At 37.0% G+C, this 72,089-nt stretch overlaps 1 protein-coding gene across 1 annotated transcript; it reads right to left on the reverse strand.

The window, feature by feature from the left end:
* Positions 1–3,870: 3,870 nt before the first annotated feature.
* LRIG3 (leucine rich repeats and immunoglobulin like domains 3) lies at positions 3,871–47,495 on the reverse strand. The gene is made up of 19 exons (XM_072340837.1): positions 47,015–47,495; positions 39,984–40,055; positions 39,678–39,752; positions 25,479–25,613; positions 24,669–24,812; positions 21,927–22,070; positions 21,470–21,613; positions 20,922–21,065; positions 19,595–19,675; positions 18,897–18,968; positions 18,447–18,518; positions 16,418–16,581; positions 13,111–13,431; positions 10,909–11,190; positions 9,751–10,203; positions 9,150–9,308; positions 7,969–8,112; positions 7,614–7,889; positions 3,871–4,606 (listed from the first exon to the last, which is right to left on the reverse strand). Exons 1-19 carry the CDS (start codon positions 47,182–47,184, stop codon positions 4,362–4,364), a joined length of 3,297 nt encoding a protein of 1,098 aa, XP_072196938.1. The 5' UTR covers positions 47,185–47,495; the 3' UTR covers positions 3,871–4,361.
* Between the last annotated feature and the right edge of the window lie 24,594 nt (positions 47,496–72,089).

Genomic DNA, 72,089 nt, shown 5'->3' on the forward strand with positions numbered 1-72,089 from the left:
GGCTATTTAGACCATGCCACATACAAGTCTTTCAAAGTAAAGGCATCACAGCCTACATAACCTCAAAGCCTGTTTTATATTTGGGGAATCTCATTACCTTGGTCAAGCAAGTAAAATGTGATCACATTTGACATTTTCGGGGCTTAAAGATATTCACCATCCATGTTAGAATAAAGTTTATACAGGTGTTGAGACTGGAAACTCCCACATTGCATTTCTTGGTGAATAGCTCGCAGTCAACAGTCAAGTGGAATGGATATAATACAAAAGTGCTTTGAAGTGACTGTATTGATGTCTAAGGAAAACTGACCATGCTGAAGTACTATCAGCAGTTCATAAACCAGAGTAATTTACGTTTCAGTTCTCTGTTGTGTGGGAAATAAAATCCTGGATGCAAGTCACAAAGCCTAAATTTGTTTTACAAGCAATGAACTTAAACTACTACCAACTTCACTTTCAGGTCCTGTTCTTCCATGACATTCCTTAGTCACACTGACAATCAGTCAGTGGACCCCACAGACCATGTGACTCTGGGAAACTATGTATTGCACAGCAATGCTTTATCCTGGACACATGAATGCACAGAATAACAAATGGATCTTGTTTCTTGTCAACCAGAAAAGGAGATTTTAGAGGCAGTAAGACATAACACTCCAGATGACATACCCTGGAGTACATAGCTGCTTTCTGGCATCTTATAGCTTGAGTGTGGAACTAAATACAAAGAAAGTATTGTAAACAGTAAGGAAATGTATGCATTCTATTATAAATACCTTAAACTATCTCCTTAATTATACATTTAGTCCATATTCAGAAAAAATCTTCCTAAAGCTGTGGCTAGCCTGTCTTCTCATGCTTCCTGTCCTTTCCCTAGCAATGCTGACTTCTTCCCTTGAACTACACTGTGCTCTGCAAACTGAATATATTTGTCCTAGCTTGCAACCACTGCAGCAGGGGAAGACATGAAAATGGAAACAGAATGTGTGAACTACCACAGTGGGTCCCTAAGGGACACAGGAGAGGTATCGAACTGCAGTGGAAAAGGCAGCCTGGGGAACAGGAGAGGCAACCCAATAAGATACGATATGGCTGTGCATTGTTTCAGTGGAACAAATGAATCCTATTCCCTAAGCACAAAAACCAGAATAAGTACTTTTAGTCATGCTTACATTATCTAAAACACTATAGCCTTTATTCAGTTGTAACACTTCTAAATATAACACAGGAAGATATATAGAAAGCTCCTGAGTAAAACCAAATGTAAAAGAAATGCACATATAAAAATAATAATAACAATAAAAAAAGGAAATGAAAAAGCTCAAGCATTGAGTTCTGAAATGAATTCTGGAAAAATTATCCAGGTAGAATTCTTCTTAAGGTTTTATATGTTCAAAATTGCAACATCTAACCTTCATTTCAGTTGCTTCACAGGCATCCCTTGCATTGCTTCAGACACACTCTTTAGCTTATTCATTTAAGGAAAGCTTGCTCTAAAAAGATTTTGGTACAGAGATCATTCAGTTTATCTGTTTAAAATGATTATTCAGTGTTTGTAGAAATCTCTACCTCATCAATTGTTTATAAGTTTATAGAGTAGAACATTTGTGTAATGCATTAAGAGCATACTGTCTCTAAAGAACATTTCACATGTTCTATATGAGCCCATGCTGAAATTCCAGTTGCTTGTCATCAGACTGCACAATGTCTGTTCTGTCATTCAGCAATACTTGTTTCTCCTTCTAAGACTCTCCTGAGCTTCAGTATAAGCTTTATTCAGTGTTGGCCACAATTTATTTTCTCATCACATCAACTCAGGATTCAGCGTTCAGCTGTGTAAATATCAAACTACCAGCTACCTAATCCCTGGAGCTTCAGAGGAAAGAGAACGAAGGTAACACTTGGAAGGTTTTAAAACAGATGTTTGGTTATATCAAGAATCTATAAGAGAACTATTCAGACATTGCAAGTATCTTGCAGCTTATGATTGCCACTGTATTTCAGCACAATAAACGTCCCACACATGAAAGCTCAAACTAGGAGAAAGAGATGCTCGTTATCGGCATTCATTTCCATCTCTGTATATTTAAGGCATCAAATAAAGTCACAGCCATTTCTATTTTTAGGCTGCTCAAAGAAATTTTATGGGAATGGTCTAAAATTCCATCGTTGACCCTGAAAGATTTATTTAGGTAGAGAGCTCAATGTGCTTCAAAGATTAGGATATTTACTGTCCAACAGCAAGTTGAAAAGGAAAGTATTTAAAGGAGAAGATGAAAGAGATGTAAATAAGTGACACTGTCCCAGTTATCAACATTAATTCTGAAATGAAAGATGTACTTACTGTTTTTATTTTATTATTTAATGTTTCAAAAAAGCAATCATACCCTCCCTTCCCCTTAAAAAAAGCTGGGATCAGAGCAGGATGAAAAAAAGAAGACAAATTATCTTGAATTATTAATTTAATCAAATTTCTTACCTCATTGATTTATAGCTTTGTGCTTAACTCGGGAAAAATTCATCTCTTTCAATAGGCACTTAGTTATAATCAAATACTCATATCAATGTCTGTCACCACACCAGCACATCTGGCAGCAATAGAGACAAATTAACAATAAGAGTCAGAAAATCTGGCAACATGATGAACTAAAACACACAAAATCCTTTTCTATGCTTAGACCACCAGTGACTAAAGATGGATTAACTTCCTGTCTCTAATACTGGCGCCAAAATTAAAGGAAAATTACGTTGCAATCTGGGTACCAGGTTTCAGGCTATAAACAAGAAAAAGCCCCTGCCTCAGTTGCACCAGGCGGTGAAATCTTTGCTCCAGCTTTAGCTATGTCTGTGATGGCCTCCTCTAACAGCTGCTTTTAATTTAGTTTAGAAGAAATGATTTGGCAAGCACGTATGTTTGCACCTTCAAAGGAGAAAGACTGAAAAAGCCAACGTCCTGGAATATTGACCATTTTGAGTCCCACTGCTTCAATACAGTGATGACAACAGGAGTCACAGCTTTTAAAAGAGTAGGTACCAGTACATAGAAAAATAAAATGGTGTTTTCATTTTGATTTCATTATAATCTTATAAGATCATATATTGTAAGCAACCATCTTTCTCTGACTCTTTACAGTCACAGGCATTGTGTTCCTTACTTCAAATCTAATTCAGGAAGAATTTACAATTGCTCAACTTGACTGAGCAACTAAGGCACAGATTTCACTTATAACCAGAAAAGGGCAGCTGAATAAGGAACAAAAGCATGAGTTAAACCAAAGAAAACATTATCTTGTACTTAGATTACCTTCTCATGTTGGGTGTGGCAGTGGTTGCAGAAACAAGAAAGAGGGAGAAAGGGTATGGGAAAGCAAAGATTCAGACATGCACTGCATACTTGGCAAACATTTAACAGTAAACCACTTAGAAAAGAGCAGTGGTGCCAGGCAGATTTTCAGTGCCTCTTGTTATTTATTTTTTTAAATTATTATTTTCTTTTACTAAGTAGCTCAATATGGATTTGTGGATCTACTACTACACATATATCTTCCATCACATGGAGGCACACCAGTTGCGGACTCAGGCAAACAGTGCTGCAGCCTTGTGTGCATGCAAATAGAATGTGTGCAAACACATCTTATAGTTGGAATGCAGAAGGTAGAAGATTTTCTTTTTTCTTTTGGCATAAAGGGCTTCAACCCACCTTACCAGACACCAAATATGTGCCTACCCTTGGAAGCAGAACACATTTAACACAGTTAAGTCCAGAGACACAAATATCAGGCAAATGAAGGTTCAAATACTTACCAGAAGGAACCTACATTTAACACTTCTTTTCTCTATTTAGAAACAGAATTCACACTTCTCATTCTTCATACATTAATGTGGGTCAGAGACCACAAGGCAGCATAGTTTATTCAAAGTAATGTGCAAATAAGATGCAAGATACCTGCAAACAGTATGGAGTTTCCATTTGTAAAAAAAGATACAAGTAACAGTACAAAATTAGAATGCTTACTACTCATTTCAATAAAATGAAGTCTGACATAGAAATACATATGCAGTATTATTTACACCGTTAATTTACAAAAGATATTATTTGCATAAAACAAAGCTATAAAATAATTAGAAATATAGTATTTTTATAAGGAATGTTTTCCCCGTATAAAAAAACTTAGAGCATTTTGGCAATTATGTTTTATTTTAATAAAAATGCATTTTTTTGTTCTGAATTCATAGCATCATGTGGTTTCTTTCTTCCCTTCTTCCTTTCCTTATTCCCCTTATTAAATAAAATTCCACACTGAGGTAGTATTATGTCAAAGTATCTCTTTGGTCCCAGAAATCAATGGCAGGTCCAAAAGGAGCTATGTATCCAAATTACAGGATTGAAAAGTAAAAGTTCTGAAGTTTTCAAAGGACTGTTTGTAATTGTAAATGTTATTTTCTCCTCTAGAAACTGTCCTTTCCCTTCCATCTTCATCTGCTTCTGGATCGAAGTCCAATGAGGAATGAGGATTATTATGGGAGGTTTTCGGCTGACAACTTGCTGGCTGCCTACGACTTGAAAGGGCGTCCAGCTGAGGCCTCCATACAGGCTTTCCAAACGTTCCTGGAAGATAGTAAATGAGTGAGTATGGAAATACTGATGCAAACAGTTTTGTATCACACTGAGGGCTTCATGTTAAAATGGAAGCCAAGTACTGATGCAAGCAAAAGTTCAGGAACATGAGATTTTACTCAGCTATTATTCTTCCCCTTCAAAGTAAACATGATCACAACTATAAGGTAATATTCTACCTGAGACATCAAAAATATTTCCAAGGTAAATAACCTGAAAGCCACACATGACATAACTTCATTACTTTTGCTTTCACAATTATATCCATGCCCATTTTAATTTTGGGAAGAGCACAGAGATCAAACTATAAACAAATCACAAGGCCTGTTCTAATGCAAAAATCACTGAAAACCAGGACACAGAGACTCTTCTGAACAAATGACACATGAAATGTGATGTGTAATTCAACAGAAGTGAAAAGAAACATATACAGTTACAAAACACCCATGCAACCTGAATGCTAAAACATTCTTTCTTCTGGTTAATATTTCCCATTAATTAATAACAAAGGTTCTGTTAAAATTTTCAGCCAAATTCTGCCTTCATTCACACCTGTTCATCTTTCCACTCATAGCTGGCTTGAACAGACACAAGACCAAAGAGAAATCAGCATTTAAGTTGAATCTTTATTAATCTTTATTATTTGGATTCACTACCAAGAAAATAATTACTGTAACCTTCACACTTCACTACTGTAAAAGAGCTAGCACAAACACCTCTGCAAGAAGGGCCTTCTCTGATGCCCTAATACAGCTGATGAAAAATATATAATTTGTGATATTTAGAAGAACTATTTCCTAAGCAGAACGTGCCATAGACTGATTTTGAAGCACTCAATTTTTATTACTAACTTTACACTACAATTGTTAACAAATTTTGCATTCAACTGCCAAACTTTGCTAACAGCAAAGGTTTCAAGTAGAACTGTGATTAGAGATGTTGGTATGAATTCATTTGGACAAGGTCCATATTTGCATCAATGATGTGTAGAGCAATTTTGCTTCTAACACAACATGAAAAGATGTGCCTCAGCAACAAAGCTACAAATTAAACCCTTTTTAAAAAAAAGAAAATTCAAGCTGTAAACTTTCTGCCTCGGTTATCAGCAGCGATGTTAAAGCCAACTGCCTCTCCACATTGTGGCTGCAGGAGAAAAAGGGGACCAAATTTGAAGACAGCAATACTAAAGATTAGAAATATATCAAGAGCCCTTCCACAGCCATCTCCAATATCTAACCACATGCTCCTCTGAGTGTAGAGTGCTAAAAACAAAGACTGTCCAAGACAGTGATTGATGCAACTTGAGTGTAGTAGTAGAGAAAACTGACCAGTAACTTGCTCTGCGTAGGCTACTAGGGCAGAAGGGGCAATACAAGCCACCGAGGTTGAATTAACTCCCGGGTACATCTTCACATAGCAGAACCACTTTCTGCAGGAGACATGTGGTAAAGCCCCATCTGCAGAGTCCTACCACAGTAATAGTGGCAGGCAGCCAGTAAGCTGTGAGCAATCCCAGGGCCTCTGCCAGATATGGCATCTGCAATGTTTTAAGTTCTAAACATCTGTTTTTTGAAGGGGGAAAACTTCAAAACTTTTACCCCTTTCCCTCCCTCCCCCAGAGAACAAAGAGCTCAGTGATGCACATTCCCACAGGTTCCTCTTGCATGAGTGGGCAGATCCTGGCCCTGGACAAGTCTGCTGACACATGAGCCAGGAAGGAGTTCACAGTATCAGAGCTGCACTTGGCATTCAGATACAACAGGGATGAAAGTAGTACATGTGTTTACATGCATTTTAAACAAACCAAACCAATCAGTGTAAAAAATTAGTGAGCTTCAAAGTTAAAGCAACCACCTTCTTCTTCTTCCACCTCCCCCTGCAACCTGGGTTAAAACTGTAAACTGAGCTTAACTTCAGGAACTACTTCATACATTCATACCACCAGAAGAGAGACAGGAGGAGTAAGACAGGGCATCTTTCCACAGTGCTTTACTTTGAAGAGCAAGTAGTTGTGGCGGACAGCATTACAATATACCCACATACATCAGCATCAGTCTCACCACCTGCTCTAAGCCCATCTGCACATCTTTTTGCTTGGCAGGCAAAACTTCTAATATGTCTAAAGTTTATGAAAATGTATTTAAGCAAGAGTTCTAGCATTTATGGATATCTGCCAGCCACACTAAGATAAAAATCATACTTCTGAAGAGATGTGTAAGTAAGCTATTAAGACCCCCTAGTAATCTGAAATCTGCCCATTATGCAGTTCTATTGTGATCACTTTCCTGCTCCTAGCTATCGAATATTTAAAATGTTCTATCAAATACTCCTGAGAAGTCAGGTTTCCTGACAAGCAGAAGGCAGCTCACAGTTACATTCAAGGGTGAACCAATTCTTTGGACTATCACCTTCAACATGATGACTACTTTGGCATAGACTAGCGTAGCTTCTGAACAAGCCCTAACCTACCCACTTTGTAACACAAGAGAGGGCCCATTACTGCCTAATTTCTGGTCCGATCCAGACAGCAACACAGTTCAGGAGTATCCAACTGTCCTCATACACTGCCAGAGAGAGGCAGTTCACATGTACAGTTCTAGGCACCTCTCTGCACACTGTATATCTTAAAAATAAACACTGTCATACAGTAAGTTACTCAAGGAGGTGGAAGAAAACAATAACACATGCAAAGCCTAAGAACAACTCTCCAACTGCCTTTCCTCAAATACTTCCTGTTTTTCCTCCTTTCAATAAATACTTACATCTCACATGCTGTATTACCTTGCTCAATTTTCTCACATCTGCTGAAAGAAACCCCCACAAACTGAACAAGAATATTTTTTTCACGGTGTTAGTTACATGAGCAACAAAGCACTACTACAGACTTACTGTAGGAGGAGGAATAAAATAGTTGAAAAGGATTTGCTTAGTGTTGCAAGTAGGAAGTGAGAGACAATAAGGATATCAACAGCTTGAATAAAAAAGACCAAGAACATACCCATGAAAGTGCTGTTACTGATAACAGATGAGGGTTCCAAACTTCTGTTTAAATCAAGCTTGTCTGAGTTCAGACTTCTGCTTTTTAGTCCAGTTCCTTCATTTTGAGTATAAATGGAGTTAATCAACTTGCTGCTTGTAGCCTGCATTCCAATAATGCCAACACACTGGTCAAAGGGATCTTCCAGTGGAGGTGAGTACTGACAGCATTCCTTTTTCTTTAAGTATCCAGACTCATAAGGATCCAGGTTTGCTGTTCTTTGGTCAGGGCTGCAACCTAAAGAAAATGAAATTCCTTTTATATGCATTTATCACAGCACAGAAATTATTTAAGACTATTTTCTTTTTCAACTTACTTGGGCTGCATGCTTCAAAGGTCTCAGAGCTGCATGTGTTTCCTTTTAAATACATAGTCCCTGAAGTGCCTAGGTAGTGGCATAGAAATGGATCTGCAACACCGTCTAAATCTGTTTCGCTGCCATTATCTAGGTGGCAAATGCCTTAAAAATATAATTGACATGTTAGCATACGGTCCTAAGATTCAGCTTATGCTTTCATAAGTTTTGTTCTTTTAAGAACCCCATCTTTTAAACTTTTCATTAGAAGGCCAACTGTGGAAAGAGTTTAATTTATCAATTAACAGACAAAATGTCATGTTTTACTTCATTATGTGGTCAACGGATAACAGAACAAACCCAAGCACAGGGATCAGAACCAAGGAAGCCAGGCTTATACTCTGTTATACATATATATATATATCTGCCACTTTCTAGAGCAGAGAGTGGTAATGAGAAAGACCTGGGTGGAAAAGCCAGAGAGACACTGACTGTTCAAATAGCTCTTCTGACTTTCAGGTCACTGGCTCATGAAAGCTACAAACATACTCCATGGCTCTTGCTCTGCAAAGAGGCAGACTTTCTGAAGACTTCACAACTGCAAGACATTCAAACCACTGCTCCATTCACTTCTGTCCCAGCTGTTGACTGTGTCTGCACCCCTAGCATTTTCCCATTAAGAGGCATTTTTTTCTTGCTAACACAGGTGATGTTTTGGACTCTTAGGCAACGTGTGTTAAAAATGCTGCAGTTTTCATCATGCAATTATTTTAAATTGTTTATTGCCTCTGACCCTAACAAGTTCTCTGACAGGAAATTTCATCAGTTGTGTTAAACTAAAGTTATGCTGGTATTAACATCCATCTCTATATTCCAACACAGCCATTCCTTCCAAACTACAACAGAGTAAAACACATTGTTGCAACTCCTTCTGGTCACTCTTATTTTGGAAATGTGATCATCAGTTTGAATGTACCCTTGAGACTAGAGAAAAATATTTAAGCAAAGCCATAGTGTCATTTGGATGAGCAGAACCATGTTTCTGTTATTAGCTTACTGATGCAATCACATACAATAAATCTTACACTCTCAAACTTCACTGAAGAAGTTTTACTAGTGTCATTTCCTTAAGTTAGAAAGACAACAGGCAAACTGTAGCTACTCAAGCAAGATGAAAAATCTGCTTAACATTTTGCACTTACCATTACTGTCCCTCTGCTGTAAGAAATACCCTCCCAGAGAAGATGCGAGGAACTGATGATGACTACCATTTTCAGATGAACCATATCCATCCTGCCTTTCAGCCAGTGTGCCCTGGGATGACAGGTAACTTGGAATGTCAGCAGGTAAATTTGTTTCATCTGTGGTGAAACAAAACATGCACAAAAGCCATCAGCATACTTCAGGATCAGTAGAAGAATTTTTATATTTCACACAGTATCACAGTATCGTGTGAGTTGGAAGGGACCTTAGAGATCATCGAGTCCAACTCCCAGGATTCGAGCCCCTCTGTGTAGCAGAGCAGCATTTCTGCCACTTGCGCCACAGGGGGGATTCGAACCCTGGGCCTCTGGTGTTGCAAGCAGCACCTTACACCACTGCGCCACCAGAGGCACACAAGGTACACACTTACATTTGTAAGAAGAATGCTGAAAGTAATAAGCAATTCACTCCTCAGACTGAGAAAAAGCACACAAATATTACTACAAGAAAGTCACTGGAAAGTAACCACAAATATATATATCTTTTTTTTTTTTTTTTTTTTTTTTTTTTTTCCCCAAAGCAAGCCCTCAGTTTACACACCTGTATTTGTGATGCTGCAATCTTCATTTCTTCTTCTAGTGTGGTAGATGATGACCACCCACACCAAGGAAGTGCCCACCACACAGCAAACCACAGCTATGATGACAATGCCAACTGTGGCCCATCCATCATCATCAAGTGCTGGAGTAATGTTTTGAGGAGAATCGCAAGTGGGAGTAGGAATTACATTAAGACGAATGTTGCCTCGTTCTGTTCCAAGTGTATTAGACATTTCACAAGTGTACTTCCCAGCATCTTCTACATCTGTATCCACAATAATTAATAACTGATTGCTTGCAGCAAAAAAATGTCTTTCTGTTACCACGAGAGGGCTGTCATCCTTAGTCCAGTTCAGTCGGGGTGGAGGGCTACCACCAGCGATGCACTGTAAGACTGCAGTTTCACCTTTTGTTACAGTTCGATCCAGCAAAGGCCGCAAAAATGATGGTGTTTCTGAAAAGAAAGCATAAGCTTTATATTCTATATAACCTTGCAAAAATGAGAACATGCTCCTTTCTTTCACAGCTCAAGAGGAAAAGCTAAATAAAATGCACCAGTAAGGCCTAATGAAGCTTACAGTCATTTCCAGAGAAAACACCTTCAAGGAATTTGAACTAAGAGTCTACAGTTTGCTTGTCAGTTGATCAGATTTAGACACTTGCTTTCCTTACAAGGTCAAAAAGCCCAAATCATATATGCTTGACAGTGTATAGAATTAGATTAAAATGGCTAACAAATTATTAGGAAATTAAAAGAGAGGATTTTTTTTTTTTCTTTGTATATATTATAAATTGTTTCAACCATGCACAAGAAATGGATCATAGAATGGTTTGTGTTGGAAAACTTTTATGATCTGGTTCCAACCCCCTTCTATATAGAGCAGGCTCCCAAACCAGACTCCTCCCACTAGAGCAGGCTGCTCAAAGCCCCAGGTGTAACTATCTTTTGTTATTTTGCATCCTAACAGTGATTGTGTGCTGGCATGCACATTTCTAATCCATAACTGTGTCAATGCATAATATTTCAGAATACTGTAATTATTATACACCACTTTGAAAACAATGCATTTTTTTTTTTTAATCAGTGATTTTAAAACTACTCAACAATAGTTCAGACCTTCAAGAAGATTTATGCACTTAAAGACTGCCAGTTTCTTACCTAGAACTGTTAATGTTGCATTAGCTGAAATGCTTCCAGCAGTATTTTGAGCTGTACAGCTATAAACGCCTGTGTCCTCAATTTTTACATCAACAATAAAGAATACATCATCTTCAGGCATGACATGCATACGCCTCTTGCGTGCTGCTGGAAAATCTGTTCCACCATCTTTCTGCCAAGCAATCTGTGGGACAGGATGCCCAACTGCAGCACATTCCAAACGTGCCATTGCACCAGCACGAATGGTTAAGTCCATGGGAATCTTCGTAAACGAAGGCAGCACTAAAGAAAAGTTAGCAATATTAAAACAATAATTAATGATACATGAACCATGTTTTTATGTAGGTTGCTCCAAAAGTAATGACTCCTGTTTATTTCCATGGAAACGACAGCAGATACAAAAAGCACAATAACACTATTGAAGAGTAAATTGTCAGATGCAACACACCGTTTTTCAATGTCTCCACCATTAGCTGTGCATTTTTGTCAGTGATGAACAAGATCCTGCATACCTTGCTCATAAAAAACTTCACTGGCAGAGGTGGCCCACTGTTTCATAGTTGCTACACCACCACCATAGCTAGAAAAATGTTGCCAATGCTATCCATCTTTATTGGTCCACACAGACAGAAGTCAGAAGGCACCAAATCTGGACTGGATTGATTGGATAGTTGGATGGATTGGATAGTTGGATGGATTGGATAGTTCAGCAGTGATTGGCAATATGCTCCATTGTCTTCAAACTGACATGAGGCCCAGCATTATCATATTGCATGAGAAAGGCTGTCTTCTTCTCTGTCTTGACTCAAGCCTTCACAACATAGAGGTCTGATTTGATGGTTTGTCCACAATTCCAGAAATCCAGAAGGATCACCCCTTTCCAATCACAAATAACTATGCCCATCACTTTACCTGTCAAGGGCTGCACCTGAACAACTTCTTGATGGGGACTGCACATATCATCAGTCCAGGAACATGGGAACTGCACATATCATCAGTCCAGGGACAGCCATTTTGAATCTGGTTTGTAGTGGTGACATCACATCTCCTTACCAGTAATGAAGCAGTCCAGCATACTGTCACCTTCATCCTCGCACTGGTCAAACAGGTACTCACAAACTTGCATATAGTATTCTTTCTATTTTGTGTGAGCATTTGCAGGACCCATCTGTTGCAAATTTTCTAATACTCCAAAACTGTCACCATCATTTCCTACTCGCTGAAGCTGATACTCAGCTCTGTATACAGTTTCCTTATCAAAATCCATTGTTTCGCATGGACAAGTTGATTGAGATGCGATTCATTTCATAGAGTGACAACTTTGCATGCCTAAGCAGAAGATGGCTTCTCTTTTACATCACTGTTGTCAGTGCTGAAATGTACCACCCGCCAACTCACTGTGCTTCGCTGTTCGGTCTCCAAAGAACATTCAGTGCAAATGAATGTCAGTGCATGCTTTTTTGAATCTGCATGGATTCAGTGCCACATATTTGCTCCACATGCACTTCCAGGACAGACACCATTTTGTCAGACTGCGCCTCGGCTGTGATCTGTTGCATGGCAACAAAATGTAATGGAATACTGGCAGGAAGATTCAGCCTCTATTGCCTTACTACCAACATTCACATCTGATGCTGTGGGCCAACATAATAAAATGGGAGTCATTACTTTCGGAACAGCCCTTATACTTTTTGGCACAACATGCTCATTATTTTAACTCTTCTTGGATCTAAAAATGTATAAAATCCCATAACTTGAATTTAGCACCAGCCAGCAAAAAGAAAGTCAGAGTTTTGTAGTTTGTGAGACTACCAAAATCAAAATCTCATTTCCGCTAACATCTACCTTCAGGATTTTGCCATTAACACTTTGAAATGGAGTATATGAAGTAAAAAAGACTAATGTTTTACCATTGTGTTACACAGAGTATGTCACATTTTCTTAAACTGAGCTTGTTTTTTTTGTTTTCTATTTTCCCCTATACTGTGGTTCAGCACAATGGGTTAAGAGGTAAAACTGAACGGTAATCTTGGAACCAGAAACATTTTAAACAAACAGCTTATTAAGGGAGATTTTCTTCTTCAAAAGCTTTTTTTTCATTCTCTTCTAAAAGATACAGACAATGAGAATGCAAATAAATGTACATATCTTGATTAAAATGATTCTACTTCATTATCTACAAGCAGTGGATAACATACTTACTGTTTACTGTAAGTTTGGCTTTAATAGAGTAGGATGAACCAAAGTGATTTGAAATTACACACTGGTATTTCCCTTCACTGCTGAATTCAACATTGCGCAGTCGAAGGATGGTGGTATACTCCATCACTTCACCGCCTTGCGCCCGGAGGTGTGCATAATTCTCCATTTCAGCATCATGAAGTAATTCATTGTCTTTCTTCCATGCAAAGGTCATTGGGGAATCACTGCTGCTGGCTGCCGAACATACAAAACTCAAATTGGAGCCTTTAATTGCTGACTGGGTTTCTGGCTGGACAGTGATCTGTGGTTTAGGAAAATCATCTGCACAGAGGGAAGAAGAAAAAAAAAAGAAAAAGAAGCAATGAGGAAGAGTAAAATATATGTGAGCCCTGAGGACTATTTTTAGGAAAGTTTGTACAACTTGTTTTACAGGTTTAAGAGAAGAGTCAAGTAAGTATTTATAAAATGGATACCCAAAGTTTTTGTTTTAAATTTTGTCAGCCTTAGGGCACTTAAAGATACCATATTTATGAATTTATTGTGCCAAGTCAACTCTTATTGAAGACAAAGAACACTTAAAAGCAAACTGTGTGTGTAGTTCTTCAAGAGAGAAGAGCCCCTTGACATCTGGAAGAATTATTCTGAATGTAAGTCACGAAGCATACTCTTCATCTTTACAACATCTCAGTCTGCTATGAGTTTTTCTTTATTGAAAGGATAGTTTTTCTGCTATCAGAAACAATGTTTAAGTCCTAGGTTTTTCCCAAACCTGCAACAACAACAACAAAAAAGTAAGAAAGTTGTTGTTCCGATGATTTGCTGCTCTCTGGCCTATTTTGCAAGTGCAGCAGTGTTTAAAATCCTATCAGAAGGCAGTGCACAAGAAATTCAAGTGGCTATCTCTGGAATTCTTCTTACTATTGCTAAATTACCTCAAGAATGCTATTTTGTGAGTCTGCAGAATTAGCTGCCTTCTGAACCAGTTATTCTGTCAATTGCATGTAGACCACACATACAAAAGGAGGAGTTAAAAAGTCTCTCAAAACCAAAAGGCCCCAGCACTCCTATGACTGACAAAGACTTAAGCACGAATTTCACATGCAATGAAAGAAAACCCCAACCCCAAACTACTCCTCATCACAGACCCTGCTTGCACTGCAGAGTTATACTTTACCTTGCCCATTTGTTCTTTTGTCTCATCGTTTTGGAAACAACATACAGTGGTCAAAGCATAAGTTCCTTTAAAGGATCTCAACCTGTCCTGTTACAGATGAATATACAGACAGTCTGAACCTGAGCTACAGGTCACCTGAAAGTCTGATGGTAAGCTCCAGGTACAGAGCAACATGGATCCCCACCCAGATCTTGTACCTTTGACCTGGATCTTAAGAATTAACCAGGTCACTTAGTTTTTCACCTTCATATCCATGTATTGAGTCCTCCAAGTCAGATTATGCCACTTGCAAAATAAATTGATACTATCAAGACTTTGCTTAAAGATAACTAACATTTTAAATACTTTAATTAGCCATGTGACAGGGCAGGAGGATATATGTTATTCTCTTTCAGATGTTGCCATCAAAAGAATAATGAAATGTTTAAAAACAGTAATTGGGCATGAGAAAATCAATCAAACAAGCAGATACTATAGAATATGAAAGATAAAACCAGTAACAAGTTTTCTTCAGGACAGAATAACATAGCAGTGTTTATTTTAGTATGTGTCATGTATGTGTATACACACAGACGCATCACAAACATAGACACACATACACATGTGACCTTTCACTTTTGAAGAAAGTATTTCTCATTTTATAGAAGCCACTTGACTATTCTACAATGAAAATCAAGCTATTCATCATGGAGGCGGTACTTAGCATTCAGCAAAGCTTTAGTAATTAATTCAGGTCACAAAGACATCTACTCTATTTTTATTCCACAGATATCTTTGGTACAGAAATGCTTCACAATTTATTTCAGCTTGAAATGTGTGGCTTTAGAAAGCATAAATTATATGAATTTTCTATTTTTAACTTCACAAATATGAAACTCTTGTCCAACATGCGCCGTCCTTGGAAAAAATAAAGGAGATTCCTTCAATGTTTTAAAATTAATTCATTAAAAATGTCACTCAGGAGCTTAAAGAAAGATCACTGTCCCCTGTGGTTTAGCACATAAGAGATATACATTTATAACCTCAAAGTGAATATATTGCCAGAATTAACTTCTCATAAATAATTATATAATATATACATATATGTATAATTCATCTATACTTCATTACCTATCAAATAATCAGTAATTTAGTGCACTATGTCAACTCTTCCTTCTCAGCACTAGCTAAATTATGCACCATTTACTCATTACTTAATATTAATATATAAAAACATTTGACTGCTAACAGGAAGAGAGAAAAAAGTTCATGTAACATTTTATGTTTAGTGCCTGCTTTGTCACTGAAAAAAAAAAAGGATGCTTTAGCAATAGAAAAATAATATATACATAACAAAAACATGAAATCCAGGTAGCTTTCTATTTCCTTAGACTTTCCAAAGTTTCCAATCAGTTCATTAGGAGTACTAAAACACACTTGCATTTTTGTCCTGAATTCCTAGTATATATATACTATTCTCCCTCATGCACATAACAGTCATAATGAATGCTACTCCATGCAGGTCAAGAAATCTTATCTAAAGGCAGTGCTATCACCTGAAATTCTCAAGCCCTAAGGTAAGAATATTTTATTAGTCTTCACTGTCTGGCATACTGAAATACAAAATATTAGTAACACTACTGAGGGAAATCAGAAGTTTTAAAACACAGTTCAAATATAGGCAATAACTTGGTGTTCCCATTTTTGAAGCAGACTTCAAGCACACACAAAGAAGTCAGAGTATAGCTATTTCATCTTCTACTTTTCTCAGCTTTGGAATAAATTCAGATTTGATGAAGTATGATAAATATAATTTGCAAACAACCAAAAAAAAAAAATATATATATATATATATTTATATACATTTACCACCACAAACTGCTGAGCTTTCTCTTGCACACTATATACTGTCCTATGTAAGCTGTACATGAAATAAAAGTCAGGAAAATGGGAAAATGTCACTACCCGTCTTGTAGAAAGCCACAAGTGTAGTTCGTCTACATCAGAGTTTGAGAACAGAAAAGGAAATGTTAACAAATATTAAATCCTTTCAGTTTTACTAATAAATTCAAAACATACCTAAGAAGTCACAACCAAAATCAATCCATTCAGAAAACTTTTTTCTACGTAATGAGGAATAGAAACTATACTCACCACAGACAAATGCATCCAGGCTGACAGCAAAGATACTTCTCCCTTTTAGAAGCTGAGGATGGGCACAACTGGCGTTTACAAAGTTCTGAAAGTTGTTCTCTGACACCCACTGCGGTAGCCACTTTAACTGGCAGTCACACAAGAGACTTGATGTGTTTAAGTGCCTAAATAAAAGCAATTACATTCAAAGCCTGTTTGCTTGGATTCTTATAAGGCAAGTCAATAAACATGAAGCTAATTTTTAATCTAAATACTTCCATTACGAGAGTAAGTCACCAACATTATTTAGCTCAAATGTGATGACATTATTGCCAATATTGTGAAATTTTACAAAGCATACATATTCTCCTTAACTCCATTTTCTTCAACATATAAGCTTTCAGGCAGCTGGACCTGTTTCTAGTGTTTTGGGTTCAAAACTATAGTCAGCAGTAGAAGACACAGAAAGAGCACTTAAAATAGCCGTCCAGAGGAGAGGTGCTCTGAAAGCTAACACCAAAACAATTCTCAGACAATTTCTTTCCTCATTCTCATTTTTGTCAGAATTTATCTTGTGGCACATATTTTAAAAGGAGAACACGGAGATGAAGAATAGTCGGTATTGCAATAACAAGTGCAAAAATGGTTATCAGCGTACCTAACTTCTGTGAACAAATCGCTACATTCACAGAAAAATGAAATAATAAAAGAATAAACCAGAGTGATACTCTGTGAAGCACATGCAATCAATAGCTGAAGTAGGAAGCGTTCAGTTCGGTTAGAATGAAATGACTAGATGGGAATTTATACTAAACAATTTTACTTCTGGGAAAGTACTTTCTATTATTTGCTTGTGTCTTGTCTCTCTCAGACATAAGAGACCTACTAGTAGACTCAGAAGAAATAGAGAAAAAAATGAAACCAACAACTTTTGAGTAGTTACTTCACTGAAGTGTTCAGGAGACTGCTATCTTGTGGCATCTCACATCTCCCAAAGCAGCATTAGCCTGTCATTTCATCACATTTGATCAGTCTTCAAATAATCTGAATCAGTTCCTACATGTCAGTCCCAGGCTCCCACTGCTTCTTTTGCGCCACCCTTAACAACTGTCCAGCAGCTGGCTGGCTGAGTTCAGCAAACTAATCAATACAACTAAATCCAAACTAAGGAAGAGAAAAATGCCTGGCTATGGATAGAAACATGGTTGCTGCTTTCCACAGCACCTGCAGCTGTGTCAGGATATGGTTAATATAAAACTGAACAGTAAATTGACCATCATAAAAGGTTCCTCACTACTTTTTCTATTGCACCCAATACCGCGTAACAAGAGCTTTATCTTCTTGTTATTCTTTTGTTTGTTGCCAAGTTATGCAGTAGAGCAACTCAGAGCAACAGCTCTGACTACAGAAGGATGGTACGAATACAGGGAAAAGAGAACGCATATTTAAGAGAAATCATTAACTGTGGTCAAAACGGAGTAATAGCCACATTTTTCCCTACAGAAAAATGTAGCTTTAAAATCTAATGCTTTTATCAAAAAAATAAGAGAAAACAAAAAAAAAAAAAAAAAAAAAAAAAAAAAATCAAGAAGTTTGCATTCTTCCCAATGACCGCTTCATGACTTCTTTAAGACCTGCCCCCATGCTGCACCAGGACTAAAGGACCCAATTACAAGCACTGACAACTTGGTCTTTATAAAAGAATTACTTTACTGAATTTCACTGGTCCAGTAAGCTTTAGCTCTGCAATAGTACTGCTGATGCTACAGCACATTACATCAAAGTCTCCTGTATCTAGTATCTATTAGAGATCAGCCAATTTAAAATCAGGACTCTAGATACCAAATGTAGCAGAAAATGAACACTCCTTACCCTATGCCATCTGACTTAAACACACTTGTCACATAAAAACTAAGTAAAAAAACATCGACACCATCAGAGATGTCAAAATTTGAGTTTATCACTGTGTCAGGCAACAACTTACAAAGCTCTTATCTGTTTATATAGTTAAGAATTCAATAGAGGTGACTATTTTCTGACAGAAACTTACAATTTGTTGAGTTTCTTCATTTGTGAAAAAGCATTTCCTTGAACTGACATAATTGCATTATTACTTAGATCCCTACAAAACAAACAAGAAGAAAAACATGAGAGTAAAGAGTAACTCATTGAACTTGTGTATTCAACATGAAGTCTCCAGGAACAGTTTGTTAATCAGTTACATACAAAGGTTTTACTAGCTTAAAAACCAAAGAGACAATATTGAAGAGTTTAATAGCACGCTTAATAAATGTGACACTTTCTGTAATAATATCTAAATTCATATTCAGCAGAACTCCATTAAAAAACCCTCTTAAGAATACTCCATTATTCAGAGTAAGTGTGTTTCACTCAATGTCATAAGCAAAGCTCATCAGTCCTATTTTTGTTTCTGTATCAAAATTTGTTGTTTTTTTTTTTTTTTCAAATGATGGCTTAAATAAGAGTATTTACTACTTACAGGTGTTCGAGTGCATCCAAGCCAGAAAATGCTTTCTTTGTAATGGATCTAATTCTGTTTCCTTGCAGTATCCTGAAAAAAAATAATGTACATAATGCAAAAAAGATGGAAGCTTTTCTTGAGCCAAACAATTGCATTTTTGGCATTTATTTCCAAACTGTGACTAATATTTACCATTCAGCCTTTCTCAATGCAGCAAAATGCCTCCTACTTAAAATAAACTGATTTTCTGCACTTGACTAAACATCTTGATTTTATAATGATTTTAAAACATGTTTAATGTATACAGTTCAGGAATATAGATTATTTAGATGTATACACATAAGCATATTTTTATTGCATAGATGTGCATTTTCAAATTGTCTTTCCATACCAGTTGAGCCATTTCCATTGGATGCTGCACTGCTTTATCAAAGACTATTCCAGCCACTATACATATGTAATATTTGATAATACACTTTTTTCTAAAAAGTTTCTAAAAATAGTACAACATTTGAAATGTGCGTGTGTATTTCAGATTAGCTGCACTCAAAAAATCAGGAATTGCTTTCACAGAAATTAACACTTCATAGCAAACAAAACGTTAAGGGAGAAAAACCACCTAACTATGGAAAACATAATATCATGTTGGACCTCAAAAGAGGCATAATGTAAGCTACTTATGTATTTTAAAAAGAATTAGACATGGTGGTACTCACAGCTTCTTAAGTTTATCCAGACCAGAGAAGGCACCATTCATATCTTCAATAGCCCATGATATTTCATTGTTTTTCAGATCCCTATTTAAAAGGAAAGGGGGCGGGTGGGGAAATCAAACCATGAGAGATATTAGGAAAAACAAGGTATGTACTTCTTAAAGAACATGTATTATTTAAAATAATTCCTGAAATCATTGTCTCACAGCACTTTTTTTCTCCTCCTTTTGAGTTACTTCATTATCATTCTTCTGGAAGACTTTGACAACTATAAATTAGCACATTTTCCACTGATAATTACAAAGATAACAAAACCAACATTGATAATAATTATAGAACAAAACCACATTCCCCTGCATGGGTTTTCAGATACAAGACAGAAGGAAGAGCATCAGAAGAAGGAAAGAGCCTCCTTCGAACTGAAATTCATTTATGTCTTTGTACACTGTGAACATTAATACACTGAGATTAATAAGTAAACTGCTTCTACACTCTACACTATTCACAGTTAGCTATGTTATCTGTGACACACAATGAGATTAGAGAGATTTGTGAAAAGAACAGTGTATCAACAGAGAATCAGTAAGGTAAGGCTAAAGGAGAACAAGTCTGGGAGAAAAGGTTTAATGATTCCTCCTGTGTAAATTTAGAAACCTGACAAAGTCTTTTGACTTCTTTTTATGATCTATATATGTACTTAAAAAATACAGAATGCATCTCTGTAAATTACATCTTTGCTGGATGCCGCTAAATGCTATCACTCTAAAGTCTAGAGGGAAAAGTAGAAGTAACTTTTTCATTCATATGGCTAACAGATGAACCAATGGTAAAAAAATAAAAAATAATTTTAAAAAAATCTAATGAAGCAAAGTATTTTTAGATTAATTTACTTCGTCTTCCTTTAAGAAATGCTATTTCAAAATATGAGATCAAATGCTTAAAATAATTGTTCAATCAGGACAAGCACCTACACATACACAGTGTTGTCTGCTTAATTCTACCGTGATGGAAAGTATGGACTCCATTAAAACAGAACTATCAGGTCCCTAAGGCTGTAAATAGGCTGCTCACTGCCTCTGAATGAAGAAATGCTACCAGGAAGTTTGTATAAAAATTACCAGTATCCACTGCACACAGTCTTTAAGAAATAAGCCCTCCCTCTCCAGACTATTATGGGAGAAAAAAAAAAAAAAAAAAATCTTACCGGGCAAAAGAAAAAACAGTACGCTAGGAAACTTACAAAAGGCAAAGCAAAACATAACAACAACCTAACAACATACAGACGGTTTCTTAATGTTTTTAACCTTAAAACTCAAGCTAGTCAACTTACAAAGTCTGAAGACTAGAAAGTCCCCGGAAGGCACAATCAGCAATGTAGTTCACTTTGTTGCTTCCAATATACAGTCCAACTAGCAGGCTTAAGCCAACAAAGCTTGAATCATCTAACCTTGTTAACTGATTGAACGTCAAATCTCTGCAAGGAAAAATGGATTTTAATGTTTTTGTTGCATTATTTGTTACTCAGTTCAACCCAGTTGAATTTTCAAGCGGGGGAAGTGGTTCCTTTACAATGATCACAAAACCTATCACATTATTTTTGACCATACAGCTTATCATTTCTAATTATTCACAAATTACTGCAGAACAAATTTCTTTCATTTGAAAATGATTGTGTTATAGCTCTAGAACAACTACAGTGAAATGAAGCAGTCATAGTTGGCTTCAACTTCTTCCAACAAAATTTAACTGTCTTACATATAGAAAAGTTGCTGTCACCTTGGAAACTCTGTTATGAAAAATTCACAGATCAGTGGTAAGAAGCTCGTGCTTTGGCATGTACCCTAATTTCAAATCTGGAATAGAATAAAAGCTACTCACAGCTCACTGAGTTTTTGGCAAAATTCCCAGGCGTCAGGACTGATCCTGCTGATGGCATTTTGGCTGAGATGGAGTTGCTGCAGCATCAGCAAGCCATAAAGCCAGCCTTTGGTTACCTCTGTTAAGTTGTTATGGTCCAGCTGCCTATACATACACAAACAGACAAAAAAACTAAGATTCAGAAACTCAATGATGCATGTGCTTTGCCACAGGTCCACATTTGACTTCATGATACTGGCCAGATAGCTGCAGTCTATGTTTAGATCTGTTTACACCATGTTTTACGCATGCATTCAGAATGCACTGCTTTACATGCGTAGTGATTAACACTAGTTATTTTTCAAACCACACCAGAATAGGTTAGTTCAAAAACACTTCTATAATTTAGCAAGCAATTCTATTATGTACAATCCTACTTAGTGTATTAATAGCACAATCTATGAAAGTTGGTACTCACAAAACTTCCATGTTGGTTAATCCCCAGAATGCACCATCCATGAGCCTCGTAATCCCGTTTCTCTGTAGTTTTAATGACTTCAAAGCTGGAAGTCCTTGGAAAGTAAGCCCATCTATTTTTTTAATTTTGTTGCGATTCAATTCCCTGCATCAATAAATTTTACAGTTTCAGCAGAAGTTTACTTGCATAACAACAACTTCTCCTACCTCTCTGGAAACAAACTTTATTTAAATACCTGCCTTGCAAATTAAATAACAGAAGCAAGATGTAAAAATATTCAAACCTTTTACTGTAATACATTATGTTCACCCATGCTATTACTGTTCTGCCTTTCTTATACTGGTACTTGATAAGTTTACTTGATGGTTAGATTTAAAGAATCCTTCTAGACCTAGAATGTCATGATCGATCCTGTTCTCAAAAGTGACACCAAGTTCTTGTGTCCAGAAGTAGAGTTGTTAATTTTCACTTTTAATTTGCATCCTGATTAACTACTGATCGCAAAGTTAGAATTTCTAGTTGTAATACTTAGCCAGAACAAATATCCTGAGTAATTTCTTCCTCTCTTAATCTGGAATCAGGAATTCCTTATGTACCCTTTCATTGTCTTCTCTAACTACTTAACACAGTTTCTTCCCTCTTTCTCAAGTTGTCTTAGGAACTACACACGCACATTCCTTTTGCAGGCCTGAGGTTCAGACTCAAATGTAATAGGAATTATAAGGTATATCTAGCGCTTGAAGGTAAGCTGCAGTGAGAGCAGCACTCCATATTTTCAGTTTTCTGCTCTTTACAACATTTGCTTGGCTTTGGTCCTTTTCAACTACAAAATCTGTACGAACTCCAGGCAGCTTTCTGAGTAACATAAAAAGGGAAATCTACCCTCATGCAAGTACAGAAAACAACGTTAACTGTTTTTATAACACTCGATTTTAAACTAGCTACTGTTTGCTAAATTAATAGTTGTATTTTCATTTGTTTATTTATTAAAAACAACTGATATATAAAGTGACAATACTGGACAGTACTACAAAAAGGTCCTCATGGCAATGAGTGATAATTTGTCCCTCTAAAAAGATCTTTGATTTATCAGCCTGCATCCCATGTAACCAAGAAGAATCCTCTCCTTCCAAAAGTCAATTTGCTCAGAGAAACAAAAACCTGAATAAGATAATTATTTCTCCATACTCATTACTATACAGCTATAGTATTATGCAATTATTATTCAGTCTCAGCCTTCTAAGTCTTCAGCTGCCCTCTCAGCTGCCCTGACGCAAACTCTATTCTGATAACAAATACATAATATAAACCCCACCTCTTCCTTCCATACGTTTAAAAATCCATAAGTTGTAAAGACCATTCAGTAAGAACAGTCTTTATTTCTTCCCCATTCTTCTCGGAATACATTATTCAAGTGATAACGTGAAGGCTGCTCCAAGTGCAGTGACTTCTATTTTATAATGTTGGCACACAACATTTGAGGCGGACATATGACATGGCAGTAGAGGCTTAACCTTCCCACTACTATTCAGTTCAATTTTGTTGCTGTGCAATAGATGGCAGCAGAGGGGCAGCCTCACAAAATGGCATCTGACATTAAAGTGCCTACGAAGCAAAAGTGTGTTACTGAATTCCTTCATGCAGAAAAAAACTGCACCCATTGCTATTCATGGACACTTACTGAATGTTTATGGAGATCAAACAGTGGATATGAGCACAGGGAGATGGTGGGTGGTGCATCTCCACAGTGATAATGGCACCGGTGGGTCACCCCTGCTCATGAAGATTTTTATGAGTACAGCATGCAGGTTGCTCATAGCTGGAGAAAATACCCAGCTGAGGATGGTGACTGTTGAAAAATTGCATTTTGTAGCTGAGAATTTTCTCTGTCAAATAGTGTTATTGTGCTCACACTCTTCTGTTGAGGTTTAACTCAAACATTTCCTCTATTTGTGCACAGGAAAGACAAAGCCACAGTTCCCATTTCTATCAAGCATCCTAACATTTCACTGTTTTCCTTTCAAAAATAATCTAACAGTTCATCTTGCCTGTTTACTGTGGAAAATGATTACTTGGGATTTAACAAAGTGAAGTCCTAGCCCACCCTCTTGTCAACTTATCATACTCTTCAAGTTTTCCAAAAGATTCCCCTCTTTTGGGAATATACTTCCCCATATTCATTCATATCCTGTAGCTATATGTATTACTTATTAAGTAAAATAGTTATAGACCATACAATATCAGTGAAACTCATGAAATTCTACTTACTCAAGCATAATGTTTATTGTCATACCTTTCAAAAGCAAATTAATTTCCTTTATGTCACCATAACGTTTGAATATGCTGATCTTAGAGGTCTTTACCAACCTAAGTGATTCAGTGATTCTAAATGATTCATGATTCTGTACTTCTATAAACATACAAAGAGACTGATGTAGTGAGTGATAAGTCCACTTCATTTCTTAATTTTTCCAATGCTTATTTTACATAAATACTGCTATTTGCTATTAACCATTTTTTCCCCCTATTAATAAGCAGACAAATTTAAACACAAAGACTATTCATATCTCACCAATATATAAGACTGGTTTTGTTCAGTGTAAAGCTGCAGTTGGTAAGGGTTGCAGTAATGTTTTCTGTGCCTGTCTCACTCTGCATCTGCTTTAATTAAAGGCTAAAGTTCAAGCACTACCAGTGCTTGGAAAACCTGAAAACAATTAGTCAATTGTAGGTTGCACTTACAGGTGCTGCAGATGGGAAAGTTTAAACATCTTTTGAGGGATTGCTGAAATTCTGTTCCTGTTCAGTTTCAATACTTGAAGTGTGGTAGACAAATTGTCAAATGTACCAGGCTCCATGGAGGTTATTCGGTTACTGTTAATGTACCTGTTGAAACAATGTCTAGAAGGTTAAATTTACAGTTATTTAATAAAATTTTAATACCAAGTAGTGAAACATAGCGCTCTCAGACTGCTTATACTGTGATAAATGAAATTTCATTAATCGCATTAATCAAAGCTCTTGACAACTCAGTCTACAGTCAAATAGTATTTTGCCACCAAAATTTTTCTCTGTTCTGCAAGAGCATATTATTGGCAGAAGACAGCATGTTGCCAAAATATAGTATGTTGCAGCTCCATTACTTTCTTCACAATATAGCTCTGTCTTTGCAGTACTACTATAAAAAATATTGGGGTAAATTCAATGAAGTCCACAGAACTTCATGCAACTCAAGACTAGACTGGCACCCACAACTTAAATTCATTTTACTACATAATTTTTCTCTCAAGGGAGGCACATCTATTCATTTCATCTCAAGTTAATGTCCTTCACTACAAATTAAAACAGTTCACTGCAGCAACTGCTATATTCAAGTTGGCAACTTAGATTAAGATCAGTGGGTAAAAGTAGGAACATTTAGTGACCGTCTGATTAAAATATATTTCATGCTTCAACATACAGTTGCCAGCCTAAGTTTGCCATCAAGTTTTTTTGAAAGTAAACTTAAAAAATAAAAAAAGAAAAGAAAATGTAATGCTCGGTTTTACTTACAGATACTTGAGCTGTAAAGAAGGAAATGATGACATTTTTAGCTCGGATATGTTGTTGTTGCTCAAATCCAAAGTTTCTAAACTCTGAAATGGTTTCAAATGTTCAGATAAGATGCTGGAAATCTTATTACTGGTCCTGAAATTTAAGGATAGAAATTAAAAAAAAAAAAAAAAAAAAGTCATTTTCAGAGCAAACACTTGTTAACTAGGAACCACTGCCAAAATTAGTACTTAATTTCCCTGCTTGTTCTATAGGCAAAGCATTAATTTCTAGTTTTCTTGAATTACAAACTAAAATGTTCTGAGCAAATGCAGTCATCGGCATTTCTTGATTTCTTGAAACATTTTCCCAGCAAATGGGGAGGTGGAAGGGGAGGAGGAAGAAGTATTATAATCCAAAAGCATTTCATTGCTTTTAAAATGTTAAAATGAAACACAAACCCCTAAGTTCATTAATCTCTGAAATGTAGATATGTTATTTGCATTGAATATAGTATGTCACAATATTGCAATTAAATCAGGTCACAGTTGCTTTTTATTTTAGTCAAACTAACTCAACAGTACTCAGACATTCTGCTTCGTTTTTCTGAGAACTCCAACAGCATGAAATTCAAGCTGAATTTCCATAAAGACAGAGCTATGTGAGATTGATGACAGTGCACTCCCCGCAGAAAAAATGTTCTTTAATACTACAATTAGATCTAGTATTTTTGTCCAGCAAATTTTTCGACTGTGTTAGCAAAGAATAAAATTTGTGCTTCTCATAACTCCTCACAGAGGGTCTGGTCTTCTTTTTTGGTCAGATTTCAGCTAAGCGTCGCATTCAATTCCACAATAAAAAATTTATAACTATTTGAAGACATGGATATCCTAGTCTACTCTAAGAAACATCTCTACTTTCACTTCCAATTAAATGTACTTTTTCTAGCAATAGTATTTCATGTTCACGCTAAGCAACTACCACAGTTTTTGTCCCAGTTCTATAATCACACACGTACATCAGCAAAGTGAATAGATTTATTTGTTGGGGCTAACGGTACACAGGGGGAAAAAGTACATGATTAATTAAGTGAATGCAACCCAAAATGATCCTTGTTACGTTCTAAAGTTCAAGTCAGTTCTGGCTGTGGTACATTTTGTTCCTAGAAAGATGAATGATGAAAATTTGGGTCCTCTCTTCAGCTTCCAGAGATTGAAGGCAAAGGCAATTTCAGGTTAAACTCTCAACAAAAGTGTTTATTCTGGAAAGTGTTTGCCTTTATTAGAAATAGTTGCTCTGGATCAAATATTAAACCACACACTTAGGATGGCATGGGCAACCCTCACGTAAGCAAGGGAGGGATTACTACTAAAGACAAAAGAATCCTGACTCAAAAATTGAACCATAGGTTAGATTAATGGGCCTTCTGACCACATATGGGAATGGATAAGTGATCTTGCAACTCCTCCAGTGCTGCTCTTGTATCATGTTTCATTTTGCAGGCTGTCTGGTAGAACTACACTACATTATATAGAAACAACAACAACAAACAACCTCTTAACAGTACGTTTTTATAATAAATGGAAACAAATTACTTTAATTAAAAATATAACAACAACAAATACCATGACGTGTCAGTTCCACTGTCCAAATGAGACTGTGCATTAGATAACAGGTCACAAAGTTGCCTTTATGCATTAGTTTGTTTATAAGGTAATTACTAACAAGGTTTAAAACTGCCAATTACTTGAGTGACGAATAAAATTTTCCTTGCAGTAAAAGTGTGCTCCAGCAGAAGCCAGCAATTTCCTGAACTGCACGCCTCCTAAATTGCAGTGTGAAAGTGTTCACTTACAGACGCAGCTTACACAGTGCTCTCTTTGTGTCAATATTGCTTCATAAAACAGAAATTCCTCACAACTGGCAGGATAATAGCCTCTGTATGACAAAGTTGAGTTGGACCTAATGGAACTGAATAAAAGTCTTTTGCAGCCTTCATATTAGCCCTTAAGCTAACTGGCAAATTATTTGATGTAGGGCAGATTACAATAAAAAAATACAAATTAAAAAAAAAAAAAATCAGCTTATTTGTTTCAGTGATTGTTCTTTTTCAGAGATTATAAGGTCATGTCATAGGGAGAAAGTAACTTCTTTCATTTTCACCATTCCTTCACCTAAACAGAGGTCTACATCAAAGTCCTACTTCATCTCACAATGAAAATCAAATGAGCCCCCACCATGCCTTCTTGCCTATCTATATTTGTGGAAGCCACTCAAATGCAAAATGCCTAAATGCTTCACTCCTTACTGTTCCAGCCTCCTAATCCAGTTTTCTCTTAAAAAAAAAAAATAAAATAAAATAAAAAAAAAAAAAAATCAAATGCCATAATTACCCAGCACTGAACAAATCTCCAAGTTTTAAAGTTCAACTTCAGTTAAAGTGAAATTCTACTTTCAATTTAACTTTTTCTTCATAATATCCTTAGCGAAATTCAAATAAATATCATATCTGCTTCCTTGTAAGTGCCAAATAAGTATCAAAACTACTCAAAAAGATATGACTGAAAATGCAAGCTTGTCTAATTGTTACAACAGATCCAAAGAATATCCTCTAACTTGGCACAATGATATGAGTTTGTTCACTGAAAAAAATGTTCAGTTGCTGTAACCACTGTGTTCAGACAAAAGAAGTTCCACATGCTGCACCAGTTTCATTTTGCAGATCCGGAAGGGAAAATTAAAACAAGCAGGGATTGCATTTACAACAAGTCAACCAGTGCATCACGTTCTCACAGAAATATGCCAATGGGAAATAGATCACAATTTCTTCATGTCTAAGAACATGCAACTGTTCCTGGTGCACACGAAGAAAAAAGACCACTCAGGAACACAGTCAAACCCACCAAAATATCCACTTTAATTTGACTACGTATCTTGCTATTCAACTATCTACACCCTGATTTTCAGGTCATAAAGAGAAAAAAAACAACCAACCCCTCCAAAATAGTGTGCACATAAATTGATTTAATTATTTTCACATAAGCCTGAGTGAATAGCACCTTAAGACAGAATATTAGTTTTTCACTGGGGTATGAGAAACACTGGCTTCTCCTTTCTGAATTCATGGCTTTAGACACACCAGTAGGTCAAAACATTTATAACAACCCCATCAATCATGATCTCAAGATTCATTCAATATAAACAACAGCTACAACATATCTGACATATTGGCTTGTACTTTCCTTGCCTCTAGGGAAATACAAAGCAGGATAGCAATTGCCACATCCATTTTGTTAAGGACCTAGTTAACACTACTTAGACACAGTTCTTATGTACTGGGAGATCTGTTTTTAAGATGTGAGGTAATAGGATTATATATCTCTTAATAAAGATTGCCAATATGCAGCATCTTATATCTCAAAGAAGTATCTACATAAGCTTAAAAATGAAACTTCATTGCCCTGATCTTATAATACAGAAATTGCATCTCAAGATCTGAAGCACTTATTTCTAAGAAAACCCCACTACAAAAAAAAATATATATATATTCTTGCACTTCCCCTCTCAAGCGTAACTTCCCTCTAAGTAGATCTGGATCTGCTGTATTATGAGAGACTCTTTGTCTTCTAATCCTGTATCATAATCCTAACAAGGAACATGTGTCTCAGTCTGCAGATGGAACAAAGTGAGAAAAAACAATTGTCCAAAAAGACAACTTTGGAGAGTTGTCTGTTTTCCAAAATTGTATACAACTTTGCTTTAACACCTTTGTGATTCTGGACTATCTCTTGTTCCTCACCTAATCCCTTAAAGGCAGAATATATCAAATTTGCATTAGGAACAAGCAAATTAATCATGGTGAAGTCTATTGGTCACTTGCTAAATATTAAGAAGATATATAAGGAGAAAAAGGCATTTTGCTATGGCTAGATACATCTTTCTGAGCAATGCTGAAGCCATGACACTGGGATGCTGGGGTTCACAAATGCTTAGTTGACCATCTTCTAGTACACACCTTTAAGATTAGAACTGGCTTGGAGGCAGCCATGTCAGCACAGACCAAGTAGATGTGATCGTCCATGTCCATCCAAGTACACACACGGTCATCTCCATTATATTACACTATGGCACAGTCTCCAATCTTTGTTGTAGCTTTAACCTGTTCTTCCTTCCACTCACCCCTTGGTGTCATACGACTCCAGTTACATTTGCTACTTGCACATTTTTCTCAAACTCCTCCAGACTTTTGGAGCTATCTTGTGAAACAATCGTGGAGACACTGAGGGGTAGAAAATTTTAGCAGAAAGAAAGAAAATAATTGATAGTAAGGATAGAAGACTGAGACTGTAATAGTTAGCAAGTGATGGAAGACTCCTGTTTTATGGCTTTTTAGAATGAGAACTTAATTACTATATACTACAAGAAATAGTCTCAGTAATTTCTATAATAAGAAAGAGAGAAAAAAAAAGATCTTTTTTTTCTCTGATTACTACACAGTTGACAAGTAAAATTAGTGACACTTTAATGAACAGTTACATCACTTAAAATTCTGTAATTGTGATGTCAAGCTTAACACTCCTCTTTTAAGAACTCCCTAATACTAATTGGACTACACACTCAGAACCAAATAAAACCAATGAATTAAGTTCTTCCAGTTCCTGGAATCTTTGCAACAAGTAGAAATGAAGGAAGAAAGGTTTCACTTGAAATATTTCTGAGATGATGATGACAGATATAGAGCCAGGCTTACTTGGTAGTCCTACTGGTAAGTCTACAAAAGTCTGCTGTCCATTTCACACAGAGGCTACAGTCATCCCTTGAAACCAGTACCTGTTCCTTCTTTTGAAGGTCTCTTTCATACCACAATTCTTGTCCATCACTGTTTTTTCAGGTCAGACGTTTTTTGTGATTTTTGTGGTACATAGTCTTAAAGTATAAAACCAAAACTTATCAAGTCTAGGCCCTACTGATTCTTTCTCTAAAACTTGGACAAAGGTTTACCATTTCCTAAAACAAATTGTACAGAGGAGGAGAAAAACACATAGAATGAAGTTACTCTAAGATTCAGAGATCATTTAATAATTAGAAAGTAGACAGCAAATCCAAACCTCCAAGCATTTAATACTTTCAAAGCAATTATTTCCTGATTGCAGCCATAATACCAATATAAATAACTAATTTTTTCCTTCCAAACTGTTTTTTTTTTTTTTTACACTCCGGAGTCTGTTTTCCACTCCACTTTTTGACCTTTCCAAAATATTCATACTTAGCATGTGATGGTCAACTGAACACATAAGTCTGCCACTTTAATGAAGGTAACTATAAACAATGAAAATACAGCTATTTCAGCAGAAGCTGAAATCACAGAATCACAGAAATAATAACCCACTGCAGACCTGGTGCACTCCATGACTGTCACTTAATGCTAAAATCTTAAATGACTGTAGTCATGGCATAAAACCCTCCAATTTTATAAATCTCATTTTTAATCTGATTTATGAACTTATAAATTAAAATATGTTTGGTCGTTTTTGTTTGTTTGGTTTTTTTTTAGATTTGTTTAAAACAGAGCCAATGCTTGGAGGGTGCAGACTGAAGCCTAGGTGCTTCAAACTGTACACACTTCTAAACTTGCTCTTAACCTCAACTGTCTGCAACAAGTTGAGGGATCTTCTCCCTGTCCACTTGTACTTGTGTGCCCCGCTGACTCAGTGGTAGAAGTGCCTCTTGCAGCACCGGAGGCTCGGGTTCAAATCCCCCCTGTGGCTCCAGTGGTAGAAGTGCCGCTCTGCTACACAGAAGGCTCGAATCCCGGGAGTTGGACTCGGTGATCTCTAAGGTCCCTTCCAACTCGCACGATACTGTGATACTTAATTCAAGATGCTGAGTCACCACATAATACTGCTCCCCTCAATAACTATCTACCACAGCTCGATGCTCAAAATTCAATCCTTATGATGCCTGGCATTTTAACATCATTCCAGCTTCTCTTGTTCCCTGTGCTGTCTGTCTCACAAAACACCACATCTCTCTCGTAGTGAATTAGCCTACCATTCTTCTACTTTGTCACATGGGAATAGTATTCTCTGTTTTTCTGAACCATAATTATTCTTTTCAATTCATCTTTAATACTGTTGATCAGAAAATCATGCCTTTTTTTTTTTTCCCACCCCCCACTGCAAATAGTTTTTTGCATTTGCATTAATTTCCATTCTCTTTGCAAAAGTATTTATCTAGACTCTATATTTCTGCTACAGCAAACTCTGGGTTTCCAGATATTTCTACCCTTTCCCAACACTCAATCTAAATTGCTGTCATAAAAATCTAGTTTCCATGTCTGCAAGTCTGACTAAGACAGGTTCCTTTTCAAATTCTTTCATTTACTTCCTCTTAGTCTCCACACCAAATGTCAAAGACTGCAGAAACTAATTCCAGTAAGTTTTCTGCTCTAGTTTTTGCTCACAACTTCAGCCCAAGTCACACATGGTTTACCACCACTCTCATTTTTGGGACTTTCTCCAAGTTGCCTTATGCCTGAAGGTCAGTCTGGCATTCCTCTGCCCTTTCTTTCAATCCTTCTTCAAAACAAACTCTTCCAGGCAGCATTCAAATCTTAATCCTTCCCATAATAAAGCGGTAACTGAAGAGATGACAAGGATGTAAAATATTTGACCAAAATTTTCTTAATATTGGGAACCAGACTACAGTTTAGTATGCTGGCTTTATAAACACACAATACCACTTTTCTCTGGCAAGCGCAGAAGGGAAAGGCATCCACTCCTACTGAATATAAGCTTTCATTTTCAAGAGTTGTGTCTAAACTTCTTTCTTATGACTATAGCTTAATAAATACAAACCCAAGACAGCTTTCTTCTGGATTCTAAACACAGCTGCCATTCCCAATCTACTGCAAGAAGACAGATTTATCATCCCTACCTCTATTCCAAATAATCTTGCAAATAACGATTATGAAAAAAACATGTATTTACCAAAAGCACTTTGCAGAAGTGGTTCTAGTTGAGGTACAACCAAACTATGCAAATAATTGCTCTACTTCTACATTGGCAATTGAGCAGATGTATAAGATATTTTGCATGTTCACTTCAACTAATCACATTTTACTTCTCAAGATAACCACTTGAAGCATGATCTACAGCGCCGCTTATCTCAAGCCATATTTATATATACATTTCCTTATTTTGAACAGAAATGTGCACACAATATTAAAATAAGATCACTTCTAAATAATGCACTACTTTTCTTCAATAGCTACATTTGTGCATAAAGTTATATAGGTATTTATGCTTTATGTTGATTAATCAGTCAGGATGAGATAGCACACAATTAATTAATAACAATGAAAATCCACGAGTGTATGTGGATGCTCAATTGTTGCCCCTCAAAATCTATGAGAAGCCACTTTCAACTTAAGGAGGTAGTTCATCAACTATTAAGAGCAATATAGAAAAACCTTTTCATACTACTTATCTTAGTTATGTAGCACAAACTAATCCCATTCATCCTAGAAACTGCATGAAGTAAAGATCCTGACACTGCAAATATCATAAGCTCCATTATTAGAGGTCTGTATCATAATGGACTAAGCTCTGTCTCTACTCTGACGGCTTTACCAATTTCAAGAAACAACCACACTATAACTGGAGCAAAACGTGCTGTCCACAGAAGGCAATTTATTGAAATTTTCAGGACTGAAATCATTATTAATAAACAATTAAGCGAAGCAGAAGGAAGAAGCTAAAACAGAAAGACATACCGCTAAAACTAGACTAGTCCAGTAACTGAAAAGAACAAAAAGTCCAACCAATCAACATCCCTCCCCCTCTCCCCTCACCACCCCAGAAAAGAAAAAAAGTCGAATGCCTGTAAAGCTTTTTCAGGTGCAAAACATAGTGCGTTCTCTGAAGGGCTGGTTATACTTGTTACTGATCTGACCCACTGCAGAAGATACACAAGTTTAATGTCTACCATGCTGAATAAGCAAGCTCTGAAATTTTAATTTTAAATTATTGTTCATGGCTTAAATAACCTTGTTGATTTATTTTCTCTTTGAAGAAGATGACTTTGCACTTTTTCAGTTTTTCAAGTAGCACTTTCGCCTTTGTTTTTCAGAAGTGTTCGTTGAACACCAAAGGCCTAAAATTAAAAACTGACTAGTCAGAATCATTTTCAAATAGCTGATCAGAAAGCTACATTTAAAATTGGAACTATTTTACTTATTAAATGATCCCCACACTCAACTAAGACTGGCAGCTTCCCAGTACTTCTGACCCATGGCACATCCTGAGCAGTATTTCTATTAGCAATTTTTTGTTCATTAACTTTTTTAAGCATTCAGGACACAGGACTGCACGTGTCTTCAAAGCCAATGCATTTTGACTTGGAATATACCGATATAAAGACACTACAAACTGAATGTTGTTGAAAGCCTTCAGAAGACTGATCTGTGGTTTCAGCCCAGCGCTTAACAGACCAGTGTGAACACTACAGAAAATTTCCCCCACACTGGCCAACGTTGTTCATTACTGCAGAACCCAAAACCAAACCTCCTTGCTTCAACTGCCCTAAAGGGTTAAAAGTGCTCTCGTGAAAAGAGACCACATTCTTAAAAACAAAACGAAACAAAAAACATTATACAAGCAATATATTAATGTAACATTTGAAAAATGAATATTGTATTTTCTACTCTGGCTTTACTAAAACTGAATATTTGTCTTCTTGATTAAAACAAGTAGTTTTTAGAATGTAAGCTACTGGAATACTTCTATCTAAATCACCTGTTCCACATGTATCAAGTTTTTTAAACAGATCATTTTTATTTAACAAGAAGTAAAATCCCTAACTATTTAAAGCACTCCATCATTCAAAGTTAGCCTAATGTTAGACATTAACTATACACAGTAGAAACTTTGGCACGTGTGGCTTTTCTAGTCCCTACCAATGAGATGATTATTACACAACATTTGCCAGATGTGGGCAATAAGAAACATGGTGGGCTTTTCTGTTTTTGTTTTTAATATTAATTCTAGTACTTTTATTTTTATAAAAGCAATAAAATTTAGTTATGGAGGCTAGATACTCAAGAGTTGCACCATCCCTCTAAAGTCACTGACTCCAGCCTTCCATTTTCCAAAGCACTGAAGAACACAGAAATACAGCACACTGGCAATTTTGGATGGTGGCATATGTGCATGTGTGTGTTTGGATGGTGTCCAGCATGTATATGTTTGTCTGTGTTTGGATGGTGTCCAGTGTATGTGTGTGTTTGTCTGTGTTTGGATGGTGTCCAGTGTATGTGTGTGTTTGTGTGTTAATTCCACAAATAAAAGACCATGGGTTTATTACTTATACCATATATGCTTAAACTAAATCTTAAGCAACGCTGCAGAATTTGTAAATCACTACGTCTTTTTTCCATACAAAGCATCAATTACACAAACCAGTTATTATTTTTTGAGGACTTGTAAAGTAGAATGTGTAGGCAAATGACAGTTAAAGACCATAAGGGATTTTTATAAGACCGATGCACTTATATTGCTCAGTTTCAATCCATTTCTTCATCTTCAGTAGCACAGCTTTCCCCCAAATATCTTTAAATGTCCTTTGTCACTGACTGTACTGAGAGGTTTCTAATTATTTGTAATTAAAGCAGGTTACATTCAGAGTAATTTTTAATTAACCCAAGTAATTTCTTGAGCATTCAGTGCACCCTAACAACACATGCTACATCCACACTTTCCTATCACGTCACATTTGCGCATGCACACAAAAAATGACAACACTTGATAAAGTTTCAGCCTTGTGTGAAATCAGGACTTAAGTCTTATCTGTATTATCAGCATTAATGATTAAAAGATAAAAGTCATACTTGCAGAAAACAGTTACTTAAGTCATGTCAGTTATGTACATCTTCCCAAAAGCGGAACCAAAAGCTCTAGAGTCGTGGAAGAAGTCGTCATGTCTACTGTAGTAAACTCAGATATTTTATTTTGTTTGGTTTGTTGATTGGTTTTCTATATTTCTATGTTTGTTTGTTCTTTTTCCAGAGAATTGTAACGCACTGTGGAAAAGTTCTGGTAAGGTTTTTGAACGTTAATAGCTTGCAACCACCAAAGCATTATGTACTCGATGTATAGTTGCATACTGCCTTTACATAAGCACATACAATGGACACCTTAACTCAAAACTCACATCCACAATTTAGAGTATGAGTTTAAGGAGCCCGAATTCAAACCAGATGCAAAACTTTACAGTGATGATAAACCTAAGTGACAAGGTTTTTATTCTCATGTATCAATATCAGATTCTAGTTGGCTTTCAGGATCAATGGAACAGGACTGGCACATCTCAGATATTCTTTAATATCATTAGAATTGGAAGCAATTCAGAATCTTCTGCTTCTCTTCGAAGAAATGTTCATTAGTGTCCATTTCTCTACTTGACAAAAGTGATCCATCAATCCAGAAATAATAAAAAAAATAAAAATAAAAAATAAAATTTAAAAAAACACTTTTTTTTGTGCCATAAATGCAGCATTTTTTAATACAAAATTAGTACAACCATTTAAAGGAATTTCTACATCAATTTAACTGTCTTTTAAAAGTACTTCAGAAATGCAAATTAGGAGATTTGGAATGTTTCTGGTCCAGGAATAGACAAGAAGAACTATGTTACTGTGGATCCACACACTATGCAGTTTTAAGTTACCAGTTATCAAATATGGTATTCCTCAAAAAATCTTGTTTTCTCTTGCACATGGGTGGCCTGGCCAGCTGACTACAGCTATTAGTCCAATTGGAGAGCTGGAAATCTCTGGCAGATGGCTGAACTTTTTTCTTTATACCTTCATAAACTACTTTCTGCCCTCTCTCCCAGAAGCCAGTGAAAATGGCTGGGTGTCTAGGGAGAATGGAGATCTGAACTGTCAATTAAATGATCAAACATGCTGAAAGATATTATCAGACCTTTCCAAGAAACATCTCTATAAAACAGGCATGTGCAAGTACATTTGCTAGACATGAGACAAAATACATATTCATCACATGAATGAAGTGTTAGTTGCATCTCCAGTCATGTAATGAGTATACCTACATTTGAGTCTGAATTCCTTCCCATGAATGTAAGTTTCCAGGGTGCTGGTGGGGAAGGGGCGGTCTATTTGATACCCTTCCTTCTCCTTGTGTTCAACTCCCTGCTCGTATCCAGGAAAAACAAGTTGTTGGCACCACTGATTAACATTACTGATGGACTTCAACCACAAGACCAGGAACATCTATTGCTCCAGGTATGTTTTACCATATGTAATTCAGCACTATGAAAATATCTAAGCTAAATATCCATTAGATAGTTATAAATGAGGTAGATCCAGAAATAGAAACTACACTAACATGACAATCCACCCATGCTTGTTTATACTGCTCAAAAGATTTAGACAAACAGTGCTGTATAGAGATACCTACAGTATCATTTATCCACTGTAGACATATAATCAGTGTAATTTCCTTTGCAAGAAAAGAAAATTCTCACAAAAGAGGTAAAATTCTAAGTCTCCACTAATCAGCTGATGATTACTTGGAAGAATTTTTCCACTTTATTGGTTAAAAACTTTTTTTTCTCCCATGAAGATTTTGCCCCAAAGGGAGGCCATTCCACAGCATTCCTTGAAGACTCCTTGGAAAAAAACAACTGGCTTTTCAACTGACAGCAATTAACAGATGTGTAAGGAATGCAATCAAATCAAGTTCCCCAAGACTAGCAACCTCCTTTCTGCTTTTATTTCAAAGTCAGAACAAAGACTCAACAAGGAACCAGTAGTTTGTTTTGGAAGGGTTCCACAGCCTCTTTTCGTTATGGAAGTTGAAGACTGCATAAAGACATCAGAAGTATATATAAAGAACAATTATTTTTTTAAAAGTGGTTTGAAAAATTATAATTGTTCCATATGTGTTTTCTTTGCATGACTTGGATATATATTAACACAGTCTGATTCAACCTCTTCTATTAGTGAACATATCTTTTCACTTCTAAAATAACCCATCAGATCAAGATATGTGCATATCTATTATATTAGTTTATTACATATATTTTTATTTATAAATAAATTATATTTATTTATATCTCCTGTTGTAAAAATTAGATTGAACATTTTTCTATGTAAATAATTTCTAATCTGTAAGGCGTTTGAAAGAGAAACATTAGCAAAAGGAACAAGATGTTTTATTTTTGATACAGTGCAATACCACTCTAATTATCTGTTCTGTCTACATACATTCTGATGAGAAAAAATTTACTTATTAACGATTACATACTGATCATAAATTACTTAGGGAATTAGTTCTAGCACGTTAATCTGAATGAATCCTTACAGTGGACATACAATCGATATTAAACCTCAACTGAAGCATACCTACATTCAATAATCACACAACATCATACAGAAGTGATTGAAATTAAAAAGAGAACAAGCTAGCACTAAACCAGACCAACTTAAACTTCACTGCTAATATAACATCCAAAAAAAATGTATTTTTTTTTTCCTTCCTGTATTTTGTAAGTACCAGTATAAAATAAAGTACAGAGAACAGATCTACCAAAAAGTTTTCCCATGTTGACCACATGGATGGATGAACCAAGCTAGTGACTTCAGGATACGGAACGACCAATTCAGTATTGAACAATTTTGATTCTTTCAAAGGAGAACAAAAATCTTTGCAAAGTTGAAGAAAGATGATTTTACGTTCATCTAAACTAGCTGCACTTCCAGGAGAAGGACTACAGATCTAAGTACAAACTCTCAGTTTTGTATTCACCATGGGTAAGGCAGGAGGATATCATGTATTTTTATTACGTTAATACTTACAACTTTGTGGCAAAGGGAACCTTAACTTTTTTTTTTTTTTTTATAATTAAAGAAATACATTATTTAAATCAATGAGATGCTTAAACTACAGAATGCTATGCTAGTGTAAAAGTTGTGTCAACTCTACCACAAAATAGTAATAGATGACATGCTTAAATTAAATAGTTATTAGTCAGACACCATCTGCTTTTTCTTTCGTTCTTTTCTGATCCTGATTTGTAAGAAACCACATCAGTATCAAATGTCACTTAGTTCTTATTCAAACAGAACAGTCCAGACACAGCGGCTGCACCAGCTGACTTAGCTGACCTGGGACTAGAGTAAAAACAAACCCCTATAAATCACCAGATGTAAGCAATTGAACAGTGATCAATTTAATTAACTGAACAGCTTTCTGAAGTTTATGGTATTGTTTTAACCCTTCAGGCTTCTTCATGAAAGGTAACTTGCAATTTGTATTCAAGAGTAGGATTTGGCCAGAGGGCTACATATTACTAGGTTTAAACACTTTAGATTCCCACTGATAAAACCCAAGTCCCACATATCAAAACGTCCTTTTTCACTCCCCCTTTAGAGTAGAATAGCAAGATTTCTTTTTCGGCATCTTAGAGAGACAATACCATGTAGTGAAGAGGGAGAAGAACAAATTAAACAGATTTTAGATTTCCTCTAAAATCAAGAGTTTTGGTTTGGGGTCCTATATGCCTTTTACAATTTTACACCCATATTACTGATGCCACATGAAGTAACCCAATAACCTATTCTAGACAAAATAATTAACAAGGACTTAACTGTGTGTCACAACTACAACCACAGTTTTATGCTACACACAGAAGTGGCCTTGAAAATACACTCTAAAGAGACTGGCACAACATCTTTTAACATAGATAATTGTCCTGAAGCTGCACGTCAAGGGGATTTCCCCACATTGCCCACTGAAATTAATGGAATTCTGTCATGATTTAATGCAATTGGGATTTCAGCCAAGATGTATAACAGTAGAATATAACTCTTGTTATACAAACTTGTACAATGCAGACTTCAGAGCATTTACTAATGTTTGTTCAGTGCCTAGGACAAGAGAGCTGAGGCTTCTCAGCACTACCACAACATAAATTAATTCTAATACAGTCTTTGTATCTGAGAGAAGTATAAAAACTATAAGGATTAAGCTTAATTACACACATTTTAAACAACCTGCTAAATAACATGACATAATCAACTTCCTAACCACAAACTGCTCTATTTCCAATTATTTTACTTTAATCTCTGTAATGCACCTATTTCTACTAACCCTGCAGAGTTAGTTCCACTAACTAGGGACAAGAATAGGATCTACTTACAAAGACAGAAGAGTTATATTTGCAGAGACTGGTCCCAGATTTGGAATGATCTCCAGTTCATTGTTGTTCAACTTCCTATTAATATAAAATAAAGTCAGTGTTGAAGTAAGTCAGAAGTACATCCATAGGATTTCCTAAATTCCTGAGCAGCGTCAAAATTTGAAATTAATTCCAGTTTCATGCAAGATTTCAGAATAACAAACATTTTTGCCAACCAGTTTTCCCTGGGTACTGATATCTCTGCAGTACAATTAGCCTATACAAACCACCTCTTTTTTATTTTTTAATTAAGACAAATGAACTTACACTTCCCGAAGACTATGAAGGTGATCCAAGAAATTGGCCTTGATTGAAGATAATTTGTTGTGACTGAGATCCCTGTGAGGTTACAAAAATAAACAACCAGTCAGTTTTGCCATAGACTGTTGAGTAAATCGAGACAATCACAATTAGGAATATGTTACCATTTGTTTCCAAGTACGCAAAATTATTTGTTTAATGTTAGTAAAATTAGAATGCAAACTCACTTAAATGTACAAGGTACAAATAAATGCAAATGCCTTGATCACATTCTTTGACAGTGTCAAATAATTTCCTGAACAATTTAAAATAATTGTTCATTTGGGGTTTTGTGCGTGCGTATATCTTCAAGTGTTTAAGACTGATGACAAACAATTCAACATGGTAACTTATGTACATCATCCTCCCTCCCTTCCCAGGGAAAGAATTGGCTAAAGCATGTGGTTGACTACTAGGAAAATTCATAAACCAAGGTTCATTGCCACCTCAATCTTGAATCGATTACCGCATCTGTACCATTCTACTCTTCCTGCTTGCTTCTTTAAAGCAGCTCACAAATCCTAGCTACACAGCGAGGACTGTATATCAATCTCAATTCTATTTTCACATAATACAGGGCCTGCAGAAGCAAATCTAGCATAGTCCTTAAGTAGTATCAGAAGAAAATATACACAAGAAGGCATAAATCTACTTTGAATTTTAAGAAGTTTGTGTATTATTCACATTAATATTGCATTTAAATGCACCTGAAGTAGCTCTAGCACTCAGCTTCTACTGCTCTGCACTGAAGATTCCAAAATATAATTTGATGCAGTTTACAGCAAACCTTTTTTTTTGCAGACAAGGGTGCTTTTGCAGACAAGGGTGCTTGCTAGGATACTAAGAATGCAACACACTTTCTTGACCATTGCCAAGAAATTAATTTCCCTACAGATACTCTGCATCTTCACTGTACATCCTCCTGACCACTGGAAATCATCAAGAAATACAATCCTAAGAAACAATTTTCTGTGGTCTCACAAATACTGAAAACATAATGGAAATAAGAGAACAACTGCACAATAGAAGGCAGAGAAACTGATTACAGAAACTCAAACCTGTAGAGATTAGCCCAAGCATTTCCAGCTGGCCTCATTACCAGAGATAGCTGTGTTGAAGGCCTCCCCCATTTTAGTCATCCACCCACCACAACCTGCAAGTTCCTACTCTTTGTTACTATCTTATCTGCAGTGATACAGCTGTCTGCAAAGTGCTTGCTGTACATTATAACAGTTAGTTTATAACACAAGCTCCACTGTTTTTAAGGAACTCTTAATCTTACGTAACTGAGTTTGCAATGCAGGCCCACAAAGAATTGCATCGGTGCACTTCAGCAGCAAGCAGCTTCAGCATCTGGCTAAGGGGCATAGACATTTCTCTCACTTAACACTTTTTTCCCATGCTAATTGAGCACTGGATCTTAAACACTCAACAACATCCCTGACCATGACACAAGGGCTGTTCCAAAAGTAATGCCTCCTATTTTTCACCCACAGCATCAAAAGCAGATGCTGCCAGTATAGTAGCAGAGGTTGAACCTTCCCACCAATATTCAGTTACATTTTGTTACTGTGATGGCAGCAGATGGGCAGCCTGACAAAATGGCATCTGATACAGAAACACATACAAAGCAAAGGTGTCAATGAATTTCTCCATGCAGACAAACCTGTGCTCACTGACACACACTGACACCTACTTAACAAATGGAGACCTAAAGGTGGGTGGCATGAAAGCAGCAGTAGTTCACCTCTGCTGGTGCAGATTGTTACAAACATGGCATGCAGACTCTTGCTCATCACTGCCAAAAAAATATCATAACTGACAGACTCACGTAACTCACTTCCCAAGTTAGAAAAAGAAAGACGATCCTCACCTTTGTTTTGATGTTTCTGAACCAGACTGACTTAAAAAATAAAGATATAAAAAAAAATAAATTGCTAAAAATAATCCCAGGCATACACGTGCATTACAAACAGCAACAGTCAGGCCGAGAGTTCTGGGGTGCTGCTGCTGGGTTTCCCAAACTGGTGCACTGTATGAACCTGTATGAAAGAACTGCAGGTGTGGCAGGCATTTTTTGCAGCACAAAAAAAGGTGGGGGAAGTGCTGGGGGAAGCCCCAGAGAAGAGACACACCCTCCACCACATGCAAGTGGCCACAAAGGGATAACTTCTGGGATCCAGCTCAGGTTTTGCACACCTGACATTGTACACCTGCGTCTTCTTCCAGGTGCCTAAACTCCTAAAGACTTTCCTCTTAAAAGATGGAAAACCAGCACAGATCTAACATTTTCAAGAAGCCACAAATGTTAGTTTCATCACTATGATTTTGAGTTCTCCTGTAAATGAGGTTAACCACACTTGAGTTAGAGGATTGCATCTTTCACTGCTTAAAAGTCTAGTGCAAACATTTGTCTGGCCATAGACTTTATAAAAAAAAAAAAAAAAAAAAAAAAAAAAAAAAAAAAAAAAATTGTTAACATTTGAAGACACCAGCTGTACAGATTAAGGTTTCTCATACTGACTTCTTAGATGAAAAATACACTGTAACAAAGACTTAGGTTATATTAGTGATGGGAATCTGACTTGCTCTCTTAAAGCAGACAGAGCAGAGATGATTTTTACTCTTAATATTAACCCAGAATTTGGCTTTAGTCTGTAGGGATTATGCAAACTATGCAAACAAACAGCCAAAGTTTAGTGAAGTTATGGCAGTTAGTGCCTAATTTGTTAGTGCTGTTCACGCTTCAGAAAAGACTTAGGAATCAGTAATTATTTTAACAAAGAGATTTCAGCATTACTCCTAAAAACCTGCATTTCTTCATTTCACCTAAAAACCCTTGCAAAAGCTTTATTTAAAACACCCTTGCCTAAAGGACCTACCAGACAGTAACAGACATGAGTAGATTTGTTCTGCTGGAGTTATAACATGTTTAAAAAAAAAAAAAAAAAAAAAAAAATCTGGCAGAGTCCTTAAACTATAAAAATCCTGCAATTACAACCACTGCTGTGCATGATCACCACACTGGAGCCAGACACTTTCACTCATAGCTCAAGCTCACATCCATCTGGAGTCTATCAAGGCAACCGTGAGCGTAACAACTTGCACTAGGTTTCAAACCATTATTTCATGTTTGTCTTTAAACATTAAAGATACTCTCAGATTTTCCACGTAGTATGTACCTTAAAAAACACGTGCGGATAAATTCCTCATTCCTGGTTTACTCACAACAGGTTGTCAAACTCAAAGCAAAACAATAAGAAAAACAGAAACTCCTGACTGTACTGAATTGCCAGTTTCACACAGCTGTACACATTGTTGGGCAAACTATGAATTGGACAGGTTTTAATTGTAGCATTTTAGCATCCCTGTTCCAAAGCTACTAATACACATCAATTCAATGCATTTCTCGACATGCCCTAAAACAGATACAAAGCAAAGACCTGAAAACGAATCATTACCTTTCCTTCATTTGGAAAGGAGCACTGACACTGAAAATACAAAGATTATTACTATGCATTTTTCCATTTCTGAATTCTCCCTCTCTGTTGAAACCACATTACCAGGGGGGAGAAAATCTCCACTGTGATTACTTCTACTACTAAAATTTCAAAAGCCATTACAGATGCAATAGTGAAAACTCTCTGAAACTCCATTTTTATTAAGAAATCTTTATAACAATAAAATGTATAAACCTGTTCATCTCAGGTTCTAATGAAAGTAATTAAGCTTTTATCGGATTGCACCCTCTTTCAAAAGCTTGCATAGTTTTTGAGGCCCTTTAAAAACCTGTTTTATTAAATCTTTTATACTCCTTTTTGTATGAACACCTCTCATAACTCAACCTCTGCCTTCAAAAGTGAAAATGTAACTCTGAATATCAGCGTTGATAAGATGAAAAAAAATGAGAGGCCTAATGAATAAAGGGAGAGAGTGAGCATTTCTTCACACATTTATAACTTTTAGACTGTACTTAATTTACAACACTTAGTTACAATTATCATCTTCTTCCTTAGAGAACTCAGAAACCTGAGCCCCAAGTCAAATTTTAAAATGCAAATCCAGCAACAGCTCCTTAATCAGTCCCACTGGGGCCTATAGAGCTGCTAATTCAGCAGAAATCAAGAGAGCTGAAAAACAAAAAGCCAGGCTGTAGCTGTTTTAAGACACTGATCCAAAGTGACTCATAAATCAGTTCGCTATGTTCAAGTTTTAGTCTGGAAAATATTGAAAAACAGCTGTGAAAACCATACGGCCCTTTTTTCTGGCAATTCTGGTAAAGAACTAGAGGATTTATAAAATGTAAATACTAAAGATGTAATACAAACACAAGTCAAAGCCATCTTTCAGATTTTCCCTTCTGTCCTGCTGACAGCTTTAGCATTCCTAGGTGAACCTGGCAAGGAGAACTCAACAAAGCCTCTGAGAATTCACAAACACTGAGGACGCTGGCCGCCATTCAAACTCTCTTCCTCCCTCCACTTCTGGCTATGAAACATCGGCTCTAATGCAGCAACATTCTCTCCATCTCGAGACACACACATACAAGAAGTAAATTGAAGTCTAACTTTAAAACCATTTGTACACAGTCATTACAAATATTTATCAGTTTTCAGTGAATTGTTATCTTCTGCGAAGGCAGCACTACAGAGGATATTTTTGGCTAAAATCACAGCAAAGCTGGCAAGTATACTCTGTTTACACCCTATTTCATGGAGCCATTTCCACACAAAGCAGTAACCTCACATTGGTTTAAAAAAAAAATAAAAGGCAAAAAACTCTGTATAGTGTTCCATCTTCTGTTTTTCCCCATTGCACAATCTATGGTCAGACTTCACAAGCTCTTGTTTTATCTCAATGGGGATACAAAACGAAGGAAAGGTTGAACAAACTCAGAAGCTGACTTCACCGGATGTGCTGTCTGCCTGGGAGTGTAGATGGACAGAGGAAGGTGTGAGGTACAGCGTGGACCCAGATGTTCTCATGAAGAAAAGCTTTCACTGCACTACTTGGAAAAGCTTGCCTGCCTATGCTGAGAACTTGGTGTCACAGTTGTTTTCCAAGGAGCATTGGAAACCCTGCAATTAAACAACTAGCCTTTGGCTATATATGCTATGGACTTCCACGGGAAAACACAGTAAACATATAGTAATAAAGTTCATAAACAGACTTTTACAGTTTGTAAATGCACAGTTTGTTGCAACAATAACTCAGCTTACTCAAACCTTTTTTGTGTATGTAAAACTGAAGAGTACTATAATCCTACATGTTGTGAAGTCAAAGCTCCAAGTACTTAAGTAACTGGAGGTGAAAGACAATGTTCCACTCTTCCTCGGCCCCATTCACAAGAGGGTAAGGAAGAAACAGTTGGGTACTTCCAAGTCATTTGACACAAACAAAAGAAATATTTACACAAAAGCAGCCAGACCACATGGTTTGATGACACCTACAAAGACGTACTCCTGTGAGTTTAAGACCAAGTGACACAGCTGTCCAATGAGTAATCACAGCAGGGTTTCTTACAACAGACCAAAGCTTATTTATACAAGTGGAACTTATTTTCTCACACTTTTAAAGGAATGTGAACTTACATGAGGATAATTTACACTACCAAGGGAATTCTAATTAGAAAAAAAACCACCCTTGTGCTAACAAAAAGAGCCCTGCAATGTGTTTTATACCTCAGTAAAGAAAGAGCAACAGACATACTTGGATCACGGCTAACATAGTTTCAAAGCAGTAACAAAAACAAAAGTTCTGGTGTTGTTTTTTTTTTTTTGTTGTTTGTTTTGGTTTGATTTTTTTCCCCTTTTTAATTTTCTTTTCTTTTATTTAGCGTGCTGTCACATCTGAATATTATCTTACCAGCACTAAACTAGACTAAGAAAGCAAGTTGCAGAGCCTAGCTTAGTATCAAAAATACCTTCCATTTTGTCAGAAACCTAATGTTTGCATACTAAAATAGTTCAAAAGAACAGGAGAGATGAAATTTAATAGGAAACCTAGCAAGCTGTTGAATGTAAAGCAGATCTGGCATTTGATTCATATGCTTCAATCACATAAACCAAAGGGAGAAAAAAAGTTTTTTTTCCCCCCCTCACACTTTCCTGAACTGCTCATGGAAATGTTCACCTCCTGCAGCCCTTCGTGTGTTCAGTACCATATGGTGTCAATACAGCCATCCACATTTCATGAGCAAAGCAGCATGACCTCCAGACGAGGCAATTGAGCAGAATTAGCCACAACTAATTGAAAGTCTTCCTGTTTACTTTAAAGTCCTTATCTCGATCTGCTTTGGAAATGTAATAGAAAATTACGGCGACTAATACAGAAGATATTTGAATGACAAGAGATTAAAAACAAATGTGCCAAGTGTCCCGGCTCTTTTCAGGTCTGCAGAAAGCTCCCATAATTCATGCTTTGTCCATAAAAGTTTGTCACAGGAGGTAAATTCCCTGCACATGGCATTTCATTACGAGTTACCGAGAATTCCATAAATCCGTGTCACCGAGCCACACGTGGCAACTCTCAGCGTTAAGAAAGTTATTAAAACTATCGGAGACGAAAAGCGAGAGCTACAAAAATAACACCGTGACCAATAAGAAACAAAAGTTTCGGGGTTTTTTGTTTGTTTGTTTGTTTCGGCGAAGAAATGAATGCCAGCTCGGAGATTTCCCACGTTTTCCGAGAAAGTCGCTGGGGGAACAACTTTTTTTTCCCCCTTCCCAGAGCAGCAGCAGCCGCCGCCGCCCCCCGGAACCCAGCTCGGGGCAACACCTCAGCCCGACGCGGAGCCCCGCAGCCCGCTGACAGCCCGCTCCCTCCTGCCCACCACCCTGACGCTCAGCGCCGCAGCAACACGCCGGCGTTTCCCTCCCCTGAGTCTTGCCCTCCCCGACCGCAGCAGAGCAGCCCCCAGCGGGCGCCACGGCCCCGAGGGGCAGAAGATGGCGGCCGGGCACCCCCCCCACCCCGTACTGCCGAGACCCCGTACTCACAGCTGCACCGCCCCCCGCGGCAGCCGCTCGGGCAGCCGACTCGGCTCCAGGTGGTTGCAGGCGACGAGGTGTCCGGCGCAACGGCAGGACGCGGGGCAGCGGGCGGCGGCGAGGCCCCATAGCAGCAACAGGAGTAGCGCCGGTAGGGCAGTGGACACGGCGCTGGGCATGGCGGGTTCGGAGCCGCTACCCGCGTCCCTCGCGGACCGACAGATCTCCCGCCTCTCTATCTCCTTCAGCGCGGGTGGCGGTTCCCGCTCATGCCCCGGAGCCACCGCCGAGGAGGGAAGACGGTGAAGGGAGCGGGAGGAGGAAAAAAAAAGTGAAGGAGCGGGGATGGGGGGCACGCCGCACCACCAGCCACTCCGCAAACTTTGCAGCGCCTCAGCCCGCCCCCGCCCGGCCCGGGGAGCCCCGAGCGCCGCGCGGCCCGCCCCGCCCGCAGCCCCCTCCCCCTGCCATGTGACGACTACAACCCCCGGCCCGGGCCACCTCGGCCTCGCCCCGCTCGGGGGAGGACTGGCGGCAAAACCCCTTTGCCAACGGGTTCCGATGCCGACGGGCCTCGATGCCCGCTCCCCGCCCAGGAGGCCGCTGAGCGAGCTCCTCGAAGCGCGGCGGGAGCGAACGCGGGCCCCGCTGCCCAGACATGGAGTTCCCCCCGGCAGTGCGCTGACGGCGCGAGTCGGAGCGGCTCCGGAGGCCCCGGCAGGTTCCCAGCCAAGGCTGGGGTCACTGGCATGTAAAAGGTGAGGTGAGGTTAACTCCTGCCTTCCGGGTCCTGCGCGGCTAGTCCAGACTCAGTAATTAAGCCCATTATGTTCCCCACAGGATCCAGCTCCCGAGGTTCAGGGAAGTAGGCAGGGCGTGCAGATTCCACATCTCTGAGGTAATCTATGTAATTTAAGTAAATACCTATTGTTCGAGTACCATATGTAAGCCCAGACCCTGCCTGGATTCACTTACTGGAATCACTACACAGCCCCGTTCAGCAGCAGAAGAGTGTCCAACCAGTGGTGGACACTGCACATTCTTTCACACCTTTATATGCATAACACATCTCGCCTACAGACCTGGAGACAACATGAGGTGCCTTGCGAGCTTGATAGCTCCAACACCAAAACACGCAGGACTGAAACTTTTATTGCTTCCATATGCGTTTCAGGAAGACAGCTGAATTGTGCAAAACTACATATTTAGCCTGGAATCCCAGTTTTGCAAACCTAGCAGGCAAATCAAAAGTGAAAACATTTCTTCTGCTGCTGTCAATATGACTATTTTAGGTGGACAGTGTATGGAACATTGCAGCAATCCACTGACCACTGGTGGTCCTTACAGAAATCACTGAAGGAAAGCAAACAAATGCAACTTTCTACACATAAAAGCAAGCAAGCCAACAAATGGAACACAGGGTAAAAAATAGTACATATTTATAAGCTACTCTTGCTTATTTGTTGCAAATGAAAACTATCTTGGCAACAAGATAGATTGTCTTGTAGATATTCACCTCTTCTGCAGCCATTTTATTTAAAACCACTGGGTTGGCATTAGATTAACAAAGCTAAAGCAACAGTGAACTGTTCTATATAGCCAGTAGGAAAAAAAGTAGACAGTGCCAGACTCAGATTTTCAAAACTATTCAACGTTAGCTTGTACCTTTTCCCACTGAAGTGAGTAGGAAGGCATTCATTTCTTTCAAAAAAGCTAGCTTTTTTACCCATGAGGTTGCTTCACACTGTTATATCAAGACTCAGCTACAGCTAAACATGTTTTGTTCGTTTTTAGGTAAAATATGCTATAGTTGATAATTCTGCAAAGTAAACAAAAATTCAAGATGAGGATTTTCATGTCACACCAGAGAATTATCGCACATGTTACTATAAGCAAAACTGATTTAAAGTAGCCAAGCTTTGTAACACAGTTCCCACAAAGTACCTCTAATTTAGGAAAAGTGAGCATGTCTTGAGTGTTGGCAAGGGCAGTGATTCACTGGTAAGTCACAACAGAGTAATTAAGCTGTCAGTTTAGAAATACAAATGTAAGAAAATATAGAAGCAAAGCATATGAATAATATATCTGATGTATATGTGAAAAATGGAACAAGAGAGCAGATGAAGGAAGAAATCAGGAAAAAAAAAAAAAAGATAAAAATATCAAAAAGGGCAAGAACTTCTTTTTAGTTTGAAAACCATTGATGCAGTCATGGAATACTGTGCCCTTAGAAAACCTAATGCATATTTAGTGCTAGTAATATATGAAGCTGTTTTAAATTAAGCGAGGTAAATCAATTCAGAAAATTAATCCATTTGTCTTTGCAGCTTCTTTTCTCTGAATACTCAATAAAGCATTTTAAAACTGATTATATTACAAATTCTAAAATGCCTATGTGCTGTACTTCAGAGCCCCTGACAGGAAGAATTCCTTCCAGCAGGGAGATTTCTTCTCTTCAGGAGTCTCAGGCGTTTGGAAACTGATACAAATGTTGCAAGATCTGGCAGCCTCCACACCCAGGGTCTCTTTTTCGTTCATTTTACTTCGAGAGTACACCGTAATTATACATGAGAAAATACCAATGAGAGACTTCCTGTATGTCTTCTTCATGGGTTTGGCTGGAGTATAACTCACTCTAGCCATGAGTTTGCAATAAAATGGAAGGTCTAACATTCCCCCACCCTGATATCTCTACATGAAGCAAGATATCCCTATCGGCCCTTGTTTGGCATCATAGTGTAACTGCAAAGTCAACAGGATTAAGATAATGGTCTTACTGCAGACCCATCAAAACCAAAAAACAATCTTCCACCACCTCCACTATTAATTCTGCTCTGGAATAATTTCCTCATCCAGTTTTCTATGTAACTGCACACGGAAGCTTATCTGCGGTGGTGGTTGCTTAGGCAAAGACAGGCTTTTTCCATGGCAGCTGGAATATAGGTCAGCCTGAGGGGGTGATGCTGAAAAGGGGGAAGCATGGCAGCAGACAAAAATTCTTGTAAAACTAGATCCTCAAACACTCTGGTTGGTTGATCTTCGTGTTGTTTGTTGTTTGTTTTTTTTCCCTCCATGAGACTACCAGCATGGTAGCCTGAGTGAATTGAGAGTAGGGGAAAGGAAGCTACACATTGAACTGTAGATCCATCATTGGGATGTTATGGGATGAATCCAGTGGTGTCTTTTTAATTCTCTGATTATTAAATTAGATAAACGCACGTTTACAGATACAAGTCCAAACATACGTTGTTTAAAAGATGCATTAGCTTCAGGCAAAAGACACACCCAGAAGCTAAGTATGATTTATTTATTTATATTTTATTTTTTTAACAAATCATTAACTCATTTAAAGAAACACTGCTTTCACCTAACCTGCCTCTAGAAGGTGTCTACCTCAAATTGGTCTGGTTTTAGCAGGTTACTGAAAATATTGTATCTGTTACTAAGTTAAGCAGAATGAAATTAAGATACTATACATTTTCTGACTTTCATCGTATAAGTAACTTTGATGGTTTAGTTAATCTAAAATAAATTTATTTAGTTTTCATGGGAGTCAAGCCATTTCAGTTACATACAGTTAAGTTGTATGTAGCTATGTGTAGTTAATCCTGCAGGATTTGTGTTGGGAAGTCAAAAGGAGTGAACAGTCACATCCACTAAATGACTAGGTCCATTAAGGATATCCCAGAGTCTCGTTATGTAGTCCTTGATTACCAGGTAATCCAAAACAGTGTCTAGTATTTGCTTCAGAATTTCTACTTTTCATGAGTAAATGATGTGAGTTCAGAAGAGTTCAGCAGCAAGAAGCAGAGGTGGAGCAGAATAACACTGTTAATGCTTTGATGCATCTCAGTTCAGATAGTGAGATAGAAATCAATAACCTATCTATCCACCTTTCTATCAGTAAATGCCCTGTAGGAGTAACTGGCAGAATTAATGTCCTGCCTATTTATTCCTAAATTTTCCCAGCTCCATTTAATTTCTAGTTGAAGAAGATGCTTGTGACTCTGGAAGAAGGAAGTAAGAATTCATTCTCTAAAGGTCATCACTCCCTACTGCAGTTTCCCCTACTTACCCCCTTTAAAAAATAATAATAAAAAAACAACAACTAGGGTTTACAAAATTTTTATCTAAGGCTGCAACTGAAGGGAGAGATTGACCGGTGAAACCCATATTGCTTAAAAAACCCCATGAAAGTGGAGCAGAACATGTATTTTGTGGAGACTGGTTGCATACATGAAACAGCTTGCAATAGGCTATAGGAGGTTTTGCCTCAGGCACCTGTCTGGAAGTTGCTAGAGAGTTACAGGAAAACTCCCCTGTTGAGCAGAAGGCCTTTTTCATTTCTTCCCTTTATGTGTTTAAACAAGAATCTCATACCACCACATCATGGGATATTTTTCAAGAAAATATTTCTAAATGCAAAAGCTTTGCACCTTCCTTCTGCTTACTGGTTATAGCAATTGCTTTTACTTTTAATTAATATTAGCATGAAGACTTCATGACCATTTATTTCAAATCCTGTGATCAACCATTGCAATTTCACTCGCATTTGAGGCAACCCTATAAAATGTTCTTAAATTTTTTTCTAGCTATTGTGAATCTCCTACTAGTGTGTCATAAGTCCTCGGTGAATATACCAAGGTTCATACAGGAATTTATTTTTGGTAGTAATTAATTAAACTTGACTTTATGTGATCCAGCACTGAAACCATGAAAACCAAATTATGCATAATTTTAGCGCACTGATTACAACCAGGAAAACCATATGAACTCTTTCCAAATACTTTGCCTAAGGTAGAAAATGTTCAGCATTTGTAGAATTCATCCAAACACTGAGTGTTTGCCTCCATTGCAAATAAACTCAAATGTCCTAAGGCAGTCCACATTAGTGACGACTGTTAATGTCTTCAAGTCATATCCTGCATGGGGCTAAGTGGGAAGTTAAGTGCATGATTGGAAGGACAATTAAACAATCAACATCTACAATGATGTAACTTCAAAGAGGAAAAAAGAAGAGTTAATTTTATGTCATTAAGGAGCACTCAAGTTGAAATGTTGTCAATTTGAATAAAAATAAGTGGAAGTAATTTCAGAATGGTGCTACTGTAGTAAAACACCTGCTAGGTCTGTTCTACTAGTTGTTTTAGTTTGTTGGGTTGTGGGTTTTTTTGTTTTGTTTTTTGTTTTGTTTTTTTGTTTGTTTTGTTTTTAAATAATATTTTAAAATAAATAAACATTTAGGGGTAAGAAAGATCAAGAAGTGGCCAAAAAAAAGAATGTGAAACACATGCTCTGTTAAGTCTAGCTGTGGTCTTCCAAGACACCTCCACCTCTAGTCCTCCCCTCTTTGTGGCGGAGTGGGTTACTGAAACTGAAGCATAGGCATGTTCCCTTCTGTTCTGGGGCTGGAAATTTCTACCAGAAGAGAAGCATGGATCTTTGAAGACATCACTTACTCAAATAATCGAGGGAGATTTGGTAACATTTTTTTCAACGTTCTGAAGCTTCCAAAATTAAGCATGCACTGTGTTTAGGCAACTCCTGAAGTCAATGACTGAAAAAGCTTCACAGTGTGAAATCAGCAAGACTTAGAGCCTAAATCTTTGAAGAATTTAAGTCTAGTTGACTGTTCCCTCTGGAACAAGCTGCAGCTGGGACTCATCTTGTGTAATTTTAGCAATTTAGAAGTTCGGTATCTATTTTAAAGCGGTTGTCTTGGCTCCTTCTCTAGTCAGTTGAGAGAAGAAGACACCTCCAGAGAGTGATTACTACCTTTCTAAAATGAGTAATCAAGGCATTTGGAGTGAATCAGCCACTGGAGGTTTCTTTTCCTCTCCAATAAGTGGAAAAGTCTTTTTGGCTAATTGAGATTAGACCTTATATTTTTAGATGTTTCCCTGCTGTACACCTTTAAGCATACAGTTTGAATAGCTAAATATACTAATATGTATATATATTTACAAAACTTTATAAATTGAAGCTACATTAAGTGTCATTGCAATCACTTATAAATTAGTGTAGTTATTGGAACATGTAATCACTTAATAGTTTCCTTGTTGTATGCTGATATAACAAATTGTATTATGTAATTATTAACAGATTAAATTTTATGAGGCTTAGTAAAACTGAGGGGAAGTGCTATGCTTAGAAAGAAATATCATATAAAAATACAAAATGAGGACTCTAAAAAAAAAATCTAATAGAGCACTGAAAACTAAATAAGTACATTCCAACAATGGAACATCACTGAAGGCATTTAGGATATATCAGTTGAAGTTTTCTGTGTGAGAAAAAGATGTGATGACTCTGTTGTGCTGTTGAGGACTAAAATTAATTATGTCTTGTTTGGTGTCAGATTATAAGAAGAGGATAGGTTAGGAGTAGAATGGGGGTTATAGAAAACTGTTAACAGGCTCAGGAGGACGTAATTCACAGTTCTCAGAAAATGAATGCACAGTGTTGCAGCACAGCAATCAGCACTGAGATTTTGCACAAAATTATCGTGTGACTATCACTGGGAAGCTAGGGAGTCAGCAGACTGTACATCATCTGTCTTTGCTTCCCTCTTTTTGCTGTTTGCTGCCTACTGCTTTCCTCATTATTATATAAAGCGAAATAAGCATGCTCTGTCTTTGTAAGAAATAGGCCAAATTCACACTGCACCACTTCCACAGATGCTCAGTTACTTGCCATAGCCATGTTTACTGACACTGGCCAACTTCCTGAGCTAGAGCACCAAAGAGCAGACTGGTACTTACTGATCTGGATCAGCCAGGCACTAGCTAGAGCTGCAGAAAGCACCAGCACTCTGCACCAATAGGCTTAATTGGTGAATACCCATCATGACACTCTCCTTGTACTGATCTTGTTAGTATCACATTTAGAAAAATTGTAAAGAATGTGACACTTCTTGTTAATCTTATGCAAGCAAAATTTCCTATGACCTCTTTGATATCTCCTATGTTTGGGCAACAAACCTCTGCAATGCAGAGCACCTTCCAAATAGCCTTGCTAGCCATCAGCTTTCCAATTCTTGGAGCAGTAAGCAGTCAGGATAGCAGGCTGAGGTTTTCCCATCACTTACTGGCCTCAGCACTTCTCCTGGCCCTCTCTGGACTTTCTCAAGTAGGTTTTCTTTCAGGGCAAGTTGTGCAAACGATCAGCACACATGTACATGTATGTTGTTCATAGTGATTTTTTTCTTCTGTTGTTTTCCTTCCCAGGCCTGAAGCTTAGACAACTCCTCTCACTCACTGTTCCCTTTTGCAGGCCTCTCTGTATTCTCTGATCTATCAAAGGAAATAGCAGTGCAGAGTCTTGCACATGTTGAATCTTGAAATCCTTTTCTGGTTGTGCTGTCATTGCCAAATGAGAAACTTCTGGTTCAGGGACCATCTTTGCAGTTTTGTTCTCTATTGCTGTTGCTGGAAAATAAGTAGGAAATACATAGGCAATGCTACAAGACAAATAGTTCAGTGTCTCATTGGACTGGTCTTCTTGGAATTTAATTGACAAGCTCTAGAAAAAGCAACTTTCTAGAGAGAATTTAGCATCCTACCACATCTGATGCCACAGTATGGCTTTTTAGCTGCCTTGGCCCACATGTGCAATGTCAAAATCAAGGCAACTACCACCTGGTCAGGCTGGGTCCAAACCTGGCAGCAGTAGCAAGGAAACCAGGGAAACTGAGTTATCTTTCCAGTGATTTGTGAATAATTTATACTTAATAAAAAAGTCTCCATACACTTGGCTAAGTTAATTCTACAGTATGAATTTCTCATTTTTGTGAAACTAAACAGAAGAGGTTTGCTGATCACTTTAAACTTAGGAAAAATACATTTTATTTTAATCATAATTAAAAAAAAAACAAAAAAAAAAAACTTTGTTGTTGTTGTTGTATTTAGAAAAATACTGCTAATGATAAACACAAAATATCTTTTCTATAACATCGATAAATTCATACATGTGCTCTCTGAATACCACATGTGAGTAATAGTCCAGCTATCCCACTGATGTCACTAAGATGGAATTGGAAGTGCTGAAATGTTCAGTGATGGATATTCCACTGCAGCTGTGAGCAATGTGCTCCTTGGAGACTAATTCTCCCGGGACAAAGTTAAATCCTTGGACTTGCACATTATTAGTATAATAACAGAACTTAAAATAGTATCAAAAGAGATCTAGCTAAGAAGCTTAGTCTCATGTATATTTCAGTTTGTATAATAATTAATCTCTTAAATTATAAATAAATGTGCTTTTAACACATATATATGTCTATGTGTCATAAAAAAATAAAGTGTGTTAAAATAAAATCAACAAAAAGGGCATTCAGAGTTAAAACTAAAACCATAATCTTTTGCATGGCTTTTGTTGTTTAAAAAATGGCAACAGTTAAAGATTAAGTGGTAGGATTTTATTTATTTATTTATTTATTTATTTTTATGTATAGATATCTGACTTTTACTGTAATGCTTTCCAAATATTTTATTCTTTATTTTCTTAAACAGAAGGGTTTGTTTTTGTTTTTAATTAAGTATATATATACATATAAATAATTTTAAAATGCGTTAGAGAAGCTCACACAAATAATTTTACCAAGGAAGTAATTAGTGACTATTCTGCAAATGCACAAACCCTTTGTTGCTGTTGTTGTTTAATAGCATATACTGATTTTCAGAGCTGTCTGAGCTCAAGACTATTGCAGAAAGCCCTGAGTGAGTAAAGCATTTTGTCATGTATCTAGAAATAAGGCTTGGACTCAAAGTCTGTTGGGATGGGTGGTGGGCATCCTCTTTCCTGATCAGAACTCCCTCACGTGCTGGCATCTAGGTGTGCAGGCTTTTGGTGAAGTAGACCTGATTTTAGCTGACAGAAAAATAATTATAGCTGCAACTGTTGAAAAAACACAAGGAGTCCAAAACTGTCTCTAACACTATTTCTTCAGCAAATTACAAATCAGATATGCCTGAAGACTCACAGCTTTCAACCTTTGGCCTGAGGACCTTACCTTATCCATGGACAACTTTTCAGGTAAGGAGGACAGAAAGTACTGTGCATCAGAGCATCCCTGAGAGCAGTTCTGCAGAACCATTTTCCAAAGCAGTTATGCCTAAAGATTTTCCTACTCAGTTCTGCTGCTTGCTCAGACCTGCTCCTTCCATGGTATGAGCACAGGTGTTTGCATTTGCGGTGCTTGCAGGAAGCCAGATCATGAGGTTGGTTGGCCTTTTTTTTTTTTTTTTTTTTTTTTTTTTGAGTTATTTTTAACCTTTAATTCATGTAGTTTGTCATGTGGCCTCACAAACAGTGCTATGCAGCATGATATGGAACCAGTGGCAAGGGGTACTGGGTGTACCGTAAGCTGTTGTTACTGCTGAAAACAACATAACAAATCAATTGTGGACTGAAGAATCTGACTTACTGTGGGGTAAACAGAAGTTTGGGGCATTGTGTCTGAGATTAGGAACAGCACAGTCCTTTGAAGCTATAAAAACCTCACTCTGTTTCTTTAAATGCATTCAATTTCTTTTTTCCCTTGGGCATCAAAGCCCTTGAAAAGGCGCTGGTTCAGATATTGTCACCCTCCATGGGGTTAACTTTGTGCTTGATCGCATCTGATCTGTCCATAGCTTGCACAAATCTAGCATAAAATCTCGAAGATAGCATTAAACAGGGTTTCATCCAGTTTTGCAGAATACAGTAACATAGTCACACCTGATCTCACTTCAGTGTGCACTTCCATTTACTTCAGTAATGCACCAGTCTGATGTTAATGATCACAGAATCAACAGATCAAGAAAAACAAGCTCACTTTTGTAAGTCTAATAGATATTCATATTCACAGCAAGAGATGTATAGGGGCTCAAAAATTACAAGAGTGGAAAACAAACCAGACAACATATGTCAGTGTTTATACTTTAAGTTCTTCCATTTCTGATGTTGTAGAAGCTTGTCTAAGCCACAAAGTTTGCATGTGTGCTACAGCTCTCTAATGCATACCTTTTATCCTGCTTGCTTGATTTGAATTATGTGCAGTTAATGCTCAGACTCCCATTTTTTATGTTATATCTGTGAATTCATACATACACATGCACATACTTATGCATAGAAACACTTATATTTTATATGTACCTTCTGCACACAAGATAACACGTATTTAACTTCTCGTACTGTATGGCTTTTTTTTTTTTTTTTTTTTTTTTTTTTTTTTTTTTTTTTTTTTTTTTTTTTTTTTTTCCTGGGAGAAGGAGCACAGCCTGTTTCCAGAGCAGTCAGTGAAATCTTAGCTGTTATTCTCTAGCAGCCTCAGGCTTAACAGCCTGGCAGGAAAACCTGCAAATCCTGCTGCGCCCTGCAGGTTTCTGTGACTATCCCTTCTGGGGTGTTAGAAGTTCCCAAATAAGGAACCTTCCATTCACCCTTTCAAACTCACTACTGCAATTTTCCATCTTTTTGATGCTAAACTTGGGATATGTGTTATTGCCACACACACAGCAAATGAGCATCAAATAATGGGGGTAATAATTGAAGCTAATGGGAGTTTTATCGCATGGCTTTAAGAGGGTTGGCATTTCTCTTCAGGACTGTGAAATTGTCAGCCTTTAGAAATGTCTAATTTTAAAGGAATATTTAAATAAAGTTCATAGGTCTAGGTAAGAGAGAAAGTCAGAAGGATGATATGGAGATATATCATATATTCTAGGAGATATGGTTTAGTAGTTTTCTGTAAGTATGGTAAAAGGAGGACGGTTGGACTAGATGATCTTATAGGTCCTTTCCAACCTTGTGATTCTATGATTCTATGATGTTTTGTCGCATACTTAATAGCACAGTGCTATCATATATATAGTGCTTGAAAACAGTTGCACAGCTACCATGGATTCGGTGAATTATTCTGTTTTTTTATCACTTCTGGGAACAAGGTAGAGAACTCAGTCCTGCAATCTGAGATCTAATTTTTTTATGTTTTACGTTGATCTGTCATACCTGTTGCAAACTTCAGAAAAACAAACAAATGAACGAACAGAAGAATAAATGGATCGAAGATACTGGAAAAAAAGTCCTTTAGGATGCCAGGTCAGTGCTTGTGCTTGTATCTGTTGTTCACACTGGTTATCTCAAAGGATGGGCAAAAAATGTGAGGACAGAAAATAATAAATGCAGCCTGGAGAAATTAGAAGTGAAGACCAGTGGTAAATTCAGCCTTTCTTCTGAAAAGAGTTATGCAAAATTTGCACAGTTATACTTAATTTCAGAAGTGTGAGAGCTGTTTTAATTCCAAAAGACACCTCCCATATCTAAAGTCACGCAAAGACGTAAGAGATATAGGTTTGTTTTCTGAAAGAGGTTATTGATCTAAAAAGCTAAATCAATTTACAGGGGAAAATGTACCCTGAATATAGGTTGCAGAAAAGGAGAATACTCAGAAGGCAGGAAAATTAACATAGGTGTAAAAGTGAAAGATCGAGTAAGTATATTTCTGAGCTTATCAGGAAGCACAGACCAAAGACTCAATGCTGGTTCACCCAACAGGACATTTGACATTTTCATTCACAAAATGCTTATAAAGATGTGGGAGTGGTATGTCACTTAAAAAAGTCAGAACCTTTGCAAATGATTGTGTTCCTTTACAAAGAAGAGGTAGAATCTTCCTACCTAACGCTGAATAGTAACTACATCTAGGCTTAAATAAATAAATAAATAAAATTACTCTGCTATTTTTTTGCTTTTTGAGGTTGCCTTTGCTTTCTGAAGCCATTTACAATGCATAGCACTAATTAGAGCTGGAAAGAGCAGGCCAATTATCACTTACTTTTGCAAAGTGCCAAGCAATTTGAGATACTGAATACCCTCAGTAACTTCTTGTTTAGGTGCATTGTTGAGCAAGTGGAGTTAAGAGGATCCTAGCGCAAACACAAAGCGGCCCCCACGGAGCGTGAAATATCTCTGTGGATGGAGTGCGGGACCATCAGCTCTCCGCTGGGCTTTGCTTCCAGTCAGTGGGGTGCTTGACTACTCATGGGAGAAAGAGAAAGCTCTAATTAAGGCGTACTGCCAAGCAGTGCTGATATACAACAAATGTGTTACTAAGCATTTTTTCCTCTCTGAAAATAATTATGTTTGTACACTTAATAAACTTCAGGTGTTAATTACTATTGATTTTTCAAATACTATTATCATATTCCAGAATCCCATTTACTTGGAAACACTTACTCAAGGATTGTCATTATTTAAAAACTGATTAATCAGCATATTAAAGGGTAGTAATCCTTGTAGGAAGGATTCTTGTTCAGACCATTGCTGACAGCTTCAAGTCAGTTTGTTTCGCAGCTCAACTCACCAAAAAGCTTTTAGTCTGACAAAAAGTTTGCAATTTTTGGGCATCAACTGAAGGAAGCCCTAAAGATGTGTTTCAACTAAACAGGGAGAGACAAGTCTAAAGATGTTTATTGCATTAAAAATTGTATTTTAATTCTTCAGATGTTATTTGTGTTTGAAAGTATCTTTGAATGATTATAAACTATTTAAATAGTATAATTCTAACTATAAAATAATGAAAGAAGTTAGAGTGAAGAAATCACATCCGCAAAAGTTTTAACCATAGTATGGCCACCCATAAAATGATTATTGATGTTAGAATTTATAAAAAAGTAAAAATAATAATTAAAAAAAAAAAAAAATCTCCTAAATAAAAACTTAGCTGCATTTACCTGCTGAAGGGAGGGAGGCATGATAATATCAATCGTACTTGATGACTGCAAGATCTTGACCCAAATGGGTTGAAAGGAAATTTCAAACAAGAGTTATGGAGGAGGAAGATTGTTCTTATAGAATGCAGTCCCACCTCTGTATGCAGTGGTGGGATATTACAATAAAGGCACTAACTGAATGTTTTGCTTTCTACTTTCTACCACTAAAAAGGAGTGAACCTTGGTTAGGAGGACCTGAAGTTTGCATTTAAATATTAAGAATACACATTTGGTAATATAATTTGTTATTATTAAACAGACATACAAACAACACATGCATACATACACAAAATGCTCAAATGTAACAATGGGTTCCAGCAGTAAGAAATTTTCAGTTCTTCGGTTTAGTTAAAAGTAGTTTATTTCCTTGTTTCATGATGAAATATCTTATTGATTTGACAGGATAATGCATGGGAAAATGGAAAACAGATCATAAGCCGCTGAATCTGGAGGATGAATAGTGTCTAGGCAGATGCCTATTTTCTTCATTCAGGTTTTGTTGATACTCAGACCAAGTGAAAGCTGGAACTTAGAGAATCATGGAGTCACAGAAAATCCTGAGTTGGAAGGGACCCACAAGGATAATCAAATCCAACTCCTGACTCCGCATAGGACCATCCCAAAATCAGACCATGTGCCTGAGATCGTTGTCCAAGTGCTTCTTGAAGAGCAGTTCTATGCCCACCACCCTCTGGTAGTTAGGGTAGTATGGTTAGGTTGCAGTTGGACTTGATGATCTTTAAGGTCTTCTCCCACCTGAGCAACTCTATGATTATCTATGGTGAAGAATCCCTCCCTAGCCCCCACCCTAACCCACCCCTGACACAGCTCCATGCTGTTCTCTTGGGCCCTGTCACTGTCACCAGACAGAAGAGCTCATTGCTACCCTTCTACTCCCTGTGAGGAGCTGCAGCTGTCATGAGGCCTCCTCTTGTCAGCTTGTGGCAGGACAAGGGTTCATTTAAGAGTGTGAATTTTTCAATGTGGAACAAAATAGATGTAAACCTCCATCAAACATATTCTTCACCTTCTTAATAAACAGTGCAAGACAATTAGCTTCCTTTGCTGTTTCTGAGTTGAAATTCAGTAACTAAAGCAGTAGGGCATTTTTCTTTTCTTTTCTTTTCTTTTCTTTTCTTTTCTTTTCTTTTCTTTTCTTTTCTTTTCTTTTCTTTTCTTTTCTTTTCTTTTCTTTTCTTTTCTTTTCTTTTCTTTTCTTTTCTTTTCTTTTCTTTTCTTTTCTTTTCTTTTCTTTTCTTTTCTTTTCTTTTCTTCTCTTTTCTTTTCTTTTCTTCCTCTCCTCTCCTCTCCTCTCCTCTCCTCTCCTCTCCTCTCCTCTCCTCTCCTCTCCTCTCCTCTCCTCTCCTCTCCTCTCCTCTCCTCTCCTCTCCTCTCCTCTCCTCTCCTCTCCTTTTCACTAAACAAGACCCTTTCCAGATTACTTGCAGATTAAATGTGGTAATTTGCAAGCCAGAGCAAGTCAAAGGTACAAAGCAGCTTAAGAATAGGCTTCATAGAGGGTGTAAGCCTAATTACAGAAAGTCTATTGCCTCTCCAAAATAAATACATAATAAAATAATAAGTAATAAATATGAAATAATTAGCTCACACCTGTATATAATAAATCAGGTGTTTCAGTGCTGTGAATGATGGTGCTTTCTGGAAATCACATAGCCCATAGAGTTACAAGTTAATTTTGGATTTTTTATCAAATTTCAGTAACAACAGAAGGTTGTGCTTTGTTTCTCTTTAAATGTAGATGGACATTTATTGGATTCACAGTCATGAGAAAAACTGGCCCAGTTTTTAGGAGACATTTCCCTGTGCCCAGTGCAGTCCCTTCTGGCCACCCAGGTTGGCTGCCCTGAGCAGCTTTCCCTGCAGCCAGACAGGGTGGGAGGGAAGCTGTCCATGCCTCAGGCTTTGAAGCAGGCATTGACTCTATCTTGGACTTCCAACTGGAAATACATGGGGTTAGCAGGGGAAGTTCCTGTGGCTAGCAGATGGGCTCCATCTCCTTCTGCTTTCCATCACTAAAAAACTGTGTTATCCAAAGCCAGAAGCTTCCACAGAGTGAAGAGACATACAGTCCTGGAGAGACTCTAGATATCTGTAGGCAGATCCAATAGACCTCAGTTCCCTTACATAAGCAGAAAAGATTTTTCTTAGCCTCAGCCAAAATGAGTGCTAAAAGTCGTTCAGACTTTTCTGTACAGAAAACAAAAATCTGTGTTTGCAAAATAATTTTGAAAGGAAACTTCCTATGTCCTCATCCTTCCTGCCCCTCAACCCCAAATAAAAAAAAATAAAAAATAAAAAAGGAAAAAAATCAAGTACAAGCTTTAAATTGATGCATATCGGGGAAAAAAAAAAAAAAAAAAAAAAAAAAAAAAAAAAAAAAAAAAAAAAAAAGAAAAAGGAGAAGAAGGCCAAAAGTTTATCTGCTTTGATTTGAAATCTCTGCCACTGACTTCTAATACACATTTGAATAAGAGACTTTCACCCACAGAAGCAAGTAAGTAAAAGTTGAATAAATTAAGCTCTTAATTCCAAGACTACATTTATCAAAACCCTGGTTGCTGGAGCTCCCTTCGGTACACCACAGTGCACATTACCAGGAGCTGCATGCTATGAACTGTTGCTTGTTTTCTAAGCAGTTAACGCATCAAACAAAGATTCATAGGTTTTTAAGGAATGCAGTTATTTGTAGACTAACCTCTGTACTCAGTATTTGAAAAAAACTTATGATGACTTTCTTAAACATTTTGCTGCAGCAATCAGCAACCCCTTCACTAATGTCCTCATTTGGACAGCATATCTGCTTCCTTCTAAGGTAAATCCCAGTATACACGTAAATAACTATCCTTTTCTTTCTTTTTTTTTTTTTTTTTTTTTTTTTCCTCTTTTTCTTTTTTCTCTTTCTTTTTCTCTTTCTTTTTCTTTTTCTCTTTCTTTTTCTTTTTCTTTTTCTTTTTCTTTTTCTTTTTCTTTTTCTTTTTCTTTTTCTTTTTCTTTTTCTTTTTCTTTTTCTTTTTCTTTTTCTTTTTCTTTTTCTTTTTCTTTTTCTTTTTCTTTTTCTCCTTCCCTTCCCTTCCCTTCCCTTCCCTTCCCTTCCCTTCCCTTCCCTTCCCTTCCCTTCCCTTCCCTTCCCTTCCCTTCCCTTCCCTTCCCTTCCCTTCCCTTCCCTTCCCTTCCCTTCCCTTCTCTTCCCATTTATTTATTTTTCTGGGAAAAAAAACAAAAACAAAAACATAGTCCTAATTTCATGCTGTTTATAATCAATCTCCTCTGAGTTAATAGGAGGTCAGCATGGATGTGCTGGACACAAACTTTTTTGAACAACTGTGCCATGACTTTTGAGTGTACTCTGTGAAAACCTTTTTGGACTTGCTGGAGCCAGACATTTGTAGTGTGTACATATTTGAATGACCCATCCCCTTTCCTTTCACGTCATCATAGATTTACTAGATTTTTTTTTAATTATTATTATTTTATTTTTTTATTTTTTGTGTGTACTTACTTTCCAGTTCACAAAGCTTTTACTGCATTTGCCTCCAGCTTGCTTATGATGTTACTTGCTACTATATGATGTTGCTTGCAAGTCTTCCAGGAAAAACAAAAGTGTTTAGTGCAATTTGTCTTGCTTCTTATTTAGTCCAGATTCTGGCCTCATTTATACTTCATAAATTAAGACTGATCACCGGTAACTTTACACAACTTATCATTTTGTTGCAGGACTTTTGCATGCTGCCCTTCCTTGAGAGCTATACCCAGATCTGCTGACCAGAGTACATTGGTTTTGGATCTTTGGATCATTACTGTACCTTATCATTTACTGCTTTTTTTGTTCTTGTTCTGTCATTCATACTTCTGCTAGAGTGTGAAACAAAAAAACCTCACTGTTCTTTGATGTGTCTTTTTCTAAGATCCCTTCTTGTGTAGTTGATGACTACTGTGACACTCTAGGATGTCTTGTTACTCTGTCTTCATTTGCTTTCAAAGCATCTATTCCATGATAACTTGTGCTTAAGTTTCCAATTGACACTGATTGATTTGTGTTCTTCTGTAGGGCATGGAGGCCTGTTGCCTCAACAAGTTAGGTTTGCCACCCATCCTCCAAAGATCAAAAAAGAGAGTCCTCGCCTGAATCTATGTGTAAGATGAGTGTCTGAGCACAAGTGGAAATGATGATGGGAAAGTGCAAAGAAGTAGTAAGAAGCTCTTGGTCAGCACGGTGTTAGTGGTCTTAGCACAATCAGCAATGTGCTGGCAGGTTTTACAGGCAGCATGGGCATTTTGCCTGTGCTTTTAGTTTTGCCTTCCATACAGCTCACTTCCTAGTAAATGGAGTGCTAATTTGTTTCTATCTTGTAATTTCTGTAACTTTTGCAATAAAAAAATTGTACCACAAATATCTTTTGTTGTTGTTGTTGTTGACTGCTGGACTATGAATATTTTTCAAATATTGCTATGTCTGCCTCTGACTTAGCATTTCTGCTTGTGAAGTAGCTGTTCTTCCAGCTCATCTCAGACATGCTTCTTCCTCCACATGTGCTAAATGCATTTGTGCCAGCTTCCACATTCTCTGAAACTGTTGCTTAATCCCTGCCTTCTAAACATATAGCTTTGTCTATAGTAGGGACTGATTTCCTGAGGCATTTGTTCTTCAAGACATATCTAGCTCTGGAGTCTGAACTCTCCTATTACCTGCCATCCTCAATACTCTCAACAGAGAAACAAAGGAATTGCATTTTGCATATATTTTCTGTTTCACAGAGCTGAAAGAATATTTATCTCCAGAAGGCATGCTTTGATGTGTATCTCTGTCACTGTAATGCTGTTAAAGAGTTTTTCCTTATCTCTGTAGTGTATGTTAGAGTTTCAGTAACATGAACTGCACTCAGTCTTGCAGCATGCAGTGTTTTCTTTGTGTCGGTTACCAGTGCTTGCAGTGAGATGATACATCCCACTAACTCATTCCTTTCTAGAGAGTATGGCCTGGGAGTTTCACGAGGTGTCGGTGCTACTCTGGACAGTGCAGTTCTTGCTGCTCTGCAGGTATCATGCACAGTGGGTCAAACACTTTTCTTATATTCTCTTCTTGTATCTCTGCATGCTTTTATACTGAGTAATTAATTGCCTGAAGGATGTGTCAGTTTCTCACAGGTAATTTCAGCATCTGAAAAGGTGTATCACTACAGTCCTCTTTCATGTGTTCTTTGGGGCAGTGCACTCGTGGTTTTCAGTTTCTCACTAACTGGAATCTGATTTTTAAATTGGGAACGTTAATTTTCCCCCAGTCTGCTTTCAGCCCAATATTCCTATCTCAGCACCTGTGTAGGCATCTGCTGCAGCTTGCTACTTGTCATCATGGGCTTCTTCTCCCCAGAACTCTCATTACTCAGGGCTAATAAAAAAAAGTATCCAGCTGCTGTCTTGATTCATGGGAGTCCCCTGAGTGTGAGCTTCAGTTTACAGAGAACTCCTTCCGGCCTTGGGATGATGCCCGCTGGCATTCAAACTGAGTACTACCTGCCAAAAAGTGTGGGAAAGGTTGTCAGGTGGTGGAACAGCTCATCTGGCCCGAAAAACAAGAGCCCATTCTTGATGAGAGCTGGCTGGGAATTTTCCAGTGAAACTTGCTTTATTGGGAAATGTGGAATCTTGGTATGTATTGACCAGGTGGAATGTCTGGTCAAAACCAGAGGCAAGAGACCCACCACAGAACTGGCAGGCTGGTAATGCAGCAGTGTGGAAGAATATTGCTCACATCCATGCTTTGAACAGCTAGTTCTTTGCTCAGCTCAGTGGGTGTCTTAATCACAAGACGACTGAGTATTCACTCCCATTTTTCAACCCCTCATGGTGCAGCTGCTTAAGTTTGTACTAACAGGTCAGGAGCCTACAACCTAATGCCATATGTGCTTCACAGCTTCTGGCTGCACTGCTATCTTCTTTATGCTCTTGTTGACCAAAACCCCATGCTGAAAAGCACCTAATTGAAAGCAATTCATTAAAACTTCAGGAAGACCTGAAACTGTATGTTTGTATAGAAACATATAAGATGTAAAGTTCCACATCAATCACTGGATGTATTACTGATTTCTAAATTCTTAATATACAACTGAGTAGTAATGGAATCCTGGTTTTCCTACTTTTAGTATAGGTCTTCCTTTTGTTTGTTTTGCATTCTACAATATGGATTAGTTCCATCCTAGCCAAAACATTTTCAGTCAGTCTGTCTTGTGTTCCTTTATCCTTGCTTCCTCACCAGCAGTAACTTCAAATTGGAAACTGAAGAAAGAAAATTTCCTCCTTGAAACAATCTGTGTTACTTTCAAAAAAAATTAAAAAAAAATAAAAAATTGCAAGCAATCACAGTAATGTGTGTTAACATAAACACTTTGAGAATGATCCACGATACTTTATTATTAGAAAATAATATATTGATTAGAGATGCTTTTGCTATCATCTTCTAGAATATGAACTGCTGCTGACAGAAGATCAGAAAGACTAAGTGTAACACGTGAATTATGCTAGAAGTAAAATATTTTCTGGTTACAAAGGAAAGTTGCAGAAGTGCCTTTGCTGTAGTATATGGAACTCCAATATACAACAGGAATGATTCCACTTTCCATGCAGGATATTTTTCAGTTCCCAGGACCTTGCTCTTGCCAGGGCTAGCTGCAGTTCTTAGATCAAAATGCACTTTCATACCAATTAGATTATTTTAATATTCTAGTGTTGTCAATTCACTTAACACAAAATGTCTTACACCAGAAAGAAAATATTGTCTCATTTTCTCTGTGGAGAACGTAACACTTCACATTTTCTTTAGGTCTGGAAATTCTTAGCTGTTATTTAAACCTGTTTAATAAAGGGGAATTTCAGATACTGGCAGAGAATAACCATGGAAATATCTTTTTCTATGCAGTAATCTTTACGGATTTAAATTGCCAGTGATGCTCAGTACTTTCAAACTACTATTAGCATTTTCACTTTTTAGATTTCCATTTGTATGAATATGAAAAAAAGAAAAAAGAAAAAACAAAACAAAACAAACAAAAAAAACAACAAATGACTTTTTCTGGTTTGTTTCTTTGCAGAATTTCAGTGCCTCTTTGCTTCAGTTCTGTTCTTTTAGCTCTGCCCATGTAACTTAAAACCAAAATAGAAGTAATGGTTTGAAAGAAAGATATTTGCTTAACTGCTAGTGGCTCCAGCGAAATAAATTTTCACTGTTGCATTGCTCTTAGACACTTGATGAGGTAGTTCCAGTTCCACTTATTTAATTTAAAGAAGATAGTGTTCTGAATCTTCTGCAATGATTTTGGTAATTATTTCAGTGTTTCAACATCTTTTTGTTTGTTTGTTTTGTTTTGTTTTGAGTTCATTGGAATGAGCACTCATTTTGGAATGTACTAACAACTTGAACTGAAGGAGAGGATCAGCAGGCTAAAATGGATAGAAGCAGAGGGACCACGCTGAATGGAGTGAAGAATGCATTGAAGGAGTAGTTTGCATTTAGTAAATACAGGAGAACTCACAGAAGATGGCACTGTTATAAATGTCCTATTCACATTGCTAGACAGCATTCTCATCTTCTGAAATGGACAACGTGTCATTTGTCTCCCATAGCACGGGAGATTGCAATAAGCTCATCATATCAAGCTTCAGTGTAGTTAGCAGTTAAAAAAGGAACTTATGGAACTAGATTCCATTGATTTCACAGACTATATCAACGCTAGTCATAAGGAGGGAATTTTTACCTCACTTTCCCTGCTTTCATTCCTAGTGTTGAATAGTCTCAAAGGTCATGATTGCAGATATATTCCAGAAATGTGTCCAGGAGTCTCCAACTGTTTAATGGACATTCAGTCCATTTCACGTGACTAGTAATAATCCAAAATGCAGCTAGTCCATACTACTTTCAGATAGTGTGAACTTGGAACACCAGTTTTTACTTAATAAAACAATGTATAATCATATACTTCTGTATTCATTCTACCTAGATTCTACCTAGAAACAGGCAAATAAATTGTAGTTGAATTCTCAGTATTGGGGTGTTTTAGCATTTTCCATTGCCCTTGATGCAATTGCTATAGCAACAGAAGATATGTTAATGTAGTCTGATTACAAAGGTTTTAGTCACCCTCTTGTGTCTAAATGAATTTAATGGTAACAAATTTGAGGTCCATTTGCTATAACTTTTCCACTATTGTTACTGTAACAAAATCATAGCAAATTATTCTAGTGTCAACAGTGTTTGGTTATGGTGGGAGACATTTTCACAATAAAATGTCTAGGATTTTTTATCATTTTCTTTGGAAAAGAAGCCCTGAGATATTTGCAGAGCTGAACTTTGACTTTTTGAAGTGAATTACCTGGTTGTGATTAAAAAAAAAAAAACAAAACAAACAAACAAACAAAAAAAAACCCTGAAAGTAAAAGCCTATGATTGTTAGAGTTAATGCAGCATCTTAGAAGAGTTTTTCAAATCACTCATACTAGACTCCATTCTCATGCAGTGAATGGGAAGGACCATTCAGCTTATAAAGTCCATTCCCTTGAATGCAGTTGAACTGGATTTACTCAGTCCTTAGTTTTGTAGTCCTCAACTAAATTTTCATAGTATTGAGTGTTCAAACTCTGGAAAAAATGGTGTCCTGAACTTTCTCTTCTGTCTATGAAAAAGATGCAGAGGAATAGTTCTCTCTGTATACAAGTCTTGCACAATCCAGGCATGAGTCACTCAAGATTTTCTTGTTAGCTGCTGTCATTGACAACATGCTTGTCAGGATGTATAAGGAGTGGCTGCAGTATCTCTAATGCTCTGTGTATTTATACTTTCTTCAACATATGGAATACTGGTTCATGTCCGTGCTGTAATTTGATGTGAAAAATGCCCAGTTTTCTTTACTGGTTTTTTTTTTTTTCTCTCTTTTTTTTTTTTATTTTTCTTTTTCTTTTTTTCTTTTTTTAGGTGGTCGAAACATATAATGACTGCGTATTCATAAGAGGAAAAAAAACAATGCAATTCAGAGCAAAACTGTGTTCTTTCCTGTTTGATAACAACAGAGTGGCTGGTGGTTATAAACTATCATGTGGAAAGGTCTGTTGTGTTAAAGATTAGGCTACATACTGTGTGAGTAATGGTCTACAGATGCCAAATACTCCTGTGGGCTAGTTAAGAAAAACTAGTCAGCAATTCAAGCAACACATTATTTTGATGTGAAAGATTGGTAAGTAGGAATGGAAAAGAGGTAAGTAGGTAGCAAATTCATTTGTTTCATTATAGGGCACTGATATTTCTCCTGATTAAAATGGGAATGTTAAATCACTGTTCTTGAAAAGTAATTAGGATGCAGAATGAAGAAGAAGTTACTTCAGTTATCTGTTCTGAAATCTCTGTATATTCCTTTATTCAATTTTCCAGTTTTCACTACTATTTTCCTGGACTCATTTGTTGTGTCTGTATACCTCTGATGAAGTTATATTGCTCCTATTGATAAAATAAAAGGTCAGATAGATCCAAGTCCACATTCATCATTTAGGCTGTCTGCTTCACTTGTTTAGGTCATTTTTGTGGCTCTCTGTACATGAACGTTGTACGGTCACAGGCAAACAAATAAGTTCTCTAGGTCAAAACATATGTTCAGTTAAGCTTTCATTTCAATCATGTGTTAATACTTTATAGACTTTTAATTAATTTATTAAGCTATCAAATTAATAGCTTCAATAGTAAAAAACAAGACAAATGCATGGGAAAACTGATTAATATATATATTTCTGGTAAATGGATTTGGATGCACAGTTCTTAATTTAAACTGTTGCATCAGTGATTTTTTTATTTTATTTTATTTTATTATTTATTTTATTATTTATTTTTCCTGAAAATTAAAGCTTAAAATCAGCACTACCTCTAACATTCTAGCTCCTCCTACTTGAAATAAATGAAGGCTTAATCTTCATCTGTGAAAACTGTTTGGGACATCCCTAAGAACATGTTCTGTGAGGCTATTTCCATATTCTTCATCTCAGGAAGAAATAAAGTTAGTTACAAATGGTACAGTAAAATCACTCTCATTGCATGTCAGCTGGAAATTATTCTGTGTTGCCTTTGCATCTTAATTTTTGGCCTACAGTCTGCTGCATTTTGCCTATTCAGATCTCTACTAAGATCCATCTCCTCCTCAGAGCATGACCATATCTCACTGTGTGCAGTTACCATACTTCTTTACTTATCTTCCATCAAGAGAATAACACTGTGGTTAGCTTCTGAAGAGTAGAACCTCTTAAGATATTCTCTGTGTGTATTTAATTCAAGATGATGCTTCTTGTGGGCTCCACTGCGTTTTCTTTTCTTTTCTTTTCTTTTCTTTTCTTTTCTTTTCTTTTCTTTTCTTTTCTTTTCTTTTCTTTTCTTTTCTTTTCTTTTCTTTTCTTTTCTTTTCTTTTCTTTTCTTTTCTTTTCTTTTCTTTTCTTTTCTTTTCTTTTCTTTTCTTTTCTTTTCTTTTCTTTTCTTTTCTTTTCTTTTCTTTTCTTTTCTTTTCTTTTCTTCTCTTCTCTTCTCTTCTCTTCTCTTCTCTTCTCTTCTCTTCTCTTCTCTTCTCTTCTCTTCTCTTCTCTTCTCTTCTCTTCTCTTCTCTTCTCTTCTCTTCTCTTCTCTTCTCTTCTCTTCTCTTCTCTTCTCTTCTCTTCTCTTCTCTTCTCTTTTCTTTCTTTTCTTTTCTTTTCTTTTCTTTTCTTTTCTTTTCTTTTCTTTTCTTTTCTTTTCTTTTCTTTTCTTTTCTTTTCTTTTCTTTTCTTTTCTTTTCTTTTCTTTTCTTTTCTTTTCTTTTCTTTTCTTTTCTTTTCTTTTCTTTTCTTTTCTTTTCTTTTCTTTTCTTTTCTTTTCTTTTCTTTTCTTTTCTTTTCTTTTCTTTTCTTTTCTTTTCTTTCCTTTTCTTTCCTTTTCTTTCCTTTTCTTTCCTTTTCTTTCCTTTTCTTTTCTTTTTCCAGCTACTGCACTGATTTCTTTCAGAGTATTGAAAGATAATGTCTCATTCCTGTCATCTTCCCTCAGGGAAAAAAAATTACTACACGAAGTTTTATCATTTCTCCAGATCTGATCTCAGAGAAGCACTTAAGACACGAGCTCTTAAAGAACCAAATATTGCCAGTTCCATTCACAGACGGTTAATGGAACTTCAAGTGAGCAAAATAGAATGGTTTTATCCTTCTGATTAGTGTTCATTGGCATAAGAAACTGAATTGAAAGATCAATTAACATATCAAGTGGATTTTCACAACATCTAGCTCTTCTCATTTCAGTGCCTAGAAAAGTATTTGGATTATTAAAGATTTTCACATGCCAAAGACCTTACTGATGTTAATGAGAGTGGGTAGGCACTGAGCTATCTTGACCTTTTTTCTTATGATTTTGAAAATCCGGACTAAGATCTTCCAGTAAGGTATATTTGCCCGTATGGTTGTGACATATGAATATGTCATATATATCCTCATAAACTAGCAAAAACATTTGAAATAGTTTGCATTCTTTTGCAGGGAAATGTAAAGCAACATTTCAATGATCAGTGTTTTCAATATTTGAAATCACTTTCAGGACCAAAAGTTATACTTAGAGGTACAACCCTGGGTTCATATAAGAGAATAGGCTGCAAATCAGGTATTCTGAGTAATTGGAGATTACTGAAAAGTTCTTCATGCTTTTGTCACAATGCAGATTTGCAATGCAATGCAATGCAATGCAATGCAATGCAATGCAATGCAATGCAATGCAATGCAATGCAATGCAATGCAATGCAATGCAAAAGAAAGAAAGAAAGAAAGAAAGAAAGAAAGAAAGAAAGAAAGAAAGAAAGAAAGAAAGAAAGAACAGAGATTCACTAATATTCAAAATGAATACTGAATTATGAAATGGCAAATTCTGTTAAACAGATGATAGAACAACCATATATATTTCTTCAAATATTGTATGTACTAGACTTCTGTGTTTAATTTATGGTAACATTAATTATAGTACTAAAATTTTCCTGACAGGCAAAATATAACAAGTCTTTAAATAATAAAACACACCTAATTTTTTCTCAACCACTTCTCCATAAACAAATGTGTGAGTGTGTCTCCAGAAGTACACAGTCTCATCTACATGGAAACCTAAATATTTAAAATTAGAATCTCTATTGAGGGAGGATGTTACTATAGGGGGCTAGATCTACAGCTGCTGGTTAATACCAGCCAACTTAAATCTCATGCCAAAAAATGTCCAGTGTTTGTTTTCTTTTGAGAAGAAACAGATGATTGTCAGATGATATCCAGATGATTAAAA

The sequence above is a fragment of the Excalfactoria chinensis genome, chromosome 1, assembly GCF_039878825.1.
Source record: "Excalfactoria chinensis isolate bCotChi1 chromosome 1, bCotChi1.hap2, whole genome shotgun sequence".
Taxonomy (NCBI): Eukaryota; Metazoa; Chordata; class Aves; order Galliformes; family Phasianidae; genus Excalfactoria; species Excalfactoria chinensis.

What these genes read in the sequence shown, in the direction of transcription:
- LRIG3 (XM_072340837.1), bottom strand. Translation starts at nt 47,184, where the DNA reads ATGCCCAGCGCCGTGTCCACTGCCCTACCGGCGCTACTCCTGTTGCTG. An exon ending in CTGGATAAACTTAAGAAGCT is followed by an intron (nt 18,969 to 19,594) that starts GTGAGTACCACC and finishes ATTTTTTTTCAG; the next exon opens with GATACTGCAAGGAAACAGAA. An exon ending in CAGTAACAGCACTTTCATGG is followed by an intron (nt 4,607 to 7,613) that starts GTATGTTCTTGG and finishes ACTATCTTCCAG; the next exon opens with GAACGTTTGGAAAGCCTGTA.